Genomic DNA, 72,089 nt, shown 5'->3' on the forward strand with positions numbered 1-72,089 from the left:
GCGGCCCCATGACGTTGCATATCAGATGTACTTTAAAAACGGGCTGTACTGTGCGAGAGTGATAGTTACCTGTGAGATTGGACGGAGTGACTGTGAGTGGGTCAATAATGCCTTTACGACGACGAAGCGGCCAGCATGAACAGCTCACTGCTGTTAAACGAGGCTGTATTATAGGGCTACGTAAAGGTGGATTGTCCTCCGCGCCATGGCCACGACAAGGTACGCTCACAAGAAGAACGGACTCTGGACATCCCCGTGGTACCACCGAAAGGAAGGATCGCCGTATTCGGCATATGGCTGTGTCACAGTGGACTGCGTCTGAAGGAGCAATTCGAGCGGTAGTAGGCAACACGGTGACGGAACCAACAGTTCGAAATCTGTTATTTGAAGGACAGCTCCGAGTCAGACGCCCTGCGGCGTTCATTCCACTTACCGCAAACTACCGCCGTCTGCGACTTCAGTGGTATGAAGCGAGAGCTCATTGAGGATGGAAGTCCATTGTGTTTTCCGATGAAAGCTGGTTCTGCCTTGGTGTAAATGATGGTGTGCGTTGGTTAGAAGGAGGCCAGGTGAGCGCTTACATTCCACCTATCTGCGGCGTCGACACACTGGGCCTACATCGGGAGTTCTGGTCTGAGAAGCAATTTCCTATGACAACAGTAGCACTCCCGTGGTAATCAGACGCACCCTGAATGCAGATGTGTACGTCCGCTTGGTGATTCGGTCTGTTGTGCTGCCATTCATGAACAGAATTCCCGGGGGATGTTTTTTAACCCAACGTGCTCTACAGAGTGTCGACATGTTAGCTCACCAGCTTGCTCGATCCCCGATCTGTCTCCAATCGAGCGCGTATGGGACATCATTGAATGACAACTCCAGTGTCATCCACAATTGGCATTAAGCGTCCCTGTATTGACCGACCAAGTGCAACAGGCATGGAACTATATCCCTCAAGTTGATGTGCGGCACCTGTACGACAAAATGCATGCACATTTGCATGTCTGCATTCAACAGTCAGGCGATTACACCAGTTATGAATTAACCAGCATTACACATTTGCGATGGCATTTTTCGCGCGGATATTAACCTGTAGTCTTGTACCTTTAACCAATTAAATATACTGTAAAATTTTCCTTATTCTACATTTCTTATTTCATTGTGTTTGGATGTTTTTTCCGCCAGTGTAATTGAAATCTAGTTCCAGGAACTTTATATCTAGAACCTTGTTCGGAAAACTTTACACAACTGGACAACGACGTAATATATTTCTCTTATTTTACCAACAAGACTTCACTCGTAAGCACACAATGTGTAAAAATGCCAACAACTGCAATGATCATGTTAGGTTGTAAAGCAGCGCCTCTAGCGGCAAAAAGATCAACTAAATGTCATTTCACTGATGGCCGTTGAAAAGGTCCTTGTTGTTTACTTGCAAAGTAGAAACGATTTCTATGATAATGTAATCGTGAAATTTCTTTACAGGAGTGCTATGCTTGTACTTTCATAACGTGAAGTGAACTTTATGATTTTTGTACCGGGCGGTACATCTCTACGACGCAAGTTCAAATCTTACGCCAATTGAAACTCCTCTACAGGAGAAACTCAGAACTTTAAAAACGGAATCAACTCAACTGTTTATCAGAAGATGTCATTGGGTGTGTTTGAATTGCTTTTGTTGATCAAGAAGTGGGGACATTCTCTAACAGATGTCTCTACTAAAAAACTATGATAATGCACTCTGGTGCGAAGGAATGAACTTTCTTGGAGAAATTTTGTATTCATAAGTTTTGTCTTTACTAAATTTTGTTCTTTCATTTGAGGGTTGGCAATATTAAGCTTTCTTTCCAACTGTTTTGAATTTAACCAATCCTAAATTTCTGTAATTAATTTCCCACCAATATGGTGTTTCTTCATCGATTTATGTGTAACTTTTGCTGTTAACCAAAAAAACTTTTGTGGGCGGGTCTTAATCATTCATGAAAGGTCTCGAATTTTCCGCGATGGTATAAAAAACTGCTGATTTTCTTGTATCCGGGCCACTTCAATAACATCTAGCTTCGCGTGTGGATATGTAGCAGGGGGCGGGAAACTCCTCTTTCTTCGGGCAACAGATCTTCAACAAGGTAATGGCCATTTAACATCTTTTCTTGCTAGCTCAGCAGTTTAACTCGCGGGGAAGGTTCGAAACCTTTAATATGTAACCAACCTTCTTAAAATGTAAATCCCATTTCAGTCTATGTAAAAACTACAAATCTCTTTAACTGTAAAGCGGGGATAGAGAGTGCTCTACCCTCTCGAGTTCCCCTTCATTTTTTAGTTGAGGTGACTACGTTTTCATAACCGTTTCTTCTCTTCCTTAATGTATTAAAGTTTTCTCATACGAGTCACTTCCCTAGCTTGGGATTAGCCCCTGTGTAATCGGCCTAGCGCCACTTAGGTTTTAAAATGTGTATTTAGGAGTGCTAATTCACGCCATTTAAATTAACCTAGTATTTGCCCACTAAGGCCCAGTAGATTGTGTACGAGATACCGCTGTTTCTTTATAAGTTGTGCCTTGATGGCAGTTTAGTGTAATAGTCTGTTATTGCCTTAATAGGATCGAAAGATTGAGAGCGGGTCAGCTCTTTATGGTGTTGTGGTAAAAGTGCCTTAGAGAGGCTTGAGGTGTGAAGTTGGGAGCAAGTGCTCCATGTAATGAGGAGTTTTCTGCCCTTTGGTAATTTGTGGTTGTGAGCTGAGAGCTCAGACTTTGGGCTCGTAGCCCAGAATTTGTAATATCCTCTTAACTTGTGCTTTCGTTTGTAAAGTTGCATTGTACCTTATTTTTCTTTGTTATTTCACATAGTGAACATTGTTAAATCTTGTTATCAGTTGAAAATATAACCTTTATTTAAATTTTAAAATTCATCTTTCGGACTTGTAGTTAGACCCATTCCAGCCCGCACCTTCTTTCACCTCTGCTGCTCCACCAAAACCTCGGAACAATTTTCTTGCGTGTTTTATGTTTGAGTGTCTGTTTGTATTAGAGTAAATAGTATTCTAGGCACGAAAAAGTGACCCCATTGTCTTCTTAGCATACTAACATATTACAGATTATTATTCACCGCTGAATGAAGGAGACTGTCAGTTACTACTACAAAGGAGTTTTCATTCCTTTCCTGAAGGGAATGTGCTACTCTTAGACTGTAACGTCGTCTCTCAGGCCGGGAGATTGGTTACAGTGAAGGAGATGCACGGAGAAGGTGAGGGGGTTGACGGCCGTGGCCTATACTAGGAACTGTCCCAGCCTTAGTGAAGGAGAATGGAAAACTACGGGAAACCATTCTCAGGACAGCCGACGTTTGGGGCCAGCCGTGAGGTCCTGCCTTGTCCCGTCTCCCGAATGCAGAGGCGTAGAACAACGGTGGAAACTTGGCCACCCCTCCTCTACTCGGTTGGCCGGTCAGAGTTCAGAGTTGTTGGACCACGGACCAGCCACTTGTGCGCAAAGACCCACTCTGCATCTACCGAACGACTGACAGTTTCTTCTGGGGTTCTCTCATTTTTGGCGTGTGCCACTCAGTGGGTTATCTTCTCAAGGTGGTCGTGTGCTGGTTTTTCTACTTGTGTCTCTTCCTCTCCTGTGGTAATTTTTGCCTGTTGTGCGGACGGTGTGTTTACATGTGAGTCTGGTGTATCAGCTGATCGTGTGTTCACCTCTGGAAAATCTGGGGTAAGTTGTGTTGATGTGAGAGGTATGCGCTGCGTCGGTAACTTCCCCGAGGCTGAAGTCAAGGTCGCCCAGGTTGGTTTGTCGGGTGTAGAAGGTGTTTGTACTGGTAAACGTCGCGTTGGGCACTCACTACGTTAATGGCCTATCTTACTGCAGCTGGCACAGGTTGGTGGTTGGTTATCATAACTTACTAAAGCCTTATTCCTGCTATGTCTACGTAGAAAGGGATATGTTTTTTAAGCATGATGCGTACTACACGAATACCATTGTGCACTTTATATCGAAAATTGGAACTCCACGTTTCATCACATACGGTACTGAAAATATAGTCCGGTGTGGCGCAAACCGTCTGAAATGTGTCCATGAGGTGTTTCGGTGGGCAGCTTAAATACTCTCACAAGTTTAATCCCTAGGCCGGCCGAATCAACAGTTATTTTGCTACGATAGCCATTGCTATGAACAAAATATTGCTCACCTGCATAGTTCTTGAGAAGGTGATCAACTGTCTCTTGCACTTAATGAAGACTTGTCGGGAAATTTCGTTGAGCTCTAATGTTTCGATGTTGGCTTAATCCACTTTCAAATTTTCAAAAATCCACTCGTGGATTTCGTAGGGGGCTGGTTTTGGAATATCTCGTTCTGTGAATGTGATGACGATTGTATTTTTCCTTCCGACTATCATCGTTCCGAAATGTCTTTAGTTACCTAAGCGTATAATACGCAAAACACTTAAAACAAACAGGCTCACTGTACGGCTCCACACTTGTGCACACTTGCTCGAGATACGTGTTGCTCGTGCTAAGGCTAAAGCGGAACTGATACTCCTTCGCAAAGAGCATCGGTAGCTTCTATCATAAATTAGACGTTTTTCAACTGTCCGCTTAATTTTGGACTTGGAAATACGCAAAATAATGGGCATTTTCAGGTAATTCAGAACAAACTTTCTGTAATCGTAATTTATGTTGGTATAAAGAAAACAGTGGGAAAGGATCGTGCTGAATGACAAGTCACTATCGTTACTGTGATGATATAAAACATAGTGACAAAACAGAAATCAGCTGTTGCCAAAATGGCAGGGTCAGCGCTGAGGCGATTAATGGCCGAGTATAAACGTAAGTGAATTAAAATCATCATCAGTACTTCGTTTCCTGGAATTTTCATAGTATCTTTGGAGAGATTGGCCAAGAATAAAGACATACCGCAGCAAGATATGAATTCCCTTCTGTTATGCCTTGCCATCCTTTATTAGGTTAGCTGCCATGCTCATTATAATGTGAAAGAAGCTGAATAGTTCCCCAGAATGTATAACCAATTATATTTATTTACAGTAAATAATGATGCCTTAATTTAAACACTAGTACCGTATGCGTTCCTTCTCCCAAGATTCTACAAATATATTTTAAGGGGGTGTATTTTCAGAGAGTAGTTGAGTTCCTTATCCCATTATTTCCCGTTATGCGAATTTTGATACCGAATCCAGAGGATAACAGTGATAATAATTTCTTTAGTTGTATAATTATAATGGTATCAACGAAGCTAATATCATTACTAAGGCAATACCGTTTAAAATATTGCCTTTAAATCGTACCAGCCAAAATAGGCCTACAATTAGAGCTACATATGTGATGATGTAAAGTAGCAAGTTGTTAAGTCACTATAGGTTCTAACTCAGTTCACTCTTTTTATCAGTTATTCACTAACATTAATTCTAACAACACTTTTTTGTTTTGTTTTGTTTTTCCTTTTTGTGGAATCCTAGTTCATGACTTAATGTGGATGGCCAGTATGTGTTTGCTTAATGATTCCTCTCGGTATTTTAATTTAGCAGACATAGGCGCTTGTATTATTTCAGTTTGTTTCCTGACAGAATTTTTTTTTTTCTTATTGAGAGGTCATTGTCCGATAAAGCATAGTCATTGTTTTTAATCAAGCACCTAATCCATTCCAAGAATATTTTTCCATACATTCATTTAAGTTTACTGCTTTTGTGAAGTTAGTGTAATGTTGGTGCATATTTAATTTTGCACATATAACTTACCGGTATGTCTGTTGGTTTTACAGCTACTCAGTATAATAATAATGCTACTTGCTTTACGTCCTATTAACTACTTTTACGGTTTTCGGAGACGCCGAGGTGCCGGAATTTTGTCCCGCAGGAGTTCTTTTATGTGCCAGCAAATCTACCGACACGAAGCTGACATATTTGAGCACCTTCAAATATCACCGGACTGAGCCAGGATTGAACCTGCCAAGTTGGGGTCAGAAGGCCAGCGCCTCAACCGTCTGAACCACTCAGCCCAGCAGCTGCTCATTATCATCAGTAGGCCTACTTGCAAGATCCTATGAGCTCTATTATGAATTGAGAGTACAAATTGTACCTCTTACAAGGCAGCACAGTTTAATGCTCAACGTGAGGGACAAATTGGTACCAGTATTAACATTGTCATATAACCATGCTTCAGATGACACGGGAAATACATTAGGAGTTGAATCTAAGCTTTACCCTTTTGCTCACAATCTGATGATTAGTGGTTGTTTTGTATTATATTTCCCATACTCTTAACATTATTATTATTTTCTGTTAGTCAATGCATGTGAGAGTTTTGAAATGAATAGTAACATTCCAGTGACACAGATTCTGTATAAAACTGTAGTTTATGTGGCTGTGATCTCAGTATCAATAGTAATGCAAAATTACAAGGTAGCTTTGCTTGCTTTCTTTGAGTCCTTGTGAAATTTTAAACAACTGGCCTATATTTGGGGTAAGATGAATGCTGTAACGATAACTAATGGCCATTGCATGACATGATTAAAAAAAAAGAATGTGCACAGATGAAGACCATACTCGACTCACTGGCATGGTTCTGGTAGTGGTATGAAATCATTTGACCTCAGTGTGTGTGTGTCATATCATTGTCATGGTGCTCTGGGTGCCGAGTGAGAGATTTTTTTTCTTTTCCCCTGCTTTCTTCCTTCCTTTCATGCCTCAGTGCTAAAACTGTGCAAGCCAGTTTCAGTGCAAGTTTTACCTTGGTCAAACTATAGCTGCCTTTTTGGACTAAAGACTTCTTTTTGAAGAACATGAGTTTATTATGGACTGAGGTATCATAGCAGGATAATCTACAGCTTTCCCATTAGGACAGTCTGTTGTTATGTAAAAGAACCCTAGTGACACTGTAGTTACATATGTTGAGTACTCATCCTGAAGGCTGCTTTGATCCTCAACAACTGCACCATCAGCTGTTATAGTTGGTCTAGGCGTCATTGAAGAGGGTATGAGGGAAATAAGAAGTGAGGTAGTTTTCTGTCACTTTCCTCACCAAGCCAGAAGTTGCTGTTGAAAATCAGTCTGCCAAACCTACTAAAATGCCAGCACCAACTGACCCTATAAGCTATGTTTTGACACCATTCATCACAGGAACTGGCTGTATAAGGTATAGCATTACTAGCATTGCTCATACCCCAGTCACTCATATTGTCAAAGTCGAGGATGGAACTGAGACAGGTCCGTGAAAGGAATATACTTGCTCTAGCCCAGAGGTGCTCATGCTGGATATTTCATCCTGCAGGCACACAGCCTTGTAAGTGGGCGGGCATGCGATGAGTGTGTTATTCAGCCACAATGATGTGGTTACATCACAGGCTGTGATGGTCAATGCCAGGCGAAGGCCTGCCAATCAGACTCAATCATTGCGGCAATACCCAAGTTCAGAATGGTGGCAGACACTAATGAAAGAGAAAGGGCCTTGCCAAACCTCTCTGCAGAGAGCCAATGGGAAGATTTTTTTTTCTAGCAGTGGACCATGAAAAATGCCTACTATTAGGGCAGTCTGTTACATCGAAAAGGCATAATGTAGAACACCGCTACAAAGCAAAACATGCTTATTTGCATGATACTGTTGTAGGGGATATTCAGATAAAAAATGGTTGAAGATAGATTTTAAATACTATTTTCCAAAACTCAACGAACAGGAAAGTTGCAAAACATGAGAACACTTTGCAAAATCAAACATAAAACTTTTGAATTATGTATTTCGTTTTACTGAATGGATAATAAAGATTTTACTTTTCACACCAGGCAAATGCCGGGGCTGTACCTTAATTAAGGCCACGGCGCTTCCTTCCCACTCCTAGGCCTTTCCTATTCTATCGTCGCCATAAGACCAATTTGTGTCGGTGCAACATAAAGCAAATTGTAAAAAAAAAAATTCGAACATGAATATTTGAAGAAAATATAGATTTTTCTTGCGATTATACTGTCTTCTTTGTGCTGTACTCCAAGCAACATTTTGTTGAAAATGGTGTGAGGAAAGCTTTTTACACCTCCTTTTGCTGTACCAAATGTGTTTGCTTTCTCGCTTCACTGTGATGTACGCTTAACATGTAAGCTGTCCGCAGTTACATCAAGTCTGCACAGTCACACTGGGCTAGCCTCAATGGGCACCCAGCTGAGCAGCCCTGCTCTAGCCCATACCAGACATAGTGCACTGTAAATGCTAGATCTCGCCAGCAAGGGCAGGCTCTTAAGTGTTGTTATTTGGGTCAGTTGGGTATGCAGCTCTCCATGACACTATCCTGTGCTAACCTTTTCATTTCTACATAACTACTACATCCTACATCTACTCTTATTCATGCCTCAAAAACTAACTGGAAATGTCCTGGATGTAATAGACAAGAAAAATGTTCCACCGATCAATACATTTATTATGAATGAATTATTGCACTAGTACCGGTTTCGGCCTATCTTGGCCATCATCAGCTAGCACACAAATTTACAGTCATTAGACAAAATTACAAAGATGTTACGTTAGAGCATCCGGATGTCTAATGAACACAACAAATCTCCAAACATATCGGTACACAACCTCCACAGCAACAACAAGAGCAGAACACAACAAATCTCCAAACATATCGGTACACAACCTCCACAGCAACAACAATAACAACCATACAACGTGCATAGACGAGAGAGGTGTCACCACCAACTGCTCTAAAATTAAACCCTATCTTGCTGTACATATAAATCTTACCTGACTACATCAACAGTTGAATTGCACAGTACTCAATTTTCAAATTTTAATGACAAGAGTTCTTATAACATACCAATACAAAGTATATCAGCCATAGAACATTCTCGATATTCACCTAATACAACTTAATCAACACAAGAACTACACGAGGATTGAAGAATGAATGCAACGCAACATGAACTCAAATTTTAATAGATGTTTTTAAAATATACCATGTTTTAATGTGTTTAATGTGCTATATTTTTTAGTGTCTTATGATGTGGCATATATATTTTAATGTGTTTATGTACTCATGTCCATGCTCAATCAATAGGTTTTAGTTTATTATAACCATCACCACTTTTAATCAGAGATATTTTAACGCAACGTACTGTAATATATTTTACTTCCATTTTTCATTAGACATCCGGATGCTCTAACGTAACATCTTTGTAATTTTGTCTAATGACTGTAAATTTGTGTGCTAGCTGATGATGGCCAAGATAGGCCGAAACCGGTACTAGTGCAATAATTCATTCACAATAAATGTATTGATTGGTGGAACATTTTTCTTGTCTATTACACTGAATCCAATCAATACGGAATATGAAACTTATAAATAATAATGTCCTGGATGTCATAAGATGTGTCCTATCATTCTATCTCTTCCTCTGCTTAAATTTTATCAAATCATTCTCCTCTCACCTGTTTGATTCAGTATCTCTTCATTCATGATTCAATCTGCCATCTCACCCTCAGCATTCTTCTGCGACACCATATTTCAAAAGCTACTGTTCTCTTTCTTTCTGAGCCAGTTATTGTCTACCAGGCAAGTTGGCCATGCGGTTAGGGGCGCGCGCAGCTGTGAGCTTGCATCCAGGAGGTAGTGGGTTCGAACCCCACTGTCGGCAGCCCTGAAGATGGTTTTCCGTGGTTTCCCATTTTCACTCAAGGCAAATGCTGGGGCTGTACCTTAATTAAGGCCACGGGCCGCTACCTTCCAACTCCTAGGCCATAAAACCTATCTGTGTCGATGCGACGTAAAGCCAGTTTTAAATGTCAGTCAGATCTAATATCTCTTGTGTTATCCACTGATTCTTACTTAATCTTGCCTTTCTTCCTACCTTTTCTTCGACAGGCCTATTGATCTCATTCTTCAGGACTGTCCACTCTTCTGTGTTTCTTTCAGCCTTTTCATTTATCTTTGTGCAACATATTCCTTGAAACAATCCCTCATTCTCCTTTCCTTCAACTTACCTAGATACTATCTCCTGGCATTTCTCCCTTCCTTCCCTCCTCCCTCCCTCGCTCCCTCGAACCAAGTATTAGCAAGGATTAAACTATGGTCGGTGCAAAATTCTATTAATCAACTTCCTCTTTCATTCCTTTGTTCCATTCCAAATTCTCTTACTACATTACCTTCTCTTCCTTGGACTACCACTGCATTCCAGTCTCTCATCACAATTAGATTCTTTTCTCCTTTTACATATTGTATTGATTCTTCTATCTTCGTATATTATTTGGATTTCTTCAATCATCTTCTGAACTTTTAGGCATATAGACCTGTACTATTGTGGTGGACATTGGCTTGGTGTCTGTCTCAACACAATAATTCATTCACTATGCTGGTCGTAGTAGCTTACCCGTTGCCCTATGTTTTTATTCATTATTAAACTAACTCCTGCATTTCCCTGTTTAATTTTGAGTTGATAACTCTGTTGTCACCTCACCAAAAATCCTGCCTTTTTTGCCAACGTAGTTCACTCATGCCAATTACATCTAACTTTAGTCTATCCATTTTCCTTTTCATATTCTCTAACCTACTACAATGATTTAAACATCTAACATTCCATGCTCTGACTTACAGAATATCAGTATTAGTCTTCCTGATGATTGACCCTTCTCGTGTAGTCCCCACCTGGAGATCCGATCTGAATGGGGACTGTTTTATCTCTGGAATATTGAGAGATATCTATCATAAGTGCATCATTCATTCATACAGAGAGAGCTGCATGACCTCATGAATTAGTTACGGCTGTTGTTTCCCATTGCTTTCAGCTGTGTAGCAGTATCAATGTAGCTAAGACATGTTAACTATTATCAGTCGATCATACAGACTGCTGCCCTTACAACTTCCAAAAGGCTGCTAACCCCTTTTCAACCATTTGCTAGTCTGGTCTCTCGACAGACCCCCTCTAGGGACATCATGACTTTGATGTTGGTGTGGGGGCTTGTGTGCTTGTTGATCCCGAGGGCTGTGCCAGCTCAGGGTTACCCATGCTGGATTGGCCTCGGTGTAGGGCCAGACTAACAGGGTGTCCCCCGAGTTGCCTGAGAGGTGTCTGTACTCTTTAAATTTCATAACTATTTGTACCCTTTTATTCTCACCTTCTTAAATTTCATTCCTCTTCCTGTCTAGCCAATCTCTCTGCCTTGGGTAGAATAAACGATAAGAATAGTTAGAATAGGTAGAATAGGTTAGTATGGAGGTTTTATCCTCCCCCAATCGCAAGGTTTGGGTCGTGGCGAGGTGATGCATGGCTACTGGGAGACTAGTTCTTAGCGGCCCACCCCAATCACAAGTTTCGGGTCGTGGCGAGATGATGCACGGCTATTGGGAGAGTAGTTCCTAGCGACCCACCTCCAGATACCGGGTGCTCTCTGGAGTATATAGCCTTGCCTTCGGTACGTCAGGGCTCTGCCGAAGGTCGACCTTTTATATCCCGGGTACTCATGGGACTATGGATGGTTTTTGAGTTTGGTTTTGATTCTTCGAAGGCTGCAGGCCTTAAAACTGTGCCCTTTAATTGTTCAGTTAGGAAACATAAACGTTTCAATCGTGTTGACCTGTCTAGTAAGGAAGTTTCTGAAGAGTGTCTGCCACGATTTCTGGTTGCGACCGGATTCGATGGACAGAGCTTTCTTCAAGAGAACCCGTTCCTGATAAGCAATGCTGTGGAAGGTCTTGTTGGTGAAGTAGATGAAATGAGGAAATTGCGGGATGGTAGCGTACTCATTAAACTAGTACACTTGTGCAGAGTAAAAAGTTATTGGAAGCCACAATGTTCGGACCAGTGCCAGTTAAGATTGAGAGTCACAAGTCCCTTAACTCCTGCAAAGGAGTTATCTTTCATTGGGACGGGATTAAGGCCTCCGATGATGACCTTATCCGGAACCTTGCTCGTAGAGGTGTGTCCGACGTTAAACGTCTTAAGAGGCGTGTCGGTGATAACCTCTACGACACGGGGGCTTTCATCGTAACTTTCAATCTTGAAAAATTGCCCGAACGTATTAAGGTATCCATGTACACACTCACTGTTCGACCATATTTTCCTTCTCCTATGAGGTGCTACAACTGCCAGCGTTTTGGCCACACCTCACCACGCTGCTAGGGATCAGCAATATGCAGGGCATGTGGAAAAGCGGCGTATGCCGGTGCGGAGTGCACACCACCACCAGTGTGTGTTAACTGCACTGGGGAGCACGCCCCTCGATCCAAGGAATGCCCTACATTTAAACAGGAGAAAAAGATCCAGGAGATTAAGACTCTGGATAAACTTTTTTATCCAGAGGAACGGAAGAAGTATAAATCAATGGCTCCTCCGGAATTCTCCATCTCCTTTGCAGAGAAGGCTGCTAGTGTACGCATAAATCATGTAAGTTTTGTACCCTCTGTCCCACCATCAACTCCGCAAACATCAAGTAATCAGCAAGTAAACGTCAAACCACAGGTTCAACAGACAGCAAGCACGTCATTGCCGAAGATGTCCGGGAAAAATTCTTCCCAGACACATTCGGCTGGGAAGTCCTCCCTCACAAGGGTGGGGGAAAAGACTTCCCCAACAAAGGCTGGAAAATCACCTTCCAGCCATCCTTCAACTGGCCCAAAAAAGGAGGAGAAAGGGAAGCCTAAATGCTCCCCTACACGTTTGGAGAAGAAACCTTCTCCGACGAGAACGGGGGTCCCAGGATCTCCAAAAAAGCCTGGCAAGTCATCTGCCAGCCCTCCTCCAAAGTGTTCGAAAACGGAGGGTAAGAGCGAGAGGCCCCATGTCCTCTTGTTCGATCTCTTTCTGGAAAACCTAGTTCTCCCAGGAAGAAGGCCCACTGTTCCCGATCAATGAGATCACCGTCCGCGGAGTGTCCAGTCACCGCGCCTCCTCCTCCTGAGGAGACGATGGAGGGGACTGAACCACTCATTATCGTGGATGATGACGACAATACCGACAAGAACGGTGGAAAATGGCAGGTAGTTGACAAAAAGAAGGGCAAGCAATTGTCCTAATTTCGCAACACTACCAATCCACACAATGGCACTATTGCAGTGGAACTGCAGTAGTTATCACTGTCGCCTAGCTGAGTTACGTCAATTGATATCTGTCTTTGCGGCCTCCATAGTCTGTCTACAGGAATCTCGTTTGAGACCTGGACACGACACGACTATGAGAAGATATCATCTTTATTTCAAAGACAGATTAGCTGTGGATGGCGCGGCAACTGGGGGCGTTTGTACCCTAGTTCGCTCCGACATCTTCAGCGAAGAAGTACCACTCCGTACTCAGCTAGATGCAGTTGAAGTTCGCATTCCGTTGCCATTAATGACAACGGTTCGCAACGTGTACATTCCACCGGATTACGACCTTGATATTCGTGCACTACAAGATTTGATCACTCAGTTGCCGCCTCCTTTCCTCATGCTGGAAGATGTGAACGCCCGTAACATACTATAGGGTTCTCCGTCTTCCTGTACTAGGGGGAGGATGCTCGAGTGAATGATCAACCTGTTTGATCTTTACGTGCTTAATACAGGGGAACCGACACATTTCAGCAGCGCACATGGTACATTCTCACACCTAGATGTCACTTTGTGCAGCCGTGTGCTAGTTCCCCTGCTACGGTGGCAAGTACATGACGACCTCTGTGATAGTGACCACTTCCCGATAATTCTATCTCTCTTGAATCAAAGACAGTCCGAAGTACCCAAGCGCTAGTTACTTCGGCGGGCAAATTGGCCAGAACTTTTGAAACGCGCAGTGATGGCTGATGATATGCTGGAGTCTGTTGACGATCACGTTTCTTCCATTACTACTAATAATAATGTTATTTGCTTTACGTTCCACTAACTACTTTTACGGTCTTCAGAGATGCCGAGGTGCCGGAATTTAGTCCCGCAGGAGTTCTTTTACGTGCCAGTAAATCTACCAACACGGGGCTGTCATATTTGAGCACCTTCATATACCACCGGACTGAGCCAGGATCGAACCTGCCAAGTTGGCGTTAGAAGGCCAGTGCCTTAACCGTCCGAGCCACTCAGCCCGGCTTCCATTACTACTGGAATTTTTGGCTGCTGCGGAAGAAACAATTCTTTCCTCATCCGGTATTTGTCGCCGGAAACAGGTCCCATGGTGGACCGGATGAAATTGCAGCGGCCATACGTGATCGCCGATGGGCTTTTAAGGATTATCGTCGGAATCCTACGGTGGCCAATCATATCACTTTTAAGCGTCTGTGCGCGAAGGCCCATTTTTTGATTCGAGAAAGTAAGAAAGCTACGTGTATGTGTCATCCATCACGGCACATACTCCGTCATCACAAGTGTGGACAAAACTCCGCCATATTGTGGGAGTACAGAATGTGCCCTCAGTACCCGGAATCTCCATTAATGGAGATATAGTTACGATTCCTTCCGTCATTACAGACCACATCGCGTCACATTTCGCAGATACGTCCAGCTCTAGGAGATACGACCTTGCATTTCTTCCAATTAAGTGCGAAGCAGAGGCACACCATCTCTCTTTTTCCTCTAGTGCTTCGCATCCCTACAATGTGCCCTTCACGGAGTGGGAGTTGCGGAGTGCACTTGCGCTATGCAGAGATATGGCTCCTGGACCAGACAAAATCCATAATCAAATGCTTCAAATGCTTAAGCATTTGAGTAACAGATGTCTCAAGCATATCCTCACCCTATTCAACAGAATATGGAGTGAGGGAGTGTTTCCATCTCAATGGCGTGAGGGAATTGTGATACCAATTCCCAAGCCAGGTAAAGATCCAAAACTTCTGGATAGTTATAGGCCAATATGCCTTACAAATGGCCTCTGTAAGCTATTTGAAAGGATGGTTAAATGACGTCTTGTGTGGGCCATGGAAAAGGAGGGTCTCTTGTCTAACTACCAGTGTGGTTTTCGCTCTCATCGGTCTGCCACTGATCATCTGGTCTAAATGGAGAGCGCCATTCAGGAGGTGCCGTGTTTTTTGACGTAGAGAAAGCTTACGATACTACTTGGTGATATGGGATTCTTTCCACACTACACCAGTGGGGATTTCGGGGAAATTTGCCAACGTTTATTGAGAACTTCGTGTCTCTCCATCTCTTTCGAGTCCGAGTAGGGAATGCATTTTCTCAATATTATGTTCAGGAAAATGGAGTACCTCAGGGACCGGTACTGAGTGTCACGCTGTTTGCAATCGCCATCAACGGCATAGTTGCCGCTGCTGGGCCCACAGTCGTTCCTTCGCTGTATGTAGATGACTTAGCTCTACATTACAGCTCCGGAAGGGTGGCGTTTGCTGAGAGACAGCTACAGCAAGCTATTAACCGAGTCGACTGATGGGCCCTGCAACACAGTTTTTGATTTTCAGCAGCGAAAACCTCTGTTGTACACTTCTGTTGATGTCGGCCTGTGCATCCCGAACCAGAGCTCCGCTTGCGAAACAGTGTCTTACCAGTGGTTGACACCTGCAGATTCCTGGGTCTTCATTTTGATAAGAAACTTACATGGCAGCCCCACATCCGTCAGTTGAAAGTTGCCTGCATGAAGAGACTTAACATGCTTAAGTTTCACAGCGGCACTTTGTGGGGGCTGACCGTGCGGTACTGCTACGATTTTACATGGCGACGGTCCTCTCCCGGATTGACTACGGAAGTGCGCCTTATGGTTCAAAATCTATGCTGAGCCTTTTAGACAGTATTCACCATAGTGGAGTAAAGCTGGCAACGGGTGCTTTCCGTACTAGCCCCATTCCCAGTCTACTCGCTGAAGCGGGAGTTCCACCTTTACGGATAAGGAGGCAGCAGTTACTCCTCACGTACACTGCCAAAATTCGTGAAATGCCGCTACATCCAAGCTATCAATGCATCTATCGTACCCAATACCACCAGCGGTGCCAAGACCGGCCGTATGCCACATGGCCGGTTGGGTTTCGGATTGATAGCTTGTGTCATGATTTGAATATTGATATCAGTGGTTGTCTTGAGCGAACTCTTAGCGAGGTACCTCCGTGGTTGGTTCTGCATCCGGATATACGTCTAGATCTGCTGCGTGGACCCAAGGTGAACACGGATTCCTCCGTTTATCGGAGGTATTTCCAGGACTTCGTTCACCAATGTCCGGCTGCGAGACCTATCTTGACGAATGGTTCTAAAATCGGAGATAATGTTGGTTGCTCTTTCGTCATTGATGATATGAGTATGAAGATCTCACTCCCTAAAGTATGTAGCACCGGGCGAGTTGGCCGTGCGCGTAGAGGCGCGCGGCTGTGAGCTTGCATCCGGGAGATAGTAGGTTCGAATCCCACTATCGGCAGCCCTGAAAATGGTTTTCTGTGGTTTCCCATTTTCACACCAGGCAAATGCTGGGGCTGTACCTTAATTAAGGCCACGGCCGCTCCCTTCCAACTCCTAGGCCTTTCCTGTCCCATCGTCGCCATAAGACCTATCTGTGTCGGTGCGACGTAAAGCCCATAGCAAAAAAAAAAAAAGTATGTAGCGTTTATACTGCAGAGCTTTATGCCATCGTAGAGGCTCTGCAGTTTGCACTGCGTGAAGAAAGAAGCCACTTTCTTATGTGCACCGATTCGTTAAGCTCTCTGCAGTCTATTGAAACCTGTTTCTCGCAACACCCACTGGTGCAGCAGATACATGACCTTCTAGCCAGGTTAAGGGATGATAGCACCAAAATCACTTTCGCGTGGCTTCCAAGCCACGTTGGGATTGCGGGAAACGAACTTGCGGATGAAGCTGCAAAGGAAGCTGTACTTTTACCTCCAAGACCAGTCAATGTACCTGCTAAGGATATTTGTTCTCAGCTACGTCAAACCATCTTGGCGTCCTGGGAATCGGAGTGGCTAGATATCCAAACTCCCAACAAGCTGAGAGCAATTAAGAAGACAACTACCGTATGGCAGTCCTCTTTCTGACCTTCACGGAGAGAGGCCATAGTATTGTGCAGGCTGAGGATAGGTCATTTACGATCCACGCACTCTTATCTCCTAAAGAGGGAAGACCCTCCAGTGTGTTCTTGTGGTGCCGACTTCACTGTGGCCCACATCGTCACAGAGTGCGCCAATCTCTCTGGCCTAAGGCGGAGCCTCGGCCTGCAGGAAACACTCGAACGCATACTAGCCGATGACGCGACTACTGCTGATCTCGTCATCCGCTTTATGTGCGACAGTGGACTTATCAAGGGTATATAAATTACAAGTGTACTGTTACTCAGGGAACGTACATTCCCTTTTGATACGTTAGTAATCCTTTCGGCCTAATTCTATAGTTGTTTTTTTGTTTTATTTTGTACTGCATTTCCAAATTCCTTTGTTGAATAAATAATTTTGTTTTATATTTTAAATTTCTTTTCCACTTATTTGTTCAGAGAGGATGATTACCTCGTTGCACTTCCTCTTAAAACAAAAATCACCACCACCACCACTCTCTCGACAGATACTAATCTGATATGCTTACACCTGCGGCTCCACTATCTGCTTCATTGTGATATTGTGATATACAAGCCTCACCACCATGGCAAGGTCACATGGTTCATAGGGTAGGACTGTAAGTGATGAGACAAAATTAATTTCTATGAATTGCCAAGTTGTTTTGTGTTTCACTGCTAGCTGACAGAATTTATTTTAAACCAAGTTCTTGCCTACATTAAAAGACCTGCATCAGGCAAGCCGAACATGTCCTCAGACACTGACGGCACTAACTGCCACATGATAAATAAATAAACTTACCTAAAAAATGTTCACTTTCCCTTAGGCTTCATTCTCCCCTTCATATTAGCTTAACCACTATGTTGGAAGATGTTCCCTACAAACCTCTCTTCTTTTACTCAAAGATACCACAAACATCTATTTATTTACGTGGCCACACATGTCTTAACTGATTTCTGTTCACTTGCTACACATACTATCCATCTGAGGCTACATTGTTATTTGTTGCTGTGTTCTATTCTCTTCATGCATGACCTAAAATGTCTATTTGGTAAAACTATATCGACTGTTTCCCAAATGAGAGGTTAAGAATCTAACGTGGCTCGGCTCACATGAGTCACAATGTGGTACATAAGGCTGCCAACTGAGGAACTTAGGTCAGGTTAGTGACAAGAACATGACAGAATATGAGATTTGTCTGGCTAGTGACAAAATCAATGGTCTGGAATGGTTAGGTACAGCTAGTGACAAGACCATTGGGCTGGGGGCGTGATCACCCAGGTTAGATAGAATAGTTACATCGCGAATACTGCAACTACATCCGGCACATACCATGACATGCCTCTTTCAAATTCTGCGGTTTCATTATTTTGTGGAATGTAGTAGCAGTGGGACACACATGATGTGGGCTCTGTTGGAGACAATAAGAACTGCCCTGCAGCTAATAGGAACACAGGAAACGACCGCATTTCAGAGATTAACAGAATGTTTGTTTTAATTTTTCTATATAAGCAAGGGGCAGGCTATTGGATTCCTGACAAGCATAAAGGAAGGATCCCTCCACTCAACTACTTTTGCTGTCATTTTATCATTTTTGCACGGTTTGCACCTTTATAAAAAATGCGAACGAGCTAGTAAAGTGTAACAATCTATTTACACTTTTTATTTCAGACAAGTCTTCAAATTATTTGCTTACAGAGCTAAAATGAGAAAATATTCAGCACATAATGATATTTGGAAAGACACAAAAGTGGTAGAAGATTATTTCGGGATACAATACAGGATACAAAGGAAAAAACTAGGATTAAAAAATAACAATGTCACTGGGTATATAAGAAAGACAAAGGATACTTAATAAAGGAATTTAATCAGTGGATGGCTAAAATGTTGAGAAATGAGTGAGAAAGGCTTATAAAGATAAAATTAAGGAAGCCCTTCTAATTGACTAAAGGTCACTTGTTTTATCCTGACTATTGGCACCACCATTGGCTGTACTTCTTTTCACTTAAAAAAAAGAATATTAGACTAAAGTAAAAGTGTTCTGGACTGAAATTAGCTAATTTTTGAATAGTGAGATAATCTACAGCATTCCCAGTTATCATCATCATCATTTTCCAACTTTACCAGACGAGTTGGCTGTGCGGTTGGGGGCGCGCGCTGTGAACTTGCATCTGAAAGATAGTGGAAATGAACCCTGCTGTTGGCAAACCTGAAGATGGTTTTCCATGGTTTCCCATCTTCACACCAGGCAAATACTGGGGCTGTACTTTAATTAAGTCCATGGCAGCTTCCTTCCCATTCCTAGGCCTTTCCTGTACCATAAGATCTATCTGTTTCGGTGCAACATAAAGCAAATTGTAAAAAATTTTTTTTAAAAAATCTATTTTCCCGCTTGTGGTGTACAAGTGCTTGCCTTCTCTTCCTGTCTATATACATCTTAAGGTCAGGTTAGGAGCGATCCTGCTACTGTATGTGACGGTAGATGGTACTACCCGCAGTTGTCTGGCAAAAAACAAACATTCTGAATCAGGAGTTTATAAATTGAAGTGTCACCAATGCAAAAAAACTTATGTCAGAAAAAACAGGGCGCAGTTTTACTGTAAGATACCAAGAGCATGTCAACGCTGAAAGACATTTTTAAAAAAAATTTCCGCGATGGGTCAACACATGAGTTCAACCGGACATCAATTTACAACCATAGAGCAGGATTTAACTATATTGCATAAAATAAACAAAGGAGCTCTCCTTAACACATTAGAAAATCTATACATTTATTTAGGACAAAAAAGCAATCAGGACAATAACCTAAATGAAACTATTGACATTAGAAATCCTATATTTGAAGGAACACTATCAAGTCTTGAAATTTTAGGCAAAAGACGCAATACAAATAGTAAAAGGATAAATAAGAACGAACCTCCGCCATTTTGTACATCCCCTCTCCCTAGCCCCTCTAAAGTTGATGTCGTGACAGTAACCGACATGCCCCCTCCCCTCTCCGCAACCTTGCCTCCCGTAAGGAGGAGCATTCAACGGAACGCACACACCATTACTATACAAGACGCAAAGCAGCAACAAACGTCCCTCCAGAGTCACAGTAGAATTGGAGTCTAACATAGCAAGGTAAAGAACTTTTTTATACATTTAGTTATCATGTAAAGACCCATGTTTTTTTAAACAAATTTCAATTTCCTTATTTTATTTCATTTCAGAAATTGAAACAAATATTGTTCAGCAATCAGCTTCAAAGTTCCACATTAGACTCAATCAAAGGCACCATAAGCAAACTCATAATATATAACAACTTACCTGGAAGGAACAGAAGATAAAAAATTCAATAATTTGAACAGTGTTACGAAGTCAAACATTTTTTAAAACTTTTAACCGCAAACAGACTTTTTATTGTAACAAAATGAAATTTCTAACAACTATTCAAATGAATAGACATAGTTTTTAAGCTGACCAACTATGCAATCATCCGCTCTCACATCATTAACACACTAACCCCTACATTGTTTTTAATATCATTTAATTTAATTGGTATTTTTAGTAGTTTTTAAATGAATCAATGTACCGTACCTGCAAATTAACGTGTTTTAAATCTCAGCAATTCACCTAAGCTACAATAACAGCCGAGGATGTTCCTAAATAAGGAACGAAACATGTACTGTTGATAAATAAAAATTTTTGCCAAAAGGCAAAAAAAGTATCAAAACGGTGTAAGAATTTTAAATATTGTAAAACTTAGTGTGAGCTTGCATCCGGGAGATAGTAGGTTCGAATCCTACTATCGGCAGCCCTGAAGATGGTTTTCTGTGGTTTCCCATTTTCACACCAGGCAAATGCTGGGGCTGTACCTTAACTAAGGCCACGGCCGCTTCCTTTCAACTCCTAGGCCTTTCCTATCCCATCGTCGCCATAAGACCTATCTGGGTTGGTGCGACGTAAAGCCCCTAGCAAAAAAAAATCATCTTTAAATACAATGTTTTTCTTCAAAATGTCCAGCTGTCACATAAACACTGTGATTTCATCAGATCCATTAGATTTTTTTGTTGCATTAAAAGCTTCACTCTGTAATTTACACTTTCTTTAACCTTGCTTTAGTGACCCACTCCTTCACTAGCTCATTAATTTCTTTGTTGATAAGGTGGTAGTGGTGATTATTGTTTAAAGAGGAAGTACAACTAGGCAACTATCCTCTTTGTTGATAATACCTTTTGTTTTCCTTTACATCTGACTGTTTCCTTCAGCTATATCTCTATTATATTTTATTGTAAATTTGCATTTTGTTAGACTTGAATCACATCATTTCCTGTACCAAGAGTTGAGTTTGCTTTCACTGGCTTTAATTTTATCATTTAGCAACAATTTCATAATGTTCATTCAGAGTATAAATTTGCCAAGTTGTTGATTCCATTGCTGTATTTGTGCAGGAGTTGTTCTCATTACACATTAACAGAAAATACGTCAGCATAGAGGAATGACCCAAGACGAGGCGATTGGGGGTCGACTGTTAGTATCCATGCAAATGATGATTATTATCTGGGTGAAAGTGGTAATCCTTGATGCACTCCTACATTGGTGATGAAGGGAATCAATGTTTCTATTACATCTTAAACCACACTAGTGACAGTGGTATGAAAGTTGAATCAAATGGAAATATGCTTAACAAAATACTGTTAGATCAGACGATGAGCCAAATGAGTTTGTGTGGGATGCAATTGAAGGCCTTTTCCAGATCAATGAATGCCGTGAGGACAGGCTTGGTGTTCTCATGGTGCTTCTCCAAAAGAAGTCAAGCAACATGAATAATTCTAGTCTCATGGCCCTTTCGTTTGGAGTGATGGAGACAGTCTTGAGGTGTCAGGTTCCAGATAGGCTGAAAATGAAAGAATTTAGTCAGACTGCCTTTGCGCTGGTTGTAAGCTAGCTGATGGGTCTACATCCTCTTTGATGATTCAGTTGAAGTGGGGTAGCAAGAAATGTGGTGCCTTGGTGACTGAGGATCTTTCATACTTTGGTTAAGATATCATCAGGATCTGTTGTCTTCCATTCTTTATCATTTTTGTTACTTCTTTGACTTCCTGGAAGATAATTCGTGGCAGAGGTCCAGAGATTATCTTGATATTTCGTATTGGAAGGTGGTCATATTCCTCATAACTAGGGCTTGGATATTCAGAAAATGTCATATTTTTTCCATGCCTTCCTTTTTGGCTGTTTGTTGGAATTAAACATGAACTGGATGTTTCTGAGCATATTTAGTCATATTTAGTCATATTTTAGTCATATTTTTTCCATGCCTTCCTTTTTGGCTGTTTGTTGGAATTAAACATGAACTGGATGTTTCTGAGCATATTTAGCCTTATTTTATAGGGCATATAAATGCATATTTTAAAATTTTTTTGTCATATTTTGGTTATTTTTGTTGTTTAAGATCAAATTTTGGTTATATTTTTCACAGAAAATTGTACTGTACTTTGAATGTGATGTCCAGTGTTGCTTGTGTAAATTTGTTGGTGACATTGTGACAAAAATTGAAGCTCAGGCCTTGAAGCTAAATAGTGGATGCTTATTGTATTTCATCTAAGTTTATGTCACTAGTTTTAGAATAACTTCCTGTAGACTAAGACTTGCAGAATGGGTATTTAATCCACTGGAATGTCACCTGTGTTAAGAGATAAGGAAATGCCACAAGGGCTTACTTCAGGTTATGCCTAAATTACCTTTCTCTCCTCACCTTTCTAAAAGTGTCAGCAGATACAGTTTTTAAGGCTTCATAGTTACATTAAGAGTGATAGAGCTGACATAAGGATACCTAAAGAAAGTGTAGTGAAATTGTATTAAAGAATTCGGGGAGAAATGCTGCTGTACCGAAGGAAAAATCCTCTTCTGCAAAGTGTGCGAAGTTCAAGTAAGTACTATAAAGCATTTAAATGTTCAGCATCATAGCAATACTGCTAGACACATAAGTGCTAAGATGAATAGGGAATAAGAGGTATGTATTTTTTTCTATATTATAATTCAATGAAATATTTTGTGCCCACAGTGACTGTCGGTGCATTCTGGCAGGAGCAGTGGTGTGGTCTCTGTCACCATTGTGCAAGACTGCAATATTAATTTAAAATAACCTCAGTACTGACCACAGTTAAATGATTGATAATGATTATTGGGATTAATGGAATTAACTTAAAAGATCTAGTAATTAAATTGAGGTTGTGCAGTAAAATTGTATAATGAATTGTATCTTTAATATAAAACAACTAGTGGGAAAAAACATTCATTGGAAGTGCATATATTTGGTCATATTTTTAAGAGCATATTTGCCTGCATATTTAGGCAATTGTTAGGTCTTAAACATTCAAATCCTTCTCATTACGTTAGTCTACTGGTAGTGGATGATGAACGGATCTTGGAGGATTTGATGTTCTTCACCTTTTGTGTGATTGACTTAGCTGATATCTTGAATGGCTTGATGACATGCATAGCAGGCCGAGCAGCATATTTTATTTTCTCCTTCATATGTGTTCAGTTCTTAGTAAGCAGCCTTGATTGCTGCGACAGCTCAGTTGGTAATTAAATTGAAAAAATAAATAAGCTAGTTCAACCTATTCAATACAAATAAATACGAAATGTAGTGTTACATTCCTATTTAATTATAAGCGGAAGCGGTACTGGTTTCGACCCCAATCCGGGTCATCATCAGCCGAATAAAACGCAAAATGCAATGCATAGGTAAGAAAGAAATTAAAGATCAAGTCCCCACAGAAACAGTTGAAGAAGCAATATAAAACAGCGGGGATAGGCACTGTAAAATTCAGAAGAAGTAGAAGGTAAGTCACTTGAAAGAAGCAAGGCGCAATCTTCTTAACAGCAGCATAGCACATGCAAAGTTCGGCATTGTCTCATAATGTTTACGAGAAGCGGAGAACAGTTAAATGAGCCAGCTTACATACACTATCAGGCGCGAAGTCACAACACAATCCAACAAATATGAAGATCCAAAATCGTGAATGTACATTTTCGCGACCGAAGCAAATACTGGATCATTAAGCTATTCATCAAGTTCCGTCGGCATTTGAAAGCACAGTGCCTGACGTTGAATATGTCGCGCTGATCTTCGGGAGCTGGCAATTTACTTCAGTTGAGCTACTCGTCTTCAGCTTCTGCACGATTTTGGATCTTCATATTTGTTGGATTGTGTTGTGACTTTGCGCCTGATAGTGTATGCAAGCTGGCTCATTTAACTGTTTTCCACTTCTTGTAAACATTATGAGACAATGTCGACCTTTGCGTGTGCTATGCTGCTGTTCAGAAGATTGCGCCTTGCTTCTTTTAAGTGACTTACCTTCTACTTCTTCTGAATTTTACAGTGCCTATCCCCGTTGTTTTATATTGCCTCTTCAACTGTTTCTGTGGGGACTTGATCTTTAATTTCTTTCTTACCTATGCATTGTTTTTTGCGTTTTATTCGGCTGATGATGACCCGGAATGGGGTCGAAACCAGTACCGCTCGCTTATAATTAAATAGGAATGTAACACTACATTTCGTATTTATTTGTATTGAATAGGTTGAACTACCTTATTTATTATTTCAATTTAATTTTGATACATTTCAATATGGAACATTATGACATTTTTAACTTTAAAAGCTCAGTTGGTAGCAGGTAGCCGATTTCTTTACCGTGTAAGTAGCAGAGTTTTATTGTTGCAAGACTGGAATCACACTTTCAGCACCTTATTTTTCTCACTTCATCTTCTTAAGGATGGCAATCTCTGCACCATGGATTTATCTGACCAGTTTTTTTCATACAGGTGCTAGCTGGCTGACATTCACAACATTTAACTGTGAACCAAGCTGTGCACTCCTAGGGAAACATCACTGTTTTATCCATTCTGCTAGAGTGATTTGGGATCACTTTTGGTCTAGGATTTCTAATTGGAGGTCAGTGATAAGAGATCGTTCTGGGGCAATTGTATCAAGCGGAACATTGGTCACCAATTTCAGGTTGCATCTTGTCACGAGCAGATAATCTTGAAGAATATGTTGTCACCACCATCTCGTGTCACCAAGAGCTTATGCTTTATGTCACCATGAATAGTCCATACTGTGGATGTCATCACTGTTTTTGGTGTCAACATTATAGCAATCTCTTGCTGATCTAGCAAGGCCATCAAGGTCACCTACCAATACCAGACGTTCATTGGTGCGTTAGTTCTCCCTCTTGTCATCAGACTTTCCAGTTTGGGGAGAAGCATAGCACATGTTGATTGGGAGAGTTGTTCAACTGGGCTCAATTTTGATGGTTGTAAATTGAAGTGATAGGTAATGGACTTTGATGATGTTGTCTCAGTACTTCTTGCTGATCAAATATATCAGCATCATTCCATCCTGTTTTCACCATAGTAATATAACTTCCATCCTTTGTCGATCTTCTGAGCATTTGTTCCTTTCCACTCCATCTCGAGGTCATGTAAGATGTCATTGCTATAGTTTTTTACACCCTGGTCAGTTCTCAGCTTCATCCTGTTATCATCCCAGCATTGATGGTAGCTATTTGTAAATGGACTAATTGGGATGAGGATGTTATGAGTCATCTCCGGAGTATACTTAAGCATTCAGATGTAATAATTGATACAATTGAGGTACATTCAACTCATGCAAGATGATTGTTTATACTCACTGGCAGGTGATAATAAGAGGTCACTCCTCTGGAGAACAGGTGCCTTTTGCTTTCACCTCATTAAAGCAATTAGTGAAGATTGTTCCACTTTATCTGCTGTTAGAATGTAGGGTCCTTTTTTTTGTCTTAAAAACTTTCTTCTATCTCTGGAAAGGGGCTCTAAGTAGGTGCTACCAGCAACTCAGCTGGACTAAGGCTATTTAAAGAGATGTTGATATTACTTTTGTCCTGGCTTGTGACAGATAGGGCCATTGTTACCCAAACATTAGATCCAGAATGGCTGACTTTACATATATGAGCATTGAAGTGACTTTGAGAGAAGTTGTCCTCTAAAGCCATTTGTATCTATTTTTCAGTGGTGAAGCTATTAGTTAATGAATGGGTAGGCAGGAAATCTTACCTTAAAGTTTTTTGTAGGATAGTTCCAAACGTTGGCCGGCCCCGCGGTGTAGAGGTACTGCCTGCCTCTTACTCAGACGCCCCGGGTTCAATTCCTGGCCAGGTCAGGGATGTTTACCTGGATCTAAGGGCTGGTTCGAGGTTCACTCAGCTTACGTGATCAGAATTGAGGAGCCATTTGATGGTGAGATGGAGGCCCCGGTCTAGAAAACCAAGAATAACTGCCGAAAAGATTTGTTGTGCTGACCACATGACACCTCATAATCTGCAGGCCTTCAGGCTGAGCAGCGGTCGCTTGGTAGGCCAAGGCTCTTTGGGGCTCTTGCACCATGGGGTTTGGTTTTTAGTTCCAAACATCGAGTTTTCTTGGTTGCAAAATGGTCAATCACACGGTCCTTCAATACTTGATCACTCATCAATTCCTTCGCAAGCTTTTTCTCGACAGAAATGGTACTGAGACTTCTGAGTCTTTCATTGTTCTTGTATTATACAAGTATGTCTTTATCCTCTTTAGAGTGCTCATACTCCTTTCCAGATGTGCTCTTTTTGAGGATCTCCTAAAAAAAATTAATGAAACGTTGTCAGATTATGAATGAAGAGCCTGACTGATTTTATTGTTTTGGAGCAATGGAGAAGATCGAGGTTTAACTTGTGGGCATAACAGTGTAGGAATATTGCCGTTGGGCAAACTTGTTTAACGTAATGCTCAACACCCCCATGCTTTCCTGCCATTGACATACGACTTTATTAATCACTCCCCACTTTTGCAGAATGTCAACAATTAATTCTGATAGCCTGATGCGGTCTTATCAATCGAAACCATAAAAGCCTATTAATCTTTCTGTGGGACCCTGTTTTGAGCAGAACCGGAATATTACACTAACTTGATCTGTTTGATACATCTAAGGTCTCATCTGCCTGAATACCAATGAAATCACAAGAATCTAAATCTGCTTTGATTGTCTCCTGAATTATGGCAGTTTCAGACTCAATTAATTAATTCATTCTGTATTTCACTTGATCTGGCTTTAAAGCCCGATGTGGACTGGAGATGATTTCAAATGTACTGTTCCTGTTTTGAAAGAAGATCTAACAACTCTAGGTAATTGCCCCTGTTGATCGAGTCTTCCCTTTCAAAATGACCTTGAAATCCAAGCTCCTGTTTCCCAAGAAACGCACAATGTCAACAAGTCTCTCAACAACAAGCCGATTTTTTTCACGACTTTGTTATTTTTGACGGCCTGAATTCTTGCACCTTCAGGTAAAGAATGTTCTATCCTCCCGCGCCCCAGTAAACAGAATTTCTCTTCATTCTGAATATGGGTATTTGAATGTTGATGCTTCTCTGCTTTTCTAAGAAAGGGTTTTGTAACGATTACCCCATTTAAAGTCCATTCCTTTTCACCACCAAACAAAACACTCTTATAATATAAAAGCTTCTTGCTTTCGGAATAGGCTGTTAACCATGAATATCGTGTATACCAAGAAAATTGAAATTTTCTCACTACTTTACAGTCAAAATACTTAATGACTCGTAAGTTCCCGAAGGGGCCTACTTCACTCTAATGAGTTTCAACTGGATGATGTCAGTCTTGTTCTACACAACTAACAGTCCATGTCTGAAGTGTCACAAATAAGGCCAATAATGCATTGATTGCCTACTAATTCAAAAGAATACACACAATTAACAGTACGGTATTTCATTGTCACCTTCGCACGAGGAGTTTCTGCACTCTCAAATAACAGACGAGGCATGCCTCTCTGGGGTCTAGACGTTGCGGAGAGAGGAGCGCGGGCGGTAACCTATCTTTCCTCTGCTACCCCGCTCCAGTCACCAAGCTGAAGGAAGGGAAACAAAGCAAAAAGTCCTGGGTGAGACAAGTTACAGACTGCCTCCTGGTCAGAACAAGTAGTCTGCTGTCGCCATCTAGCGGGGCGATCAACGAAGCACATCATCTGCTGTCATCATGTAGCACATATCAAATAGAGAGATTGTTGTTGATTTACCGCAATGACAACAGCAGAAAAATTTGTTACGATATTTATGTTTAATCGTATTTCCTAGGGTAGGCATTGCCTCAACTGACTCCAAGTACTGTAGTTTTGCCACTGCTATTTTTAGTGAATTCAGTTTTGTTGAGCTTTGTTTTATTTATCTGTTCCTCATTGTCATAATTATGCTCTAATATAATTATTACAAATTTCACCTTTGATTTCAGAGCTCACTTTGAATCCACCAGAAGGTATTATAGCTGGTCCAATTAATGAGGAGAATTTCTTTGAATGGGAAGCTCTCATCACGTAAGTTGTTGAATTGCTTGTGGAAGTTTAGTGATGAATTGAATCTGTATATGTTGAGATATGTAGTGGTAAACAGTCCTGCATATTACTGTATGGTATATGTTTATCTAAGTCTTGGACTGACAAAAACTTATGGCTAACATCTTACTAAAGTAATCATGAAATATTGAATAGTTAATAGGTTTCTTGGCTGATTCAGCACTGCTTGTTTAATCATATTCACATACCAACAGCTATAACCACCCTACCCTCTCTGGATCATGATCGTATTTCTTATTATAGCTTTAAAAATAATAATAATAACGTTATTCGTTTTACATCCCACCAACTACTTTTTGATTGTTTTTGGAGATGCCGAGGTGCCAGAATGTTGTTCAGCAGGAGTTCTTTAACTTACCAGTAAATCTACTGACATGAGGCTGATGTATTTGAGCACCTCAAATACCACCGGACTGAGCCAGGATCAAACCTGCCAAGTTGGAGTCAGAAGGCCATGACGAGATAAACGCTGTTTAATTACAAAATTTCAACTTCCTATCTTTGTTTCGTAACAAATGACAGTTTCTTGCTCTTCCTGAAAAATTTGTTTGTCTGCACATAACAGGTTTTGCAACTGAACGACTCATATATAAAATAAGAGTTTTGTCTGTACATTGCTCAGAATTTGAAAAGAATGGTATTTCTGTATCGGTCGTGTCCATAGTAACAAGGAAATGCACTTTTTTTTACTTTTCCATCATGTCTGTCTGTACGTATGTCTGTATGTATGTACACGCATCACGAGAAAACGGCTGAAGAGAATTTAATGAAAATTGGAATGTAGAGTCAGGGGTCGAGCCTCTACAATCTAGGCTATAAATAGTTTTATTCACGCTGAGTGAAATGGTAGTTTAGGGGAAGGCCTAAAATTTAATTATCAAATATTTGTATTATTTGTGGTCCTATCAATAAATACTACATAACTAAAGTTATATAGCATTATGTCTTATACCTTTTTACTGTACCGGGTATGATAACAGATATTCATGAATTTGTATTTTTGTTGCTAAGTCCATATCAACGCCAAGCCACAAGCAAATGGGTTAACAGAATTTAATGAAAATCGGTGTATAGAGTCGGCGAATAAGAAACAACAGTCTAAGCTATAAACAATTTTATTCACCCGGGTTGAAATTGTAGTTTAGAGGAAGGCGCCTAAACTTTAATTTTTAAATACCTATGTTATTGGTCCTATCGAAAAGTACTACATAACAAAAGTTATAGAGAATACAATTTCCAATCATTTATGTTTTATTCAGTTTTACTGTACCGACTATGATATGACTGGTGTTTCAGAGTCGGAAGAAAACTAAATGTGAAGGCCAAAATATTGAAAGCGCATAACATTGATCAACAATAACATTACATTGACCATTGTTTGTTGTGATGTTCTTTGTTTCTTGTGCTGCCATTCAACTCTGATATATGAGATTACTGCAGTGTACCTGACTGAATATTGGCGGGAAATAGCTGGGGTGTTAGAAAACTTTCTTCTTTACATGCCATTGCTCTGGTTCATACATTTTCTGATACTGATGGTACGTAACACACTGGTTCATCATAGTATTCCAGCTATTCGATTTCTACTCTGATGCGCTGTTTTGATTGAGCAGTGTGCGACTTAAGGCAGAAGCTCACTTAGTAGTAGTAGTAGTAGTATAACCTGGTCTAGAATTACAATTTAGGCCTATTCCAAATTATAGCACCACAATTCACTAAATAACCCAAAATTCAACCCTAAAAAGAGCCGTTTCTTAAGAAAAGCTTCTTCGTCTTAACTTTTATTAAATTCTACATTCATTTTATTCCAAATTAGCTCTGGCTTGGAGGAAACTTTGCCTCCAAATCAGATGGATTTTTCCGCCACCAGTGTAGTGAATTGAGATTTTCAGACTCATCGGGTACTCCTAGGAAATAGATTAGTACAAGGACATATTTTTTGCCCAGGGCTTGGTCATTCCAGCTCTGGAACTTTGGACTCTTAGATCAGCAGCGTAGTACTCTTCGTTAAGTGTGAGAAAATGTGTGGTTTTTCATTTGATTTAGTATTTCATATGCAAGCATTGATTTTAATCACACCATACCTACTAACATCATTGTAATAACCTATCTTCATTTTAGTTGGGAAAACCACTAAGACAGTCTTTCTGAGGATGTAAAAAAGCAGGTGGAGAGCGAGTGTCTGCCATTATAATGAAAACTCCCCACGCTGATTGTGACTGATTGTAGGCAAGCGGGCCTACCATTGCAATGAATATTCCCTAACCCAGTCTTCATATGAGAAAATACGTTTGAAGACTTCCCCTTTCCGTTTTTGGGGTAACGTTAAGAGCTATGCAATTTAATACAATCTTGCTCACAACGTGTACACCACCTAACCTAGAATTCTGTATACATTGTAGAATTCCATAGCGAAGCACGGGTAAATCAGCTAGTTGGTTTTCACTCATTCACTCATTCGGGACAAATACTTCAGGTTCCCTATGGGAATCAACATCTATATCATTTGATGGCTAGGCAGGCATCAATTTTTGAAAATGAGACAAAGTCTCTCATAGTGCATTGGCACTGCTGGTGGCTCCAAGTAGCCACGCAGTGACCTCCACGGTATGCACTAGCCATGTGTCTTGGTAGATGTGCTATTTACCAATTGATGAGTCCAACTTAGCACACTGGGGTGAAACGCTGGCTGGCAGTCAGGAATCAAGTTAGCTGGAAAATTTATAATGTCCAATAATGGACCAACTATATTGGTATTATAAACATACCACTTACTTGAGCAGCTCATCTCTTTTCTCCCAAGTCTACCCAGCCCAAATTTTTGCAACATTTTTTGTAATGCTACTCTTTTGTCGGAAATCACCCAGAACAAATTGAACTGCTTATTTTTTTTTTAATTTCCAGTCCTTGAATGAAGTAATCCTGGTGAGGGTCCCATATGCTGGAACCATACTCTAGTTGGGGTCTTACCAGAGATTTATATGCCCTCTCCTTTACATTTTTATTTACCGTTTTCCACTGATCATAGTTACTTTTTAAAAACTCCCTCATGCCTGTTTTATCAGCAATATGATACTGCCTAATAGTTATAATTTTAATGCCTTCCTTTCTTTCACATTTATTTTTAACTGCTGGACAACCCATGCACATCACAAGATGTTTTTAGAGGAAACAACAAGGTCATCGCAGCTAAAAGTTTTTGGAAATGCTGACCGGACACGGAAATAAATGAATGACAACACAAGGATAATGACAATCTCTGGATCTTCATACCTGCTGTCTTCGCGTAGATGGATTCTCTCCTCATGAATCCCAGTTCTTCTGTTTCCATTTCTTCCCAGTCCACCGAGCGAGTTGGCCATGAGGTTACGGTCTTATAACTGTGAGCTTGTATTCAGGAGATGGTGGGTTCAAATCCTGCCGTCGGCAGCCCTGAAGATGGTTTTCCATGATTTTCCATTTTCACACCAGGCAAATACTGGGGTTATACCTTAATTAAGGCCATGGCTGTAACATTCCCAATGAATTCATTTCTGCTGCCTTAGATAGGTCAATTGCTATACAATCCATTTGACTTCCTGAAGCCAAGATATCTGCTATATCTTGCTGGAATCCTACAAGTTGATGTTGAGTAGAATAGCCTTTCCTAAACCCCTGCCTTCTACTGAACCAGTTATTAATTTCACAAACATGTCTAATATAATCAGACAGAATGCTTTCCTAAAGCTTAAATGCAATGCATGTCAAACTGACTGGCCTATAATTTTCAGCTTTGTGTCTAACACCCTTTATTTTATACACAGGGGCTACTATAGCAACTCTCCATTCATTTGGTACAGCTTCTTCATGCAGACAGTAATCAAATAAGTACTTCAGATATGGTACTATATCCAAACCCCCAAAATCTTTTCAGTTCCAGCTGCTTTTCTAGTTTTCAACTTTTGTATCTTATTGTAAATGCCATCATCAGAAGTAAATTTTAATACTTCTTTAGCATTAGTCACCTCCTCTATCTGGACATTATCCTTGTAACCAACAATCTTTACATACTGCTGACTGAATACTTCTGCCTTTTGAAGATCCTTGCATACACACACTCCCCTTGTTCATTAATGTTTCCTGTAATCTCCTCCTTGGAACCTGTTTCTGCCTTAAAGTACCTATACATTCCCTTCCTTTTTTCACTAAAATTTGTATGTTATGCTTGCCATCATGTTGTCCTTTACTGACTTCTTTGCTAGATTCAATTTCCTAGTAAGTTCCTTCGATTTCTCCTTTTTTCCACAACAGTTTCTAACTCTATTTATTTCCAACCTGCACCTCCTTTTTACTCTCTTTATTTCTCTGTTATAATAAGGTGGGGTCTTTCTTAACTGTTTTCACTTTCCTCAACAATTGCTTTAAACTCATCCCAGAGTATGTTTACATTTTTATTTACTGTTTTCCACTGATCATAGTTACTTTTTAAAAACTCTCTCATGCCTGTTTTATCAGCCTTCTGGTACTGCCTAATAGTCCTACTTGTAAGACCTTAGTTTTAATCACATTTATTTTTAACTATGACTAAAATAGCTTCGTGATCTCTAATACCATCTATTACTTCGGTTTCTCTATAGAGCTCATCTGGTTTTATAAGCACCACATCCAGAATATTCTTCCCTCTAGTTGGTTCCATCACTTTCTGAATCAGCTGTCCTTCCCATATTAATTTATTTGCCATTTGTTGGTCATGCTTCCTGTCATTTGGATTACCTTCCCAATTGACATTTAGTAAATTGAGATCACCCGCTGCAACCACGTTCCTTTCCATATCGTTTCCCACATAGCTGATTATCTTATCAAATAATTCAGAATCGCTGCCAGTGCTACCCTTTCCTGATCTGTACACTCCAAAGACGTCAATTTGCCTATTATCTTTAGAGATAAGCCTTACACCTAGAATTTCATATTTGTCATCTTTAACTTTTTTGTAGCTTACAAATTCTTTTTTCACCAGAATGAATTCCCCCACTCTTACCATTCTTATCCTATCTCTACAATACACACTCCAGCTCTGTGAGAAAAATTCTGCATCCATTATATTATTTCTCAGCCATGATTCAACTCTTATTACAATATCTGCTAAGTATATATCTTAATTCTATTCCTTTCTTTACAATACTTCTACAGTTCAACACTAACATTTTTATGTCATCCCTACTTCCAGATCCCTGTACCTTTATCACCACTCCCTAGACCACCCCGTTTCCCTGAATCTATTACTTATCAGATAAATCTCATATGCTGGCATGAAATACTTGGGGTTGACTACTACTATATTCTAGATCCGTACATAAAGCTACCAACAACTCAACTATCATTATTTTTGATGTTCAATGCAGATGATATATGACAGGTGGAGTTCTTATTGAAATATTATCTATGACTTAGTTTTTATGATGCATTTTCTAAATACATAGGTTATTTTTTAAAACTGATATTGTCTCAATGTTCTCCATCAAAATATTTTATTTATACAAACTTCTTCAATCTCTTATTCAATTGGCAATTGGAGGGAACAATGACCTCATGACCTTATAAGTAATCACTTGGTTTAAAGGACAGAAGTTTAGGTTATTGGAGATCTGAGATCCTTGTTATTGCATCCGTCTCTTGTGATAGTTTAGGATTAATTTCCAAACTAAAGCCATTAGTGAATAAGTCTGTTAATAACAGTTAATGGTGTTATTCAGAATTGGCAGTCTTTCCGTAGTAGTTTATCAAACTTCTCCTTCGTGGCCTTTTCCCAATTACCTGGGGTTGGCACTTTATAAGGATATAGCCCAGATTTACAGCCAGATGCCCTTCCTGATGCCAACCTTATGTGGAGGGATGTGTTCACTGCTGCATGTTTCTTTGGTGATTTGTAATGTAATGTATTTTATGTAAATGTAGGTATTAAAACAAACACAAGCACCCAGCTCTTGAGCTAGAGGAATCAACCAAATGTGGCTAAAATCCCTAATCTGGCCAGGGATTGTTCCTGTGGTGCTCTAAATTGAAGGCTACTATGCTGACCATTCAGCTAAGGATAAAAATGTCTTCAGCTTATATCAGATATTTCTAATGAGATTGACGTCAGGAAGAGCATCCTGTCATAAACAATCGCTATGAAGATTCATTTGACTTCATACCCTACCCCATAGAGAAATGATTCAAGGGTTACACACACTGGACCTACCTAGGCTTGGCCACAGGTTTAAGGCTGGATGCCCTTCCTGATACCAGTAAGTAAAGTAAAATAAAGTAAAGTAAATTAAATTAAATGCATTTAGGACTGTCACCCATATGCCAGATTCCTTATTGTTTATTTACCTAGTCTTTTCTTAAATGATATCAAAGAAGTTGGAAATTTATCAGACATCTCCCTTGGTAAATTATCCCAGTCCCTATTTCCTCTTCCTATAAATGAGCATTTTCCCCAATTCGTCCTCTTGAATTCCAACTTTATCTTCATATGATCTTGCATACTTCTAAAAACTCCAGTGAAGTTTACTCATCTACTAATATAATTTCAAACCATTTCTCCACCGACAGCTTGGAGCATTCCATTTACATATTACAAATCTCATGACTGGTCCGTATTGAAATGTACATTAATTTAACAATGATACAAAAGTTTATTGAGATCCACCTATTCAATAAATATTGGGTTCTTAAAAATTAAGATTTACATCTTGTCATACTAATTTAATGGGACATGTTTAGCCCATTGTAGGCCTATGGGCATCATCAGCCGTAATATCATGCCTAAAAGATAAAGATCAGGATCCTGATTACTCTAGTCAGTGTTACATAGTGTTACAAAGTGTTACATATGTGTTATAAAAATGAGGAAACTTGTTGTGAGTTCCTAAATGACAATTTACTCAATTAAAACATGTTTAAAAATATGTACGAGAAAAATAATTAATGTTGGTGCAATCTTACATTGGCTATTTTAAAAATGTTTTAAAGATTTCAAACTGTCCTTATTTACATGAACGGTAAGAAAGTCTATGGCCTTGAGGTACAAGATCAAAATATGAATGGAATCTGGTTAAAGACAACCCAATTTGAAGTCGTAGAATGGTTACAATGAACCTTAAGTGACTTATTTAAAAATGACATTAAATATTCTTGTGGAAAGCTTATAGTATTATCAGAGTATACAGCTGTGTGACTGATGGAGTTGTTGTTGTTATTAAACCTGTATTTGTGAGGTGAGTCCACAGTCTTCTTATTTTTGTTGAAAAACTTATTCCATTTAGTCAACCTGTAAGTCTTCCAAGTCCAAAGTTCGCAACATTTTCATAACAGAACTCACCCAGAGCAGATCGTGCTGCTTTCCTTTGGATCTTTTCCAGTTCTTTTGTCAAGTAATCTTGGTGAGGTTTCCATACACTGGAACCATACTCTATTTGGGGTCTTATCAGAGACTTATATGCCCTTTCCTTTACATCCTTACTGCAACCCCTCAATACCCCCATAACCATATGAAGAGATCTGTAACCTTTATTTACAATCCAATGGGGCTGTACCTTAATTAAGTCGATGGCCGCTTCTTTCTCACTCCTAGCCTTTACCTATCCCATCATCGCCATAGGACCTATCTGTGTTGGTGCAACGTAAAGCCAATTGTAAAAAGAATAAAAATAAATTACAATCCTGTTTATGTGATTACCCTAATGAAAAATCTTTCCTTATATTAACACCTAAGTACTTGCACTGATCCCCATGCGTTACTGTCACCCCTTCAACACATTAAATAAAACTGTAAAAATGCCCACCCAGGATCGCAGACCGAGATTTGAACCACAAACCATCCACGTTATGGTCCGTGTTGATGAATTAATCAATAAATCAAGCAGAGACATTGTTCCACCTAATCGATACTTTTCATTTTGCCTTTGGCAGATTTAATTTACAAGTAGTGTATGTTTTGTTTAAATTGATTAAACATCATCAGCTACACTTTTGGTTTAGGTAGAAATTCATAAAAGTACAGAGACATATTATTCCATGTGAATCTTAAAACAATCTCTAACATATTAAAAAAAATGTTTAGGTTAAACCTTTGAAAACAGGGGAGGGGGCAAGGGTGGGGGGGATTAAGGTTAAGAACTTAGCTATGTCTATTTTGGTTAAAAATTATGGCTAGTAAACATTTCTAAATAAATTGAATAATTGATGACTAGAAAATGTCTATCTTTTTGTGTTCCCATAACATGGAATGTAGAAATGTGAACTGTCTTCTTATAGGACAGTGTTTGAACTGGAAGTTCCTAATGATATTTGTGGTGGAATTTACTGTTACTTCGAGAACTTATAAGTTTGTGCAACACCTGTTTGTGCATTGAATGGTTAGTTGGTTTGCTACATGAACCAGAATATAGGAGCGTTGCCCCACGTTCTTACTACCTGGGTCCAGGTTAAAAGCTGAGATTACAGGTGCAGGGCCACTCCCAAGGTAGTAAGGTAACATTTGACATCATTCCTATATTCAGGGTCGGGCTGGACGGTGGAGCATTGCACGTGGCATTGCATGGTGCTGCCATATTCCTGCATTCTCTTCTCCTTCCCCTCGCTTCAGGCTCACTTGTTTGTTCATTCAGTCCGCTGTGTTCTGTCGTACACAACTCAGAAATGAGAAGTTAGGCAACTCCAACACAAGCCGGCCAGCAGGCTTATCTCCATGGCAATCACCGAGGATGATAAAGATGTTGTTCCGAATAAGTAAATTTATAATACCAATATAGTTGGTCCGTTATTGGACATCACAGTGAAGTCGCCCACATTTCCATGGCAACCATACCCTCTACTCCCTTCTCCCTCTAAGAAGTGTCAGAACTCATCTTTCAATATTACAACCATAGAGAAAAATCGTATACTTGGCTGGAAAGTCATCTAATTTCTATCTATTCTGATTGAAGGAAGTGTTTTTTCTTATTCTTGTTGCCTTTCAGAGGTCCAGAGGGTACATGTTTTGAAGGAGGAGTTTTTCCAGCCAAATTAATATTTCCACCAGATTATCCATTGAGCCCACCGAAGATGCAGTTCACATGTGAAATGTTCCATCCCAACAGTAAGTATTTTAAAAATAAATCTCTTTGTTGTGATAAACATAACTTTTACTCTGCTTTTTGGCTATCTACTGATCCTCTACCTGTAGCTTATGAAACATAGGGTTTAGAATTATATTTGTATACTTGTAACATATATGGATTGATCGATGACTATTTTTAAGGGTCTGTGTAGTTTCATATTGGAAAAGGAAGGGAAGAACAATCTGTCTGTATTATAGCAAAGTCTTGGTTCAAAAATAATTTCCTAATCTTTGCTAGCATGTTAAATGTGGTTACTTCATCTATAGGCATTTCTGTATTTTGACACACACATTACTATGTATTCTTCGGTGTTTGCCTGGTGTAAATAATTCAGCTCCCTTCTTGAAATTTGCTATTATTTGTGGGACTGAAGTGAAACCATGATGTAAAAATACACACAGCCAAATATATTACATGTTCATATTCCATACTGGTAAGTCAATAAGAATACAAAAAGTCTTAAGTCTGCAAACCATACCAAATACCAATAAAATGGTCCATTATTGGACATTATAAATTTTCCAGCTAACTCATCAGTTGGTACTTAGCACACCTACCAAGACGCAAGGCTAGTGCATACCGTGGAGACCACTGCATAGGCTACTTGAAGCCACCAGCATTGCCAATGCACTATGAGAGACTATGTACATGCAACATATATCAATGTTGGTACATACTAGGTCGAATAAAGAAAGTCTTTGAATTTCCTTTGAATGTCTTAGTTTCACAGTATATCCCTCACACTGTCGTAAAAGGTATTTACTTGATGTACTCTTCCCAATCTCCTCAGTTATCTTCTCATCTTCTGTGATTGTATTACCAAGTATTTGAAACTTTTATCTTTCACTTTCTTCCTACCTCTTGCCATCACTGCTGTTTCACTCTTATCTACACTTATTCTCAATCCAAAATCTCCAGTATCTGATTCCATACATGAACTTGTACTTCCATTTTATTTTCTCCCAAAGTCACTACATCATCTGCAAACAGTAGGGCCTTTGCTATGTTTCTTCGTATCTTCTGTTTTATGCCGGCCCCGTGTTGTAGGGGTAGCGTGCCTGCCTCTCACCCGGAAGCCCCAGGTTCAATTCCCGGCCAGGTCAGGGATTTTTCTCTCAACCTGAGGGCTGGTTCGAGGTCCACTCAGCCTACGTGATTAGAATTGAGGAGCTATCTGATGGTGAGATGGCGGCCTCGGTCTCGAAAGCTCAGAATAACGGCCGAGAGGATGCATCGTGCTAACCACATGACTCCTCATAATCTGCAGGCCTTCGAGCTGAGCAGCGGTCGCTGGGCAGGCCAAGACCCTTTCAAGGGCGTTAAGTGCTGTGGGGTTTGGTTTGGTTTTCTGTTTTACACACTTGTGTATTTCATCTATGACTGTAATGAAGTGTATGAGGGTCAGTATGTTTCCCTTACAAATTTCTCCTTCCACATCAATCCATTTTGTATTTCAGCTACAAGAAATTAACTTTTCTATCTTGTTCACATTCATTTTTGTTTATTTATATTGATGTAATGTTCATGGAACTGGTATTTTACATAATCTGCATTGTCAGTTTAATGTAAATGGACTATAAAAGTACCTTCTAAATTAGGTTGTAAGTTTATTGTAATTGTTTCTTCACAGAACTGCATGTTGCTGCATAACTGAGTCATTTTTGAGGGGTATAGTTTGGGTATAATACCCCAACAGTAGCTAGAAGTGTCACTACCCATTTAAAAATGTGAACCTGATTTATGGTACTGAACTGACATTTTGGTACTGAAAGGGTCTTATTTTAACATTTCAGTTTATGCTGATGGAAGAGTATGTATATCTATTTTGCATGCACCTGGTGATGATCCGATGGGTTATGAGTCAAGTGCTGAAAGATGGAGTCCAGTTCAGAGTGTGGAGAAAATCTTGCTTTCTGTCGTCAGTATGTTGGCAGGTATTCTGAAGTTTTTTCCATTCCAATCATTAACTGAAATGTTATTCATAAATACTGTAGAATTTTTATAAATAGGATTTAACTTTTTTTTTTTTTTCTGCTAAGAAATAAACATTCATAACAGGGATATATTTTGACTGAAAACTGGTTTATGCCCTTTGCTTTTATGTGGGCTACAATGTAACTCACACTTCTATATATTTCTCCTCAGTGAATGAATTGAAAGTTGGAAAATTGAAAGTTGGAAAGATTGAAAAACCCCAATTAAGAAGAGAGAAAAGAATTAAAGTATGGAAGTTGAAGGAGAAAAGCATACAAGAAGAATTTCAAAGGGAAATAATACCCTTGGTACCCAGGACAGAGGTGGGGAATGTTGAAGAGGAATGGAAAAGATTTAAGGAAGCACTGGTTGGATGTGCAGAAAAGGTGTGTGGTAGAACATCAGGAAATGTGAAAGACAAAGAAACACACTGGTGGAATGATAGGGTAAAGATTAAAGTGAAGGAAAAGAAAATGGCATGGAAAGCATGGAAAACATCTAAGACTGAAGAAAGTAGAAGAAAATATGTGGAGGCAAAGAATTTGGCCAAGAAAGTAGTGGAGGAAGAAAAGAGGAAAAGCTGGGCCTTATTCACACAGACATTGAGAGATGATACGCAGGGCAGCAAGAAATTACTGTATGGTATCTTAAGAAACAAAAAGAGAGATCAAGTAAACACCAGATTTGTGAAGGATGAAGGTGGCATAATTTTAACAAAGCCAGAAGAAATAAGAAATAGATGGAGAGAATATTTTCAGAAGCTGCTGAACATAAGAACGGATGACAGTCATTCAATGGACGACCAGGAAAGGCAGTTAGTTGACGAAGAAATGGATAAAGAAATTACAATAAATGAAATTGAAATGGCAGTAAGAAAGATGAAGAAAGAATGGAAAAACTGCTGGAATAGATGAAATTTCAGTGGAGATGATAAAGGCAGCTGGAGCTGTAGGCCTGCAGTGGACATATCGGATTCTCAGGAATGTCTGGGAGAATAAGGAGGTCCCTGAGGATTGGCAAAAAGGAATAATCATCCCAATTTTCAAGAAAGGTGATAAGAAAGTTTTGAAGAAATACAGGGGAATTACTCTAATATCCCATGTTGCTAAGATAATGGAAAGGATACTGGAAAGTAGAATAAGGTTGAGGGTTGAGAAGCAGATACAGGAAAATCAGTTTGGTTTCAGAAGTGGAAGGTCAACAATAGAGCCCATTTTCATTATGAGACAACTAATGGAAAAGCATTGGGAGTACGGGAATGATATGGTGATGACATTCATTGATATGGAAAAGGCATATGACAGTGTCCCTAGGACGAAAGTTTGGGACAGTCTGCTGCAAAAAGGAATTGGACAGGGATTAATAAAAATGATCATGGCATTGTATAAGGAATGTTGTAGTTGCGTGCAAACACAAGTTGGCAGGACAAGTTGGTTCAAAATCACTAGCGGGCTGAGACAGGGAAGTGTTCTATCACCAATCCTGTTTACAATAGTAATGGATGGCATCATGAGAACGGCAAAAGCAGCATATGGAGGAAGAGAAATGAACATGATGTTATTTGCAGATGATATTGTGATTTGGGGAGAAGACGACAGGAAGGTTCAAGAACAGTTGAATATGGTGAATGGGAAGATTGAAGAATGTGGATTGAAAATAAGTGTAGAAAAGAGTAAAACTCTTGTTATGACTAGAGGGGAGCAAGAAGGGAAAGGTCAGATTAGACTTGCAGACAAGCCCTTGGAAGTAGTGGAAACGTTTAAATACCTGGGGAGTGAATTAATGGAGAATGCTCGACTGGATGCTGAGATTAGTAAAAGGATTCAAGCTGGAAGTTGTTTCTATCATAGTGTAAGAAATATGTTATGGGACAAAGATGTGCCAATGGAAGCAAAGGATACTATGTACAAGATGTATTACGTACCCATAACAACTTACGGAGCAGAAACTTGGACAATGACAAAGAAGGATGAGAGTCGAATACAGGCAGCCGAAATGAAATTCTCGAGGAGTATGATACAGAAGAGTAGAAGAGACAAAATAAGGAATGAGAAAATCCGGGAAGAAATTGGAGTGGAAAAAATGAATGATAGAATAGAGAAGAGCCGACTAAGATGGTTTGGGCACATAAAGCGAATGAGCGACGAAAGAATGCCAAAAAAGGTGATGGAAATGCAAATCCAAGGAAGGAGAGGCCGTGGACGACCACGATTGAGATGGAAGGATACCATCCAACGCAACATTATAGAAAGAAACCTGGACTGGGACACAGTGTTGGAGGAGGAGTGGTGGAAAGACCGAAGATAGTGGAGAGGAACCATATTTGCCCCTACCCGGCTACAGCTGGATAAAGGGAAATGATGATAATGATGATGATGATGAATGACAAAATAAGTTTATCATGCCCATTATTCATTTATGGAAAAAGAGTAATCCTGCCCTGCTCGTTTTGATTTATATGTAATAATTTTAAGCATAATTCAGTATTTTTTTAGACTACCTTGAACTGCAGAGTTTTCTCTAGAACCTTTTTAATGGGCAGACCGCCCAGCTTTTTTTACAGACCACCCGGCTAACATAACCTAGATATGTTTTTTGACAATTTGCTTTACGTTGTACCGACACAGTTAGGTCTTTTGTCAACGATGGGATAGGAGTGGGAAGGAAGCAGCCGTGGCCTTAATTAAGGTACAGCCCCAGCATTTGCCTGGTAACCTCGATATGTGCTAATTCCATAATATTAATATGTATTTGAGTCGTTGGGTGTTCCAAATTTAAATACTGTAAAACTGTTTATTTAAATGACAAATCTTCATTATTGTCAGAATAATTGCATCAATTACATCAGAGTTTAAATGTTTGGCTTGACTACCATATAGTGTCATGCGCGAGCGGTGCCTGGATTAGCAAGGAATCGCGTGCTCCCGTGTTAAGTGATTATGAACGAACAATAGAACACTTCATCTCCTATTTTTTTCCTTTTTTAATCATAATATTGTATTGTTTAGTAGTTGCAAGATATTTCAATTGTAAGTGTACTTATTTCAATTTTGCACATGTAAAAACTGTCTTTTCTGGTTAGATGGAAGAGAGGGCCTAATGGCCTTAATCTTGCCAGACAAAATAAATCTATTGTATTGTATTGTATTGTATTCAAAATACTCTGTTATGACTTATTTGTGATAACACTAGAATAGTTCAATTTTGCAGTTAATGTTTACCTGTCCGATATGATTAATGCTCTGAGAGGAATAAACTCAAATTTTATCATATCCCTTTTTTACGCCCTATTTCCCGCCTGGCTACTCACTTCTGACACCCGGCTGACAAAAATTTCTGGGGAGAACGCTGAACTGTATTACAGTGAGAGTAATTCTGACACTGAGAAATCAGGTGATGTTATTTAGACACAGTAATGTACATTATCATTACAAGCAGAAATTTCTACCACACAGTGTTATATATCAAATCTGGATAATACTACTACAACCGCCACCGCCACCGCCACCACTTCTATTACAACTCAATGCCATTTTAATCTTTCAAACATATCATCTAGTGTACAGTACCACATATCCCTGTATAAGACATATACCCAAGTTTTATGACACATAATCAGGGAAATTTTAGCTGCCTCTGTGGATCAGCGGTAGAGTGTCGGCCTTCGGATCCCAAGATAGCGGGTTCAAACCCGGCAGAGGTAGTCGGATTTTTGAAGGGCGGAAAAAAGTCCATTCGACACTCCATGTCGTACGATGTCGGCATGTAAAAGATCTCTGGTGACACATTTGGTGTTTACCCGACAAAATTAATTAAATCTTAGCCATAGACGCCCAAGAGAGTTTCGGTTTACTCGGTCTGCCATCTAGTGGGGGCCTAGAGTAAAACGGAACGTCGAAATTGACGAGCAGACAGCCAGATGGCGTCAAATTGAAATGTCTGCACCCGGTAGCTGAGGCCATACGATTATTATTATTAGGGAAATTTTTTATGACAACATTTTCTTGAAACATATTTATTAAACAATATATATAATATATATAATATATATAATATATTTATTAAACAATACTTAGTCTTAAAAGTCTATGGGCCTATTTAAGAAGTACTGTAAAAGGAAACATTGCACATAAATGTGGTCATTGTAGTACTTGGTATACTTGAAGTCCACCAGAATTCAATCTAAAACTAAAGCAAAGTCGAATATATGATGTTGGGAAAAGTGAAGAAATGAACTACATGTTTTATTTTTCATTTGCGTTTGGAGATGAAAATTTCAAGCTTTACAGTTCAACTTGTTTTCAGTGTCTCAGATTTACCAACAATTCTTAACTGGAGCTAATACCTTAACACTCATATGTGATGTGGTTTGCCATAATGGAATATATATTTACGATTTTTCGTGATTTTATGCTAAGCGTAAAAGATCGATCATTACTGCCTATTGGACATAGGTATGTTTTGCAAAGTGCAAGTATACTTGCACAACCGTCGGTCGGTAATGTCTTTGAGGTTGAACCAGAGGTTCTCCTGTAGCCTGTGGTAACTTGATAGGGAATGCTGATGGGGTAGAAGGAGTACCTTTGGTTGTAGGGCTGTTTTGTTGTCCGTTATGTAAAAAAATACAAGGCATCACTGGTATATGTGTTAGATTGACTGTACAATTGCAGGTATGTCGTAAAACTACCTCTGTCCACAATCTGTCTCTCACGCACATAAGTGTAATGTGATATGTTGCCTTTTGGCAACTCTTTGCAGTAACGGGTTAAAAGTATTTTACTCACCGTTTAAAGATAGGCCTAGGATAATCTTTGTTAGCACTACTGTATTTACCTGCAGAACTTGAAGCCCCGTCTTTTCTCATAAAGAATTTGTGTATTTGACCCCTATTTGCTTTAAAATCATGTGCTACACCAACTCTCATGCTATGTTCACAGCTTGCGGTTGACCCAATACCCATACTCGCAGCATGATCAAATTGGTATCTGGTGGTAATAAGTATCAGAAGTTTATCCTCTACATGAGGAAACTTAGCTATCTGTAAAAAGCATGCCTATTGCTGTTGCTGGAAAGTAATTTGTCCTCCTACTTTCTCCAGTCTCTAACACACAATTCTGGAATGTTATGTTTTCTTCCTGCTGCATGATTCCCTAACTCTTCAGCCTCTTTGATGTACGGTATCCACAAAGACACACACAAAATGCTGTCAGTTGTGTACACTAATTTTATTCACAACTTATTTCACATTATACACACATAACCTAATCAACTGCCATCTTAAACAAAACACGGAGAATAAGAATGCGACTGCCATCTTGAAATTCATTTGACTGTTACAGTAACATGTCATCAGAATCACACCACGAGCTCACAAAAACAACTCCAACTAAACAATAACTCAAGTCCATCGTTGAGACTCTCTTTATATAGGTTGCCTGGCCAGACTTCTAGAAGGATGTTACACAACACCTTTTCTCGTAAATTCTAGAGTGCCTAATACATAGTTATAATGTAAAGAACATTCTACAACCATCTAGTGTCAAAGATACGTTATTCTGGGTGTTACAGTGTGTTGCACAATGTTACTGTGGATTATATATACATCATATATACAGGTAATAATAAATTTTATACTATTAATTACAGGTTCTTAAATTAACTAAACTCATATATATATACCGTACATGTTTCATGACATAACCTCACAAATAATATGATCATAAATTCAGAGAATTTAGTACAGATAAGAATAACCCAACCCAGATTCCAGGCATTTAAGTCAAAGATTACCTCCTGTGGGATTCATTAAGCACTACCGGTACCGGTTTTTCAAAAAGTGCAAATGTTGTCCAGGTGTAAATTAAGTAGGGCAAAGAGGGGAGAGTGGGGCACTTTATAGGTTTTCTGATCATTTCTGTTGGGAAGTGTTGTGAGCCATGGTTCTGTCTACTGGAGAGGGGAGGGGTATGTTGCTTCTTCATTTTCTTATGTTCTAATGCATTTTTGTGTATTAAAGAGAAATTTCCTACATACATTGACCAGTTCAACTCAGTTTATGGATGTGTTTGTGATGACTAAACAGACCAATCCTGGCATAAAACATACGCCCACACAAATCACACTGAATGGATGGAGGAGGGCGGGATTGTAACTGACAGAGTTTTCTTGCTTGTCGTTTGGCCTCTTGATGTCTGCGGCGTTCTCTTTCAAACAAGTGGACAGCGGTGGATGTAGTGTTCTGCCACAGTGAAGGGTCCACAGCACTTTCTTTCTATGTCTGTATATCTATACCAGCTGTCTTCATGATGTGTTTCAGCTGGTCCTTAAAATGCTTAAGAGGGGCTCCATGAGGTCTTCTGCCGGAGCAAAGTTCACCATAAAGAATTTGGCGGGGAAGCCTGGTATCACCCATGCCGTGAACATGGCCTAACCATCTCAGTTGATGAGCGATGATTGTTGCCTCAAAGCTATTTAGCTGCGCTTTGTCGAGAACTGCTGTGTTGGTCACATAGTCCTTCCACTTAATATTCAAGATGAATCTCATTTTCTGTTGGTGGAAGCACTCAAGTTTTTTGATATAACGGCGATAGAGTGTCCAAGTTTCACAGCCATACAGCAGTGTGGAAATGACAACAGCTTTGTACACCATGAGTTTGTTATGCAGTTTTAGGTCGTTATTCATGAAGACTCTGTGGATTAACCATCCGAATGCTTCATGAGCAGCCCCAATTTTTTTATCAATGTCTTGTTCGCAGGTACACCGTTTAGACAAGATGCTTCCAAGATATGAAAAGTTATCAACCTGTTCCAGTGTTGTGTCAAAGATGGAGATACTGAACTCAGGAAGAGTAAATCCTGGGACAGGTTGTGCAAGTATCTTAGTTTTTTTCTGCATTAATGGCAAGACCAAAGTGATTATATGCAGTTTTAAAGCAGTTGACTGACTGTTGTAGTTCTGCAGGCGTTAGAGCATGAGATGCAGTGTCATCGGCATACTTCAGTTCTGTCACCGGGGTAACCAGAGTACGTCTTTGTGAGTGAAGTCTTGCCAGATAGAAAAGGCCTCCATCAAAATGAAATTTAATCTTCATGCTTAAGTTGTTTGCAGATGATTCATGCAGCATGGCAGCCATGTACAGTGCAAAGAGTGTAGGAGCAAGCACACAGCCTTGTTTCAATCCATGAGTAATTGGGAATGAATCTGATACTGAGTTACCATGAAGTACCTGTCCAGACATGCCATCATGAAGAGCTTGAACCAATTCCACATTACATTCAGGACATCCAAAATGTCTCAATACTTTCCACATAGCAAATCTTGGTACTGAATCAAAGTCTGTTTCCAGATCATAGAAAACTAAATACAGAGGCTGCTGTTGCTCTGCATTTTTCCTGGAGTTGTCTGGCACAGAAGATCATATCTGTTGTGCCTCTGGAGGTTTGGAAACCACATAGAGACTCAGGCAAAATCCTCTCTGAGATAACTCGGAGCCGGTTCAATAGAATTCCTGCAGTTGACAAAAGTGATATACCACGGTAGTTTCCACACACACACTACGATCACCTTTCTTGAAGATAGTGATGATGGTAGCATTTTTCAAGTCGTCAGGTACTTCTCGAGTAATGATTAGATTAGATAAGAGTGTGGAATTGAATTAGTTCTTGTAAAGTGTTATTTTAGTGATAAATAATAATCTAAAAGATTGTCTTGAGTGGCGAAGGCGGTGCATAAATTTTCTGAATTTACTGCAGATAGGAATATCATAACCCACATTCCAGACATTTAAGTCCGAGATTACCTCCTGTGGGATTCCTTAAGCAGTAAAGCAAAAAAACTGTAAATGTTGTCCAGATGTTAAATAAGTAGGGCAAAGAGGGGGAAATTTTAAAAATGTGTATGGTCATTCAGGTTGGTTTTGCTAGCTTTTTTTTACAATGTAAATTTTGATTGCTTCCTTGATATTCAAAGATTTACTTTTATTTTCGAAAGTGTACAATTTTTAGATATGTATTGATGTGTGTGAAATAGTGTGAACTGTCTTATGTGTTCTCCGAAGGCTGAATGCTTACTGTATCTGATATCATTTTGTGTTCTTTGTATCTTGTGTGGAAATTGTGTCTTGTTTGTCCTATATACATGGCATTACAGTTAGATTCTTGGCACTTGAGTTCATAGACTCATGACTTGGAGAAAGGGTCTTTTGTTTTTAGGTTGCATTTGCTGATGTGTCTTTGCAGTGTACTCCTTCATTTTACAGGCTACTTGTAGAACTTGTTTTTTGAAAATATTAGCTATTTTTTTGTAAGTGTTCTTGTTAACCTAGTTGAAAACAACATATTTTTCTCTTTCATGTGTGGTTTTCTGGGCATTTTTCTTTTGTTTATTTAATAGTTTATCTACTGTGCCCAGAGGATGGTTGTTTTCTTTCACAATTTGTTTAGTTATTTGTATATCTTCATTGAAATCTGTTGTGCTCATTAGTATGGAAATAGCTTTGTGTAACATTGAATTCTCTCCTGCTACTTTGTGTGTGTATGGGTGGTTCGATTCGTCAGTAATGTGTGACTTCTGAATGGGTTTACTGTATACTTTGTATGACAGATTGTCATTATTCCTACTGATTGTGATGTCTAAATAGTTTATTTTCTTGTTAGTTTCTGGTTCCATCGTGAACCTAACTGACTTGTTTAGAGAAATTATTGTGTTTAATAACTGCTGTTCATTTGTGACATCATCATATATGCCATAATATGTCATCTACATATCTGCTCCAGTGTAAAATTCCTTTAAAATGCTAGCCAGTTAAGAAAATGTTTTCAAAGTTATTTAGAAAAATGTTGGTTATTATACCTGATAATGGTGAACCCATGGCTAACCCTTCTTTTTGACAATAGATTTTGTCATTTAATATTGTTCTAAGAAGGGATAATCTATCACAAGAAGAACTGGAACCAGGAGACTTAGATTCTTCCTCCAAGGTCCATTTTTCAGGTGGTTTTGGAATTGGTAAACTGTCGCTATGTTTAACAGGATGTGTTGCTGATCGCAAATTAGGATATTCAATGGTATGCTTGTTTTTTAAATGAATACCTTTTAAACAACCTGTTAAAGTTCTTTGGCAATTTGTAAAGTATGAGTTGGGCGCACAAAATTGATCTCTAGCCATATTTATTATACTTTCCAAAATATAGATTGTAAGCTGTTACAAGTAGGGGTGTTATACTTTTATGCTGAGACTTTGTACAGTACTCTCCACAAACATAACAAAATAAATTGGGAGAATTTTTACAGTGACAAGACATTGCAAAATAATAAAAGTATGAGCTACTAGGCTATGTAGTATACTAGGATATCAGCTGGCAGATTGTATAAACCTAAGTTCTTGATTCTACTGCACAGTACTTTCAGTATATAAGTAGAATGACAGTTAACCACTATAAAGATTCACTCATAACACACTAACTGCACAGAATGAGGCATTACAAGACACTGCTCCATGCTATTGAAAATAGCAACCCAAAAGTTCCATATACCTGGACATTCTGGGGAGTTTACCATTCCTTTAGAGTAACAAAACCAAGATGTATAATAAGAAAGAGCAGTGCTGTTTTGGATATACGAGTACATCATTGACTGCCAGAACGTGAATACCGTGAGACATTCCGTATTAATAAAAATTGATGATGCCCTCCATTTGAGTGTACACCTCTAAAAATATTCTATTTCTGTTGACCTAATGTTGTGAAGATATCAGTCCTAATTCAAACTGTCTTAAGATAATTAGGTCACCAATCCAGGAGATGTACCACTCTCCCATTACTAGCCTCTGATGTCATCATCTTTTAGCTGGGGTGTAAATTATTATTATTATTATTATTATTATTATTGGCTGTACGTCACACTGACACAGATAGGTCGTATGGCGATGGTGGGACAGGAAAGGCCTAGGAGTAGGAAGGAAGCGGCCGTGGCCTTAATTAAGGTACAGCCCCAGCATTTGCCTGGTGTGAAAATGGGAAACAACAGAAAAGCATTTTCAGGACTGCCAACAGTGGGGTTCGAACTCACTATCTCCCGGATGCAATCTCACAGCTGCGTGCCCCTAACCGCATGGCCAACTCGCCTGGTGGGGTGTAAATTATGATTAATAAATTTTAAATAGGGCCAAGTTTTAGATGCTGCATTTCAATAGACAGCCCTGATGAAATGCATTTTTGAAATCCACAATATGTGATAGAGTAGTAAGGGGATGGTGGTTCTCTGAAATTCCAAACATATTAACCTTTAGAATACCAGAGAGCGCAAAAGCGTTCCTCAGTGAGCGAGCGAAAATTTCCGGGAACACAATAGCGCTCCTTACGCAAGCAGTTTTGTATTTGCTTGTAGTTCTTAGTTTCCAGACATAGCAGCACAATGCAGATGATCTAGACTCTTCGGTACCTGTAGTTTCTAAATATACCACAACTATCGTGCCAATCACTTTATTTACGGAGATATTATTTTATCAAAGCGACCTATATTCTGTACACCGTAAAAGTTTGTGAGTAGGAAAATGGCCGCCTCTGCCGCGACCGATGTGTTCGAGAATGATGACGATTTAGATGAATATATTAACAGATTCTGTGCCAATGACGACTATATTGAGTCTGATGAAGATGTAGCTATATCAGGCTCATGTAATAATGATGTTGGTGATGTTATTTCAGAGACAGGAAGTGAGTGTAGCTATGACATTCCACAGTACAATAAACCTCGTTTTATTGTCATTAGTGAAAGTGACAGTGATGCTGATTCGGAAAGTGACGGAAATGAAGACAGTGTAGGCCGTGATATAGGCAGTAATGACAACAATGCCTACATCCATAACACAGTGTTCAGTGAAGTTTCAGTTGGAAATGACACACAGTTCGAGCCCTCCCCGCTGTATCTCGAAACACCCGGTCAAAAAATATTTTTTTAAATTAGAAACTTTAGTGCCTAGGTTATTGACATTTTGCAAATAATGAACCAAGAGCATGTATCTGCAGACAATAATATTTTTCGGTGCATAATTTTATTTTCGATTTGTGTTTCTTTATCTCAATTTTTTCAATTTTCATTTTGATAATATTGTTAAACTAATAATTTTTTATATGTTATAGCGTTAATATAACATAGCTTGTGACTTAAAAAAAAAAACATGTAGAGAACCTCCTTTGCTATGATAAGTTAAGATATCGGAGGCATATCTTCAATAATAAGAAAGTTATAATGAATTTACTGAAACATTGCAATTTCTTAAAAATAAGCCTGGTATTCTTCGCATACACCACCTATAAGCGACTGGTACTAAAAGGATTAATACAGTGTTTCATTATTCAGGAATTAGAACTATTATTGCTAGAAATGTCATCCAAAAATTTTATACGATGAAAATTATGGCATTTTGGTGAATTAAACAAGAAATTACCTCTTATCTGGTAAATTGCTACTGTTCTTCAGTTTCCTTAATTTTTAAGAGCAAAATATCACTTGTACTGTTTGTTTCTTCTGTTGATGTATCTTTCATAACCTCTCAACTGCATACCATATCCATCTTGGTGTTTGTTGATAAAAGTTTTGTAGAAGATGAATTACCTGAAATAAATATTTGCTCTCTTTATAGAACCAAACGATGAAAGTGGAGCCAATGTGGACGCAGCAAAGATGTGGCGAGAAGACCGAGAAGAATTCAATAGGATAGCTGAAAGAATTGTGCGAAAAACATTAGGATTACCTCCCCCATGAATACTGTGAAACATTCCGTTATAATAAAAATCGATGATGCCCTCCATTTGAGTGTACACCTCTAAAAATATTCTATTTCTGTTGACCTAATGTTGTGAAGATACCAGTCCTAATTCAAAATGTCTTATGATAATTAGGTCACCGTTCCAGGAGATGTACAACTCTCCCGATACTAGCCTCTGATGTCATCATCTTTTAGCTACGGTGTAAATTATTATGATTAATACATTTTAAATAGGGCCAAGTTTAGATGCTACATTTCAATAGGTAGCCCTGATGAAATGCATTTTTGAAATCCACAATATGCGATAGAGTAGTAAAGAGATGGTGGTTCTCTCAAATTGCACAAACATATTAATACAGTGTTTCATAATTCAGGAATTAGAACAAATATTACTAGAGATGTCTTTCCAAAATTTTAATGTGGGCAGTAGTAGTAATGTGAAGGAGCTACTTAGCATTTTAGCTACATTATTATAAATCAATGATTAAAAAGTTAAAACATTTTTGATCAGCAAATGACTCATTTTGTCATCATCAAACTCAGAAAGGGAGAGATTAAGAAGTGGTATTGAAACTTATTGGGCAGATAGAAATGAACTGGTAAATATGTGAATAGATATTTCTCAAAACTTTTCATTTATAAATATATATTGCTAATCCATTTAAGAATTTCTCCATCTTTCTTATATAAAGTGCTAAGGCAATTTATTAGATCTTCCATTTCATCTTTATAATGTGAAATTCTCCATGTAAAGAACAAGACTTTTCAGTGGTTAAGTTCTTATAGCAGTATTGTGTGAAATTATGGATCTCACCATGTCTTCTACTAAGCCATGAGCTTATTTGATTTTCTGAAATCACCAAATGAAACACCCATGTATATCTTTTGTTTAAATTTGTATGTATATATGAATTATGTCAGTGAAAATATAAAATTATAAATGTTTTGGTATATATATTTGTATCTCATGTACATGTGTGTCATCACAGTTAAAACCATGAATTTCACATGAAGACAAGTAAAATTACCACTAATTGGGAGAAAGCAATGATAGAGAGAGCATATACCCTATATGAACACTTACAAGACTTTTTTTCTCTTTTAAATACAAGCATTATAGGAAAGGCCTTTCATTGAAAGAAATTAAAAGCAGTAAGAAGATACAAAAAAGTGAACACAAATAGGTAATAGAAAATATCATAGAACTGTAGTTACAGCTATCTTAATGTCTGGAAGCCAGCCCCTCAGTGTAGAGGTAGTATGCCTGCCTGCCTCTTACCCAGAGTTCCTGGGTTCGATTCCTGGTCAGGTGAGTGATTTTTCCCTGAACCTGAGGGATGGTTCAAGGTCTACTCTGCCTATACATGAGAACAATTGAGGAGCTATGTGACAGTGAGCTAGCAGCCCCAGTATTGAAGGCCAGGAATAACGTCCGAGAGGATTCATCACGTTCGCCAAGTTGTTTCCAAGGAGTCCCTTGCCTGTCAAATGGGAGTGGGACTCTGTTACTCCCTTAGGTCCGAGGCTTGCTTAAAATGTTCTGAGCTCGGTAAATTCATGAAGCAGGATGCTACCCTACTTGCACATAGTCCAAGTGAGGACCTCTCCTCTAACGGGCTATGGACAACCGGTGAATTGTATAGTCGTAGCCGCCTGAGCACAAGGAGGGCCAGGACTCAGAATATGTCCGAGATGCCCACTCCCATTCCATAGCAACTGGTATCCCGACTCTCAGGACCACTTATTAGGCCACTCAGGCGTTGCCAATGGTTCACGAACTAGGACGTGACCACAGTAACCCACAAACATAAACCATGAAAGATTTCATCTTAATGAAAGATTTCATTAAGATATTAAAACAATGGAAATAAAATACCAGGGCAAGTGGAACGAAGCAATGTTAGTAGATTATTGCTGGTGCTTATTAAAGAGGAGTACATCTCAAAATCACAGCAGGGCATTAAACCGGCACATTTCGACCAACAAATTGAACATCTGAATGGCTGTAAGTACTTTTTATGAATATAACTCTTCTTCTTCTTATTCTTCTTTTATGACCGCAAATGATTACTTTAGTCAGTCCATCCTTCAGGTCTCTTTGAAGGGATTGTTCAGGCTTTGCGGTCCTCCCAGTACTTCTTCAGATGCTCTGATTTTCGTGCGCTTTCCTCGATTGAAAATGTGCGAGTGTTGGTTTGTTTCGTGTAAAGGTACAGCGGAGGTTTGTATTCTTGAGTTTTGTACTCAATTTTATCTTATTTGTGGTGTCTTCTGTTGTAAGGCCTATTTCCTGTGGATCCTCTCATCTCTGATCCATTTACATCCTTTTGTGGTATTTTTTGAGATGAGATTGTGTTGTACTAGTTGTTTCAGAAGTCTCGAATGCTGCATCCTCATGATATGTCCAAAGAATCCCAGTCTCTTCTTATGCATAGTATCTGTAATGGTTTCTAGCTCTTTGTACACGACTTTGTTAGGTATTATCCACCACTGTCCATCTTTCTGGTATTTTTTGTTGATGCAGGTTCTTCCAATCCTCCTTTCAATTTTCTGAAATCTGCCAGTCTTTGATTGTTTATTCAGGTGAAAAAGTGTTTCTGCTGTAAGGTCAACTCCACCCATCTCGGAATTACATCTCTTCACAATTTTTGGTCTGTTTACAAAAACACACTTCTTTTCATGTTTACACCAGTGTTTACAAACATCCTGTGGTTCCACACCATTTTGTGTTGACAGCAGTATGACAGGTTTATTGTCCATCCACTTCACTGCTGCCATTCCATTTTCCCATCAAGTCGAACTTTCTCTTTAGATCCAAATCTTCGGCAAACTCCACTTGTCTTGGAATTCTGTTTTTGATGATGGTTCCAGTAGAATGAAAGCTTCTGTAGAGCAGCTCATCAGAAAGTTTAACTGATGAAAAGTACCGGTCGTAATATAAAGAATGACCAGGCACAAGGTACTCTGTCATAGACAGAATAGCAGCCTTCCCAAGAGAAAATCCAGCATTAGTTTCTTCTGGGAAAGTCACACTGCCTAGATATATTTTAAAGTCACATACTAATCCATTGGAATTTGCCAGAATGAATACTTTCAGTCCTACTGGATTTGGCTTACTAGGGCAGTACTGTCTCAGACTATATTGTCCACTAAAAGGAATGATCATTTCATCAACAGAAAGGTCATGATTTATCTTCTGCTTGAGACAGAAATTCCTAATCTTTTGGAGCAATGGCCTTACTTTCTGCAGTGTACCCTGCTGTCTTATTTCATCACTTATATCATTATCAAACACCAATTTTAATGATGTTCTGATGGCAAAGAATCTCATTCTTGTCATAGAGTTCGCAATAATGGGAACCCTCCACACCATCTCCCAGTACATCCGAATCTTTGGAAATTGAAGGCAAGACATTATGAAGTTAATTCCAAACCATACGCAGAGCTCTTTAATTGAGAGATTAAGACTTTTGCCATTTCTATAGATCGATGTCTGATTTGATTTATCGCAAATTAATTGCAACAAGATCATCATCAATATAGTCTGATACATATCTGTATGTCCCAACCTGCATGATCCTCTTCGATATATGAAGGCTGAGTTAAAGGGTAATCTTCATGTCCAAAAGTTTGATGTTTCCATGATAGTTTTTCATCCCAGGGCCCTGGGCACTTTACTGCCAAATTATTACCTCTGCGATGCTTGACAGAAACATGATCACCTGGACCTTTTACGCACTTGCGACTTCGTCCTTGGCTGCGCAAAGTATTTTTTTCCTGAAATATTAAAAAAAAAATAGAAAAACAGTATTAAGAAGTAAAAATGGCTCAATAGTGAAATAGAATGACATGCATATCATTACGTCATACCTTAACACTGATTGGTGAAACATTTAGTATAGGTGACGGTGGCAGTGATTCTTCTGATTCGATCTCCGAAATACTATCATGATCACTCTCATTATTATTGGTTCCTGGATCAATATCCATAGCTGTATGGTTGATAAAATCCCCATCCGCTTGTGCATCACTCAGTTCATCAATGTCTGAATCGTCCAAAATAGTTAAAATACTTGTGGCATCAAGACCTACAAAACAGAAAAGTCAAATTTAAATTTGTAACTTCAATTGCAAGACTAATTTCATTATCATAGAAATAGTATGTTCCCTGTTCAAACTACTAACAGAGACCCAATGTACTTTTAAAAGTACATGGTGTTCAGGGGCAGATACAACACTGAGACCCAATGTCCTTTTAAAAGTACATGGATTTTTCTCACAATATTCTGAAGTTCCATGAAATGATATAACACACACAATCGTATGTACATGTGAACAAATGTATCTAGTACAAGTTACAATGAAAACAAATGTGTATAAAGCTGCAATAATATTCTAAAACGAGACTTACCCGAACGCCCGCCCTTGGCCAGTGTAGAATTTGCTGGCTCCATCTTGTATGTCCCTCTCTCCCTGCGGTTTGGTGTGCACCAGCTGTACGGCAGGAATGCTACATGCTGCTAAACAAATTTCCTAGCGACTGAAACACAGACGTAATGAAGATGACCATTATCATGGGTGATATTAATTTTTTATTCGAGATTCCCCTGTAGTTATTCATATTATAGTTCATTTTATATTGTGGTGTTAAAACACATTTTAAAAAATACCTAATTTGACATTGAAATTCTTGTTCAAGTTTTGAAGTTTTTCGTTCAGAGAAAATATGAATACAGACTTGGATTTTACATCTCTCAAAACCTAAGCAGTCATTTCATGTATATTGTCTTATTAAATTATATGTATTTTTTAATGATGAACTTTGCCAGTTTTGATATTTTTTTCTATTTTATTTTCAAAATAACAAAAAACCCTGATGTGATACAGAAAATCTGAACACAGATATGGATTCAGGCCACTTTAGTTAACAAGAATCAGTAATACTTTCTCTTGTCTGTATGTTTGTTGGGTATTCAGCCCGAAGGCTGGTTTGATCCTCTGCAGCTCCGCCAACAGCTGTCATAAATAGCCTAGGTGTCACTGAAGAGGCGTACTAGGGAAATGAGGAGTGAGGTAGTTTCCTGTTGCTTTCCTCACCGAGCCAGCTGTTGCTATTACATATCAGTCTGCCAAGCCCACTGAAATGCGTGCACCAAGCGACCCTATGAGCGATATTTTCACATGATTCATAACGGACTGGCTGCATAAGCAATGGTATTACTAGCATCACTCATACCTCAGTCACTTTCATATTGTCAAAGCCAAGGATGAGACTGAGACAGGTCAATGAAAGTAACAAATTTGATATAGCCCATACCAGAAGACATAGTGCACTGTAAACACTACATCTCGCCAGCAAATGCATACTTTAGCAGAAAAAAAGAATGAAATGCATATCAGTGTAATTGGAGAGTTGCTATAGTAGCCTGAGTGTACAAAAGAGAGCGTGATAAATACAAAGCAGATCATTAGAAGCCAGTCAGCTTGATACAAGTTGCATGTAAGCTCTGGGAAAGCATTCTTTCTGACTAAATTGGACACATTTGCAAATTACTAACTGTTTGCTATAAGACAGTTCATGTTTTGGAAAGGTTAAACCAGTGAGGCTCAACTTGTAGGTTTCCAGCAAGATATAACAGATATTTTATATTCAGCAGGTAAAATGGACTGTATAACTATGAACCATCCAAGGCTTTTTTTAGGGTAGATCATGGGAGACTGCTGAAAAAAAAGGGCTTTTGGACTAGACAAAAGAATGGTTGAATAGGTGGCTATATTTCTAGAAAATAGAACTCGGAGAATTAGAGTAGGTAAAGCATTATCTAATCCTGTAATGATTAAGAGGGAGGTGGGGGGGGGACGGGGTCCTGCAGGGCAGTATTATTGTATTGTTATGTTTGCTCTTATATGTAAATGATGTGAATAAAGAACTGTAAACACAGATAAGGCTTTTTGCAGATGGATGTTATACTGTATAGAGCAGTAAATAAGTTACAGGGTTGTGAATGACTGCAAAAAGATCTTGACATTGTGGTGAAGACAGCAGACAAAGGTCTGGGATGAAAGGTTGGGCCACTTATAGATTTATCTAGATTCATTTAAATCATCATCATCATCATTGTACAGTTCCAGTTTCCCGGGAACTGTTAATGAGCCTCTTCCACTTCTTCCTGTCCTTAACAACTTGTCATGGAGAACATCATCCACTGTCCATCTTCTGGTAACTAGATCAACCTTGATCATGTCCATCCATCAGGTTTTAGGTCTTCCTGCAGGTCTTTTCCCCTCCAACTGTCTTTCCAAATTTATTCTGGCTGTTCTTTAAATCATCATATGTATTCTATATTCCCTTCAAAACCTATTTGGAAACATCATTTCTGTATATTTTTTACAGAAAATTTGAAAAGTGAGCAACTTCGACTATGATTTTCAAATGGAGAGAAAGGTTGCATTCAACTGGTGGTGGGATTATTTCTGCTTTCCTGACAGCGGAAGTGGTGAAACATAACCTCAAATGTTGCTACGTCGTTCTGCCATATTTTCAAGTTAAAGGCAAAATAATTATATGTAGTTGATATTGTGCTGGTTTAGTCCTACATACATACAATGATCAGTAGGAATGGCTAAATTTTTATTGTTCCCAATTGTGTAGTTAGATCAAGGAAATCAGGAAAACAGTCATTTTTTAATGGCATTCCTTCACATGAACTCTGTCTGATGTACAGACATTAATTGCCATAGTGAGTAGTGATCATCATGGTCACCATTTTCGGTATTGTACAAATACCAGGTGATCTGTCTAGCAACAAACTATGATACAGTGTACCCAACTAATCAAGCGAAGAGATACATCCATGGTAAGAAGAAGCACATTCAGATTGAACAGCTTCACCTAATAAACAAGTACAGTAAGTACATGGGTGGCATGGATTTGGTAGATAGATTTGTAGAGTATCTCAATATAAGCCAGTAATTACTTTCAAAGAGTAGCAGCATGTTGAATCTACCACTCTTGAACCTTTAATCAGCTTCTTTTTACAAGGCACATCATTAGTGGCATGCTCACTTAGTGAAACTGGCCCAAGATCTGGGTCCAGCGGTTCTCTTTCCCTCACGCCCAAGAAAGGGCCTGGACATCATTTGATCTCAGCAGGACGTCAGGGACGATGGAAACTATGCAAGAGGAACACCAGAAAGCAGTGAATCCAGTGTGAAGCTTTGCTACACATTCATTGTTCACCATAGTACCATACGTAAGAACATATGGCCATTGTCCTGTTTTCCCATTTAGGTACATGTCGTTTCCATGGTTGTAAATTTTTTTTCTGGAAACCAATCATTTACCTTAAGATGTAGGGAAAATAAATATTTTCATAATATTAACTTTTTTCATAGGTTCGGAACTAATGCTAATGGGTTAAAAGGAGTCCAATAGACAGACATTTCTGCCTATTTTAAAAATCCTATATGAATGTCAGTGAATAAAGATAAGTTGTAATATTCTACTTATGGATGGACTTTCACAAAATTATATTGCATTCAGTATTTTATGGCCCTATTCCATGTTAATAATAATAATAATAATAATAATAATAATAATAATAATAATAATAATAATAATAATGGAGTGTGGCCTCTGAAGAGGCCTGGTGCAGTTCTTTCAAGTTGATGCCGTATAGGTGATTTGCACGTCTGTAAGGATGGTGCCTACCTATGATGAATTCTAATTATGAAGACGGTGCACACACCCAGCCTCTAAGCCAATGGAATTAACCAGTGAAGGTTAAAACTCTTCACCCAGCTGGGAATCTAACCTGGAACCCCTGGACTAAAGGCCAGCACACTAACCATTTAGCCATGGAGCTGGACAGTTCCATGTTGATCCTGATATTTAGTTAATCATCAAATACAATCATTATTATTATTATTATTATTATTATTATGTGCAACAATATACAAGACAAGTAAATATACAAAGAATGAATATTACAAGTAATATATGATATGTTTAGCCCATATTGTCAACTTTGAACAGTTTAAAGATATTAACCTGTGAATGAATGAATGAATGAATGAATGAATGAATGAATGAATGAATGAATGAATGAATGAATGAATGAATGAATATGTGCTTTTAAAAAACTTTGGGATGTAGGCTTTCCACTTAAAAGGCTTTCAGAATGTGTTGTACTACCAAGTCCTGTCTAATGCGTACATTATGTACCAGGCTTCTGTGACAATGATGAAAACTTACCCAAAATCATAGGTGAACGTCTTCCGAATCATCCCTTATGCACATCACAGAGTATCGTCAAGCTTGTTGGAAGTTCTGACTAAAACTTGCATCTCTGTTGGTGTTAAACTTCAGTGACTTATTTATTCCTGAAATACTACTTTAAAATGCGGTTTCATTCCTGAAATGTTATCTATGTTCTGGCCATCTTCTTTCACTGTCATATGTCACATGATCTTGCACTCATGTGAATAGTCATGTCTGATGATGATGATTGTTGTTTAAAGGGGCCTAACATTGAGGTCACTGGCCTCTAATGGTACGAAATGAGACGAAATGGAATGACAGATTAAAAGTCCAAAATTTTCCACTGACCAGAATTCAAAACTTGAGGACGAAGAATGAATGGATGGACATGAATTTAAAACAATCAGTGGATGCGACTCGCAATGCCTTACATTCACAGAAACTGACGTAAAACAAGAGGATTACTGACCAAGGGACTGCTGCTATAGCATAATACTGAATCGATGATGCTTGCAGTCTAAAGGGGGTCCAAAATCCAAGTTATCAGCCCCTCATAATGGTATTTATCGCTAGGAAAGTAGAACCATGGTATTTGTCTTGTTGCGGTACTAATCAAAAGTAGCAGAGACTCGCGGTATTCCACACATTATGGTACTACTCACAGGTTATGAAATTCGACATATAATACAGACCTATGGTTTTTCTCACTTTGCGGCGCCATTTACAGGCAACGCAAACCTATGGTGTTCATCACATAAGACTATTAACCACAGGGACCTGCTCTATCTCATGGTGTTCCTCATATAATGGGTACTAATCATAGGCAAGGCAGAACCATGGTAGCTATCATCCCATGGTCCTGCTTATATGGTGGTACTGATCACAGGTACTGCAAAAGCCGACTGCACGGTGCTCCTGTGTGCTACTAATCACAAACCTATTTGGTACCTAATATAGTGGTACTACGCGTAAGTAAAAGCGACTCATGATGTTCTCCGTGTGGTGGTACTAATCACAAGGAGTTTCAAAGTTCCAAGACAATCATCCCTTGGTCGCCCCTTTTAGTCACCTCTTACGACAGGCAGGGGATACCATGGGTGTATTCTTTGTCTGCATCCCCCACCCACAGGAGGTTGTGTGTTTGGTCCGCGAGAGGTATTTTATTTCCCTCAAGTCCGCCGGCAAGCCGGTTAGAACCCCCCTATCCGCCACCTGGGAGTATCACCTCTCCCCCCTGCTATGCCAGCGTAGTAGGTTCGTGGCATGTCTGGTGAGAAAACACCTTCATACGGTTTTAATAATTTATTTCCACTTCGATAACAAAACACAGTAACTAGCTGTTAAAGTGTGTATACATTTTATTGACAGACCCTGTATATACACAATTTATAATCAAAGAATATCCCAAGTCACACAACTGTCGCAGGACTTGATCCAAGTAATGAAAGGAACATACTCCACTAGAAAATATTTCATTGGCATATTCCTCCAGAATATGATGTGATGTTTGAAATGCCCTACAGTCACATGTATTGTCCCTGCAAAAACCCAATTTGTGCTTTAGGTATTTACACATTCCTTGACCATTACAGTACCTGCTAAGGTGTATCCCACACCAGGCACTCAAGCAGACGGGTTGCTGATTAACTCTTGATTTCTTGGACTGATCTCCAACCATCTGCGCTCATTCTGGCCGAATCTGCTTTGGAGCAGTCGTCGCTTTCTCGTATGATGGTTTTCTGCACTTCAGCTGCTTAACAGGTATGAACTGAAGGTCTGCATGTAGAGGGATGGACTCCCTCCAGAGACTTTCCTCCATTTTTCACAAGCACAGCTTTACTGCAGGGGGAGGGGAGAGAACAGATATTTGAAAGGACTGGTTGCATTTAATTATACATCAATGTTAGTAGTGTGGGTGCTGCAAAGCCAAACAGGTGAACAATATTCTACCATAGAATATACAAGAGCAAGGGATGCTCCATGAACCACCTTCTCTGCACCTGTGAGTTTGTTGATAAGGTTTACTCGGCACTGTACTTTCCACACAGGATTAACAAGATGATTTCAGAATATCACGGCTCTGTTCAGGGCAACACTGAAGTATTTTGGTGTACCAAGTGATCTGAAAGGTGGAAACAGCATACTTCTGTTTCTGAAACATTCAGTTGAGGTTTCCATCTTCTGAATTATTTATGGAATTTGCTGAGGCTAGATATTATGCATATTACCTGCAGTGTTTCAGAAGACAAGTGAGATTGACTAAGTCAAAGATAGTGAATTCAGAATTGCTCAAAAGCTTAAATCCATTAAAAAAGGAAAGGCTTGCCACAAATACCCCTGTTTTATATGTTAGAAGAACCTGATGATGTATTAGAAGAATGCTTGTGGTTGTATACTGTTCTTAAAAAGAAGCAACAAAGAAAAGAATAGATCATTTTTACAAGATATATTACTCTGACAGTGCTAAAGATTTTAATCTTGTTCTTTTATGTACATTATTAGGCATCAAATTATCATAATTCTTCTTCTTTCTGGCCTTTTCCCAACTATTTGGGGTCAGCACTAATTGGGATTAAGCTCAGATTTTACAGCTGGATTCCTTTCCTGATGCCAACCCTGATGTGAATGGATGTATTCACTATTACATGTTTCTGTGGTGGTTTGTAGTGTGATCTGTTGTACATAAATAAAAATGTATAAGATGAAGACAAACACCTAGCCCCCGAGCTAGAGGAATTAACCAACCGCCTGACCAAGTATCAAACACGAGGCCTTTTGAACCAAAGACCAGTACGCTGACCATTCAGCCAAGGAGCCAGACATATGCTTTTCAAATATTTCATAACATAATAGTTTCTTAAACATCAAGAGACTTTACTCTGACGATCTTGCAATTTAACTGTATTTGTTTGTATGTAACTAACCGATATGCCCATGCTTCGCTATGGAATTGTACATCGTATACAGAACTGTATATGAAGTAGTCTACACGTTGTAAGATTTTGTACTGGGGGTACACCTTCTCCGGGCAGTTAAACTAAGCGCTTTCTCTAAGGCCATCTATGTAAACAAACTTGAACTGGTGCATGACAAGATACTTTGGTTTTCAACTGTTAGATGTCTCTATCATCAGTTTAAGTGCCCCCTCTAGCGGGATCAACTATAATTAATTTTTAAAGGAGAGTTTATTTTTGCTGTAGACAAACCTTAGGTTTTGAGGATTGTTTTGTTCATGTATCAAAGTTGTCAACACTTCTGCTGGTTCCTTCTTCAATGGTAATCAACCTATCAGAAACTTGTAAATATTTTCCCTAACCAATTAAAACTGGGGGTGTGTACAGGAATCCAGCCTATCAGTAAAGAGCTCTGGAAGCTTCCCTCGGAAATACTATAAAAGCTGGGCTTTTAGGGCCGTATGGTCTGAATTGCACCTGTGTGAGGAGAGTGTATTGACGTGAACCACGAGGCAGGGGCGTGGGAGGCGTTAGGAAGGTTCAGCAACTCAAGTTAATGACAATTTTCATAAACATGTGATAGCTCCTGTGGATAGCTTGAGGGGAATGTTTCAACCTCCTTTATTTATGTACATTTCTAAATTTGGCGATTTAAATGTAGTTTGAGGACTCTATTGTATTCCCTGCTGGGAAATATGTAATGTTAAGGGAACATAGGATGATTACCCTCTGCCGGTTCCCATTCAACTTGGTATGGGGTGACTACAGTTTTCACAACCTCTAAAATTTATTTAATCATTTTTGGCTTTAATATTTCTTACTTAGTCACCCTGGTGTAAAATAGGTTTAGTATCTTTATCATTGGGCCATAAGCCCACTTAGGGTTTTAACTATTTCTATAAGGAGGGCAAGTGTCACCTCCTAGCCTTTTGTTTATGGCCAGTCATGTTCAACCTTTTCTTCTTATATTAAGGCCAGTTGTGTGTCTGTTAGGTCATCAGCCCAGAGGCTGGTTGGATCCTCAAATAGCACCACCAAAGGTTATGCAGTTATAAGGAAACCTCAAAAACCAATGACAGCACCAAAATGAGCCATACTAGGCAAGATGAGGAGTGAGGTAGTGTGCCATTGCTTTCCTCACTGGGTCAGAAAGTACTATTGCAGCATGACTGACCCTATGAGCAGCACCTTTCATAACATTCAGTCATGCTCTGAATGTCATTACTCAGCACTACCCATACCCCAGCAACTTCCATATTGTCACACCCATGGATGCTAACTGGGACTTCGGTGGAAGCTACACTTTACTCTGGCCTGTGCCAAGAGATGGATGCAAAAGTACTGTATCCATCAAGAAATGACAGCAGGCAGTAAGGCCAGTTAGTATGGGCAATCATGTCCCTGTTTATCCGATAATTGTTTCTGGTGTGAAGTTCCCTTTAGGAATAGTAAGTTATAAATTGTTGAGCGACAGATAAGCCCACGTCAGGGCTATTTGGTGTAAATATTTTAATTGAGGACAACTGATGGATTGTCAGGTGTAACTTAAGTGTGCCATGAGAAACTGATGCCTTTGCGAGGCTGGACTATAGTACCTTTCAGAGCTCAGACTCCTATGGTGCATAAATGATCAGAGCAAAACATGCTCTTTGTAAAATATTGTTCCTGTCACGAGCAATAATGCTCTTTTCTATGTAACTCAACCAACCTATTTAACAATTGTGAATTTTGTATCTGATTTTCGGACTTTTAAGTCCTCGTTATTTCTAGAGCTGACGAGTTCATTAATAATGTTGTTATTAATTCAGATTCTCTATTTATCAGTTTGAAATTAGGAAAAAAAAAGGAAAGAAATAAAATTTCAAAATTTGTTGTGTTAAGTTCTGTTCTAGTCAACTCCTTGTCCACCCATTCAACCCTCATGCTTCTTACACCTCTGTGATCTACAAAATTTCCTGAACTATACTACTGTAAACTTTACTCTGATGATCTCCCAATTTAACTGTATTTGTTTATATGTAACTAACCGGTATGTCAGTGCTTCACTATGGAATTCTACATCATATACAGAATTGTATATGAAGTAATCTACACGTGAGATTTAATGGAATTGCATGGCTCTTTGCCATACCCAAGAAACACACTGATATTTCAGAATGATAGCCTTTGTTATCCAGAATGATATTATCCAATGATGATGATTATCAAACTCGCAGTCTCTTTTTATATATCAGTATAGATAGATACTGTGAGAGTTACGCAGATAGTTCATATAAACTTTTTTCTGGTAAATCAAATTTTAAGTACACTCGCTGACTCTACTATTTAAGAGGACTACCTATTTAGGCAGGGTATTCACTTTTAAGACACCTAGGCATACATTGTCACATAACTTGCTTCACATTTTATTTCCCTGCAGGGCACTCTTTAAGATATACAGCCTGTCAAGTATTTTTATGTGAAACAAACCAAGAAAAAAATACCAAGGGTAAAGAATGTGCCAAAACAGAGCAACACATTTTTTTAAAAAAACTATTAGAGATACAAAGAAAATTCATATAAATTATTTTTTCTGGTTAATTGAATTTCAAGTACCCTTGGTGCACTCCATTGTCCAACAGGACTAACCATTTAGGCAGCACATTCAATTTTAAGGGTCCCAATGTACGTTTTCCTCCAACTTATATTTCATGCTTTCTTTCGCTACCTAGACCACTTACAACATAGTATAATAGAAAGTTGTCTGTGTGTCAAACAAAGGTATCAGCTATGAGCTTACCAAATTTGAGTTCCACCAATCAAGTAAATTTTACATTAAAAAAACCAAAGACTTGCAAATGTACAAACTTTGAGATATATTATTGCTGCCATTTTTTCCTTAAATCAAGGTTCTTGCAGGATCTATTTGATATTCTAGGATGATACATAGCCTCTGTTACCTGAAATGATACTATATTTCAAACAGAAAGAAATTTCAAAATCTCTCCATTAGTTTCTGAGATTACCCATTACATACAGTATAAACAAACTCACAGTCTCTCTTTATACAAAGTATGTTAGTATATATTAACAAAAGGGACCTTTTGAACTGGTGCCATATACAAATTCTGATCCTCTACTGTGTTGCTGTGTAGTAACAAAAGTAGAATTTTATGACAATTCCAATTCTTGAGAAGTTGAGTTTTGTTGAGTTATGCTAAGTACATCACCAGACAGAGATCTTATAACTTGCTAACAATGAAATGGAGTGCCAAGATATTTGACTTCACTAGAAAAAATTCTACTACCACAGCTGGGATCAAACCTATCAATTTAGGACATTGAATCAGATGCATTATTGCTGATCCACTGAGACTATATGATTAAAAGTAGCAAGTTTGCAGTTCTACACATCTGTTGATATCAAGGTCATAGACAAGGGACATGTGAATTTTATGTGAAAACCACTTGTAACATGGCTGAGAGTGAGATTTACTTCTAGTGAATTACGAGTACCTATATTGCATTGAAATCAAACCACAGGTACATGAATTTTGATTTCAAAAATTCCAAAAGCATTGGCTGAGATTCAAAACATGGCCACCTTGGTGAAAAGCAACTCAAGTATAATGCTCTGACAGTATGATGGTGGTGATGATTTATTATTATTATTATTATTATTATTATTATTATTATTACTACTACAGAAGGGACAAGGATATGTATGATTCTCTGCCAGGATGTTGAGAAATTTAGAAACAAGGGGAATGGCTTTCAGATACAACAGAAATGTGTACCACGTTATGCTACTGCATGCAAGGCATTTGGGACATCTATGGCATTTGTCTGGAGTTGGAGTGGGGAAACATAGAAAACTAATCGTAGGATGGCCGAGAGTTTGTAACCTACTATACTAGTGAATTATGTAACCTAAGGATGAATACACCCTGTTCTTGTCGGTCAAACTAGTCTTAAATTCTTGCCTGAGCCAGGAATCAAAATGAGATGGGAAATTACTAAGCTAACCCCTAAACCACGGTGATGGATATTGCTAGTGAAGTCCTGGAACCAAAAGTTGCTGCACCAAATGCAGAGGTGGGCACCTGTAATGGAGATAACTTGGCTATTGTTCACTAATTTTACAAAAAAAAAGTGAGGGAAACTACCAAAAATATTTTTCATAGCTATGTCTGTGAAAGTCAAGTTTTTGCTGTCAAATATATTACTTAATCATGAGACAAAAATCATGCATACTAAAATTATAATAAATAATTGAAGAAAGGATGTGTTTGAGTTTGGTGCGCTAAGTCGTAGATGGTTCCGAACACCAATGAGATACATCGGCATCTGGCAAGCGGTATATTTCGCTCTTCTGCTCAGACCCTCATCAAGTTTGGATCGTCATTTGAATGTAACATTCATAAAGTTGTATTTTATTCAAAAATATAGTTCAAAAGCTTTATTCAATTGTCTGATTCAAGTTATTTATCACATAGGTACCTAGTTCTCATGTACTTGGTGCTCTGTTAAACATTTAACAGGATGATAGACACATACAAAAGACACATTATGACAGGTTAGTGTAGACTGAAGAAAGGAAGGGCTAACTACATTTTCATACAAACCAGTTCATCAGGGATTGAGTAGAAATAGCCTACAAAGAACTAGGACTGATGAAGGGAGAGTCCATCTAAGGATGGGAATAGGTGAAGATATGGAGTTTGTGTCCTTTTGTTTTCATTTGGTCATTGTCTTTCCTTTCTGTTGATTCTACAGCTCTACTAGCCCATCACTTGTTTATCCTTCTGTGTGTTTCTTTCCTCTTTCCTAGTATCTTATCTTTGTTGACCTAAATTCATACCCTTGTTATTTCCTTTCCATTACTTATGTTACTGTAAATACTATGGGTTCTTTTTCTACTTCTGGGTTAGTCCTCCATTCCTCATCTCTTACCACCTGTATTTCTCTTTTGTCTCTTCTTTCTCTTTTGTTTCTCTCTACATAACAAATTTTCATGAATAACCCCCCCACCAATGAGAGTGGATAGTTGGCATAATGAGATTTTGATGGCTCTCAGGATCTTCCAGCTACTTGTTTTAAATAGGCCCACAGGAAGAAGTCCAGTGGCATTAAATCGGGCAATCTGGTGAGCCAGGTGACTGGTCATTCCCTTCCTATCCACTGACCAGGGTATGTAGCATTCAAGTGGTTGTGAACAACTGCTGACCTGCAGTGGAAGCTATATCTGCTGGAAGCTGGAAAAGACTAGGAAGAACTGGTATTAATTAGTGTTGATTACCGAGTGTATGATTTGAAGTAGTGTATTGATATATTCAACTGTCCTGAGTGAATCCAATCACAGCAACGGTGAGCTCACGGCACACAATTCAGCTAAATTGCAGCAGACAGAGCTAGTGGTGCACTCACAGATCAATGAGACACAATGGTACAACACACACACGGTTTATCATCGGAACACTGGACAATGGCGGGGAGCCGAACTTCCGCTGCGAGTGAGACGTGCGCTGTAACGGACTCTCACTCTCAGCTCATTTGAAAATAATACTCACTTGGATTCACTGTCCTCTTTTTACATCGAGATTTAAGTAACAGTTGGATTTATTTACAGTGTTAAAAAGATAGTCAAAACATAATAACAAAGTAGCTAGTAAGTACGTAGGCTGTTAGGTTATTATATTTATTACTTTAATGATTCTTAGTATTGTAATTTAGTTGACTTCTTGACTGACAGTTATTGACAGTTAATTCAACTCAACTATCTAGCCTGCACAATAATGTAACTAAAAATATTTTTTAAAATTCATAATTTGCTTTACATCGCATCAACACAGATAGGTCTTATGGCGATGATGGGATAGGAAAGAGCTAGGAGTGAGAAGGAAGAGGCCATGGCTTTAATTAAAGTACAGCCCCAGCATGGGAAACTATCTTCAGGGCTGCCGACAGTGGGGTTCGAATCCACTATCTCCTGGATGCAAGCTCACAGCAGCGCACCCCTAACACATGGCCAACTTGCGTGGTAAAAAAAAAAAAGAAAAAAAAAGAAAAAAAAAAAGAAAAATGTTGAATAAAGAACCAAGAATACAGTGAAATTTCCAAGTTCTTTGAAATAATTTAAGAAAAGGCTAGGCAAGCAATTAGTTGGCCCCGTGGTGTAGGGGTAGTGTGCATGCCTCTTACCCGAAGACCCTGGGTTTGATTCCCGGCCAGGTCAGGGATTTTTACCTGGACCTGAGGGCTGTTTCGAGGTCTATTCAGCCTACATGATTAGAATTGAGGAGCTATCTGTCAGTGAGATAGCGACCCCGGTCTAGAAAGCCAAGTATAACGGCCGAGAGGATTTGTCATGCTGACCGCATGACACCTCGTAATCTGCAGGCTTTCAGGCTGAGCAGAGGTTGCTTGGTAGGCCAAGGCCCTTCAAGGGCTCTAGCGCCATGGGGTTTGGTCTAGACAAGCAATTAATAGGTAATCTGCCACCGGGGCAGGAGCCCAAATGCAGATCACTGATGATTGTGTGTACAGATATGTTTTCATCTAATTCTATACATTTATTTAATGGAGTTGTCCCTGTGGGGGATGGCTTTGTAACATCAAAACCTGATGAAAAGAAGTGATTGCAGGATAAACCTGAATCTGAAAGTTGCATGACACATAGGAAAGCAGTTCATAGAATGAAGACCAAATAGCAGCAGCGAGTTGTTGCTACTGTCTAACAGTACACACAACACAATCAACATTTCCCCCTCTTCCATCTCCATTAGGTCCAATTACTTCTTTAAACCCTTTTCTGTCACATCGCACCATTGCATTAAAGTCTCTCATGACTAGCGTTGCCAGACGTACGGTTTTGACCGGTTTTGTTCCGCGTACGGTGCACCCTTTAAACCGTACGCCCAATGTTCTGTTTTTTTTTAATATTGCGGTTTAGACAATAGTATAGTTTACAAAATGTGTGTGCTTATGATCAAAATATTCTGTATTCTGACCTGACCAATGATCAGCATCACAGTTGAGAACAGTGCCTCTGGCAGTGTGCTAGCGGTACTAATGGGCATGTAGAGCATGGGTCTCCTCCATTTTTTTCTTGAGTTGCATTATGAGCGGATGCAAGACGTGTGCGGTAAACAAGAAATTGCTTTTGCATAGTGTATTATGTAAACGACAGCTACGTTAACCACATGGAATATTTTGAGTTATAACCGTAATAGATAAATTTATAAATAAAAGAGAACTGGAAAAAATCGATGTTGAAGAGAAAGACACTAAAAAGTAAAGGAGGTTGCAGCAGTATTGTTACGTCTGGGAAAAATATTTCCCAGAATTACAGCACGTTGTGGGTAATAAGTATAAAGCGAGTTGCAGAGTGTGTACTGGAATAGCTGGAGAAGGCGTTTCTATTAATCATCATGGAATTGTGGATGTACGGCAACATTTCAACAGTGCTTTGCAAAAGGAGAAACAGAATTCAGCTCGGCATGCAACTGTATTGAAAAGCTACTTTTAGAAAAATTCTTTCGAGTCAGAAAATGTAAGTCAACATTTTCATTGTAAAAGATGGGTCAGCGTACATTTTTAAACGAGTAGTCTCTAATGCTTGCCTATTTTCTTTCCAGAAATGTGCATTGGAACTTACACTTGTATACCATGCTGTAAAACACCACCTAAGTTACGCCAGCACAGACTGCAATGTCAAACTTCTGTCACAATTGTTTCTGGATTCTTCCCTAGCAAATAAAATATCATGTGGGAAGACAAAGTGTGAGGCTCTAGTGAAAGCTGTATTAGGTCCATACAGTGTGGAATGTGTAACAAAAGAATTAAGAGAACACGTTTTTTTTTTTATGTGGGTTTTGGTGCTTCAAATAAAGGAAACCAAAAATGTTTCCCAATAACTGTGAGGTATTTCGACGAAACAGAATTATGGACTTCTATCTGTATATGTATGCCTAAAGGCAGAAAGTCCAACCTTGGTTAAGTCTAATTGTTGTGCACATGTTGTTCACAATTCATGTAAAACTGGGATGAATTCTATGTTAATTAATATTGAAATGTTGATAATTAAAGTATTCAATTCCTTTTCAAATTCAGCAAAAAGAGTTTCACACATAAAAGAATTTCAGTTTCTTGATACTGAATACACTAATTTTTTAAGACATATGCCAACAAGATGGCTTTCTATAAAGCCTGTTGTTGAAGGACTGCTGACAAACCTCCCAGCGATAGTATTGATGACTGTCCAGTATTCATTAAGAAGTATTTGTTAGGTTCCTAAGAATCAGATTCTGGTAAGCAAACACTTCTAGCAGAATTGTATCTATATTTTTCCTTCATTTAGCAGATATTTTCCATAAGGCAGTTCGTAGTCTTAAAAATAGTGATCTGACTGTGAGGTATATACTGTTATAAAAAATTTGAAAATGCAACTGGAACAGAGAATGGGGAAATAATTTTTTGGTTACAAAGTGACTTGCGCATTAAATACATTTGTTTACTGGGGAAGTTAAGGTTTGTGAAAATGGTTTTATACATGGTTATGAGGTTTGTGTTAATTATCTATGTAAATGGATTCATTTCAGTGATGATTCTAATGTTTCTTCACTGATGAATTGTATAACTCCAGAAAATTCACCTTAGTACAGCAATATTTTAAAGTTAGTGGAAGCACTTAGGTTTAAAGGAAAAGCTGAATGTTGATGACGTGTGTTCAGAAGTTATAGAAATAGTCAGTTTGTTTTCTGGTGAGTGGTGCTGGTGAAAAGCTGAAACTAACTCTTCTAAATAATACTAGATAGGTGTGTATATATCACCGGTTTAACTGGCCCAGGAAAACTGAAAAACGTTTTGATGGTAGGCCTACTTAAGTTTGCCTTAAGTATATTTTCATCAAATGCATATACTGAAAGAGTATTTTCAGTAATAGCAATGAAATGGTGAGATGACAGAAACAAATGCTCAGTAGATTTAATTAAAAATGAACTACTTGTGTACTTTAACTATGATGAGAATTGTAAGGAATTTTTCAAGAAAATTTTGTTGAATAAGAAATTCTTACAAATTGCTTCTTCAATTGACAAGTACCTGTGAAATATTCATTTCAATGTAAAGACTAACACATTATTAGTTTGTAATAAAAACCTATATATTTCACCCTGATACTGTTATATTATTACCAGTATTTATTTGTTAATATAACCCTGGTCTTTTCTCTTAATCATGGCTATGGTGCCTTAATTTATCGCTATATGGAAAGGAAGTGGAAGTGTTCCTTATTTGCCATCCAGAAATCTGGCAACCCTACTCATGACACTCACTTCCACAATTTCTATTTCTCCAGTGTCCCATAATTTGTCCATATCCTCTTCTTTGCACCTAGTCTGGGGTGCATAAACTTACTGTCCTTAACTGTATCTTGATTATTCTATCACTTACATAGTCCACTTCATCTCTGTACTCATGTATGATTTTGTTAGTTACTATCCCCACTCCTTTCTTTGCCTTATGTTCTCTACTCCAGTAGAGTTTGCATCCCTTCCTCAAATTTTTCTTTCCTTTTCCTCTCCACTTAACCTCATTCAATTCAACAATTGCTGTATTCTCCTTCTCCATGAAATAAATCACTTCTGTCTTCCCAGTCAGTGATATGAGGTTGA

The 72,089-nt window shown here is 39.0% G+C and overlaps 1 protein-coding gene across 4 annotated transcripts; it reads left to right on the forward strand.

Moving 5' to 3' along the window:
• The first annotated feature begins 3,834 nt into the window (after positions 1 to 3,834).
• On the forward strand, positions 3,835 to 52,175 carry Ubc7 (ubiquitin conjugating enzyme 7). Of its 4 annotated transcripts, none has more exons than XM_067146835.2 (5): positions 3,835 to 3,877; positions 28,232 to 28,313; positions 37,337 to 37,455; positions 39,271 to 39,411; positions 51,097 to 52,175. In XM_067146835.2, exons 1-5 carry the CDS (start codon positions 3,850 to 3,852, stop codon positions 51,216 to 51,218), a joined length of 492 nt encoding a protein of 163 aa, XP_067002936.1. In that variant the 5' UTR covers positions 3,835 to 3,849; the 3' UTR covers positions 51,219 to 52,175. The 4 variants fall into 4 exon arrangements, with proteins under 4 accessions (XP_067002936.1, XP_067002938.1, XP_067002935.1 ...); XM_067146837.2 differs by lacking the exon at positions 3,835 to 3,877 and adding an exon at positions 4,623 to 4,824 and having other exon boundaries at positions 39,271 to 39,407; positions 51,097 to 51,233; XM_067146834.2 differs by lacking the exon at positions 3,835 to 3,877 and adding an exon at positions 4,642 to 4,824.
• The last annotated feature ends 19,914 nt before the right edge of the window (positions 52,176 to 72,089 follow it).

The sequence above is a fragment of the Anabrus simplex genome, chromosome 5, assembly GCF_040414725.1.
Source record: "Anabrus simplex isolate iqAnaSimp1 chromosome 5, ASM4041472v1, whole genome shotgun sequence".
Lineage (NCBI taxonomy): Eukaryota > Metazoa > Arthropoda > Insecta > Orthoptera > Tettigoniidae > Anabrus > Anabrus simplex.

Excerpts from the sequence above, each read along its gene's own strand:
- Ubc7 (XM_067146834.2), top strand. The coding sequence starts at position 4,782 with ATGGCAGGGTCAGCGCTGAGGCGATTAATGGCCGAGTATAAAC. Across the intron at positions 4,825-28,231 it reads ATTAATGGCCGAGTATAAAC|AGCTCACTTTGAATCCACCA; the intron begins GTAAGTGAATTA and ends CTTTGATTTCAG. Across the intron at positions 37,456-39,270 it reads TGAAATGTTCCATCCCAACA|TTTATGCTGATGGAAGAGTA; the intron begins GTAAGTATTTTA and ends TTAACATTTCAG.